Here is a 72089-nt window from a genome sequence, read left to right on the forward strand (position 1 = left end):
GGGCATAGAGATAAATCATGTTCCTTTTCCCACTTTAATCTGTGCCTAAAAGAGATCTTGAGTGGCATATATCTTGAATGACTAGGGTGTGATCTCTCTTAACAATCTTCCGTACATTATGAATTTTTATAAAAGTGTATATGACATTTGCATTCAATATATTGAGTTACTTTATTAGGCATTGTATTATTTTACTAGGGCTGCTGTAACAAATTACCGACTAAACTTCCTGACTAAAAACAACAGAAATGTATTTTCTCCCAGTTATGAAGGATAGAAGTCTAAAATTAAGGTGCCAGAAGGACTGTGGTTCATCCAAAGATTCCATGGCTGTGTCCTTCCTTCTCTCTTTCAGATTCTGGTGGCTCTGGGTATTCCTTGTTTTGTGGCTATATACATCCAATATCTGCCTCCATCACATACATGGACTAAATCCCTCTTGACAACTGTGTACAGTTCCTGTTATACATTGTTGGATTACATTTGCTGATATTTTAGTGAGAATTTTACATCTATGTTCCTGAGAGATACTTGCCTAAAGTTTTCCTTCCATGTAATGTCTTTGCTGCCTGGTTTTTTGTTTGTTTGTTTTTTGTTTTGTTTTTGTTTTTGTTTTTGGTACTAGGATAATACTGGCATCATGGAACGAGTTAGAAATGTTCCTTCTGGGGCGCCTGGGTGGCGCAGTCAGTTAAGCGTCCGACTTCAGCCAGGTCACGATCTCGCGGTCCGTGAGTTCGAGCCCCGCGTCGGGCTCTGGGCTGATGGCTCAGAGCCTGGAGCCTGTTTCCGATTCTGTGTCTCCCTCTCTCTCTGCCCCTCCCCCGTTCATGCTCTGTCTCTCTCTGTCCCAAAAATAAATAAACGTTGGAAAAAAAAATTTAAAAAAAAATGTTCCTTCTGCTTTTATTTTCTGAAACGGATTGTAGAGAATTCATATCATTTCTCCCTTAAGTGTTTGTTAGAATCCATCAGTGACTCCATCTGGGCCTGATTTTTTTTTTTTTTTAAGAAGGTCATTAGTTACTGATTCAAATACATTACAAATATAGTCTTATTCCTATTTTCTATTTATCCTTGTGTGAATTTTGGCAGTTTCTGTCTTTCAAAGAATTGGTCCTTTTAATCTAAGGTATCTAGTTTGTGGACATGGAGTTGTTCATCATATTTCTTTGTCGTCTTATTAGTGTCCACTGAATCTCTAGTGGTAGCCTCTCTTTCATTTCTGATATCAGTAATTTGTGACTTTTCTCTTCCTTCTTGGTTAGCCTGGTGAAAGTTTGGATTTTCCCGTATGCTATAGTCTCCTGATTCCTATCTTAGACCCTTGAAACAAAGGTTTAGAAATATGTTTTGGTAGGACTATTTTGGAATTATATAGTTTAAATGAGGTATAAATGTTAGTTCTGGCTAAATCTTCTGTAAGGGACAGATTCCTCCCTGTCTTTTTTTTGTTCTGCTCTTTACTTTCCCAGTTCCTTATAATTACTTTTATTTATGCCTCCTCTCTGAAGACACAATTCATTCAATTTCCTAAGATAGCCATGGCTGACAATGCTTGTGTATAAACTCCTTTAGACCCTCCATTCAGTGGGGGTTAGGAACTAGTCACCCTTTTAGAGACTAACTTCCTTGCTTCCTGTCAGACTTTTTTTTTTTCATGAAATAATGAAATAGGTTCTGATATTTCAATATCAATTCAAACATCATTGTAAGCAGCAATTTCAATAGCTCAAAAACTAATAGCCTAGTCTAGTGTTACCTTTTATGAGTTCAACAAAAGAGAATATGTACTTTGGGAGAAGTCTTACATTTATCCACCAATAGTGGGAGTATATAGGGGATTATGCTTTTTTTTGCTTGTTTACATGATTTAATCAAACATCCAGGCCCTCATTAGTATTCATGAGTCCCTTTAGGCATTTTGGCATTTTGTCAATACAGAGTTTTTCTTTTGTTTTGTATTTTGTTTTAGGATTTTTCCTCCCCTACTTCTTCCTAACTTAGCATCTGTGATTAAGAGGAAAACTTACCTGCCTCCCCTGCAAAGAGAAAGTGGCTTTAGATCCACCTGTCCGTTCTTTTCTATCCTATGGGTCTTTGGTAATTTCTGTAACAATGACTCATGTTAAATACTGGGTCCCCCACCAGCTTAACTAGCTAGATCTTGCTGGCACTGCCGGTTTTCTGTGACACAGTCACAACCTCTACTGTATTTATGACATAGGTCACCCATTTTTACTCACCTTACCCCTTCCTGGGAAGACGGACCTTTACAACGGCAGGTCCGCTGACTCTTCCTGTGTCTCCCACAAGGAGCACACAAGAAGCGCTCTTATCTAAATTTCAGGAGCTAAGAAAATTGTGGGCATGCTTCGTGGTGGCACACATCTCTGCTGGGCCTACCCTGGATTAATGTAAAAACACTCTAAAAACCAGTCTTCTCACAGAATCCAAAATGGGAACAGGGGAAACATCTATTGTTGTCTTTCGTTCAGGCAGCCGTACTAAATATCACAGATTGGGTGTCTCAAACAACAGAAATTTATTTTCTCACAGTTCTGAGGCTGGAAGTCCAAGATCAAGGTAATCAGCGCGTTGATTTCTCCAGAGGCCTCTCTCCTTAGCTTATAAATGGCCTCCTTCTTCTGGCTCTGGATGGTTGTAGGTGGTTTTCCCTCTAAGTACATATCTAGTGTCTCTTTGTGTGTCTGAATCTTCTCTTCTAAAAAGGTTACCAGTGAGATTGGTTTGGGGCCCACTCTTATGGTCTCATTTTAACTTCAGTATCTTTTTACATAAGTAAAAAAAAAAAAAAAAAAGGTAAAAGTAAAAAAAAAATGTAAAGATACTTTTAAAGTATCTGGTTGCTCAGTCGGTTAAGCCTCTGACTTTGTCTCAGGTCATGATCTCACGGCTCTCCTGAGTTCAAACTTCACACTGGGCTCTGTGCTGACAGCTCAGAGCCTAGAGCCAGTTTCGGATTATCTCCCTCTCTCTCTCCCCCACTCATACTCTGTCTCTCTCTCGCTCAAGAATAAACATTAAAAAATTAATAATAAAAAAAAGACTCCATTTTCAAATACAGTCACATTCTGAGATACTGAGTAGGACTTCAGTATATGAATTTGGGGAAACACAATGCAGTCCACAACTATCTATCTATCCATCTACCTATCTATCATCTATTTAATCATTTCTATTCTATTCCAACTGCAGGTGTTTTGATCTAAAAAGGACCTTTCCCTCGCACCTCCCTCCATTGTTTTCCTTGTCTTACTCTAAGAACCCCTACATTTTTAAGAATTCCTCTTTTCTTCCTCATGATTCCCTGCATCATAGTCTCCTCTTTCCAGTCTCTTGGGAACATGGATATAGGGGAATTTAAAATATATGCTGACAAGGGCACCTGGGTGGCTCAGTCAGTCAAGTGTCTTCGGCTTAGGTCACCATCTCATGGTTTGTGAGTTCAAGCCCCACCTTGGGCTCTGTGCTGACAGCTCAGAGCCTGGACCCCATTCTGGATTCTGTGCCTCCCTTTCTCTCTGCTCCTCCCCTGCTCACACTCTCTCTTTCTCTCCTCCAAAAATACATAAACATTTAAAACAATAAAATAAAAAAATAAAATATATGCTGACAATATCATTGTATTTACACTTCCTCTTCTTGAAAACAAAACATCATATATATTAAAACATATATATTTATATTTATATATAATAATCCTTGTATTTATAAAGTATTTCTGATACTTTAAAAATAATATAGTGAAAAACAAATATATTAGCAATCTACAAAACATAGTAACTGCAGATATAAATTGTAAGTAAGCAAAAATCCAGTATTTTAAAATATTTTAGTGCTTTTAACATTTTTAAAGACCCAACTATTACTTGCTTCATAATATGAAAAACACTATAAATTATACCAAATAATTCTGCAAATCTCAAGAGGAATTACAAAATTTCCCCTTGAGTAGATAAATGTTCATCTTAATCTCCTGAGTATGGTTTCCTAATGTAATCTACATTTTCCCGACATCTCAATGGTGTCTTTGAACATAGTTTAAAGTTTTTCATACACTGTGAATTTCAGTAATTGAGTTTATCTCAAACACTGAATTACATTTTGTGAGAATATGTACAAGGAGGATTAAAAATAACAAAGAGGATTTTAAGTACATAAGGCTATCACATCTAACTCTGCATCAGAATTGTCTTCTTTATTGTTAAATTGTTAATATTGTTCCAATGCCATAAACTGGGTATAGCTTAATAAGAAAAACATTCTTGGGGCGCCTGGGTGGCTCAGTCGTTAAGCGTCCGACTTTGGCTTAGGTCACCATCTTGCGGTCCGTGAGTTGGAGCCCTGCATTGGGCTCTGGGCTGATGGCTTGGAGCCTGGAGCCTGCTTCCGATTCTGTGTCTCCCTCTCTCTCTGCCCCTCCCCCGTTCATGCTCTGTCTCTCTCTGTCTCAAAAAAATAAACATTAAAAAAAAAAAAAGAGGGGCGCCTGGGTGGCGCAGTCCGTTAAGCGTCCAACTTCAGCCAGGTCACGATCTCGCGGTCCGTGAGTTCGAGCCCCGCGTCAGGCTCTGGGCTGATGGCTCAGAGCCTGGAGCCTGTTTCCGATTCTGTGTCTCCCTCTCTCTCTGCCCCTCCCCCGTTCATGCTCTGTCTCTGTCCCAAAAATAAATAAACGTTGAAAAAAAAAATTAAAAAAAAAAAAAGAAAAGAAAAATATTCTCATCCTGTTAAAAATAAAAATACAGCTTAACTGATAGCAGATTAATTTAAATAAGTTATGACTATAAACTTGGAGAAAATAATAGTTTCAAAATAGGTAAGTTTTGAATCCAGACTAATATTAAAGCAAACCGAAAAGAATTTACCCAAACAGACAGATTGAAGACACAATGACCATTTCATCCTGCAGAAATAATTTCTGTATAAAATGGTTTTAATATCATATTACCAAACATTCCTAGATTTTACATAACACTTTAAATGTGCCTAAACCATAAGAGATCCAAAATCATACAGTTTACTTATTCCTTAACTATTTCTAAAGTAGACAGTTGTCATAATTGGGTAGTAGGAATCAAATAAGCTAATCAGGGGCGCCTGGGTGGCGCAGTCGGTTAAGCGTCTGACTTCAGCCAGGTCACGATCTCGCGGTCCGTGAGTTCGAGCCCCGCGTCGGGCTCTGGGCTGATGGCTCAGAGCCTGGAGCCTGTTTCCGATTCTGTGTCTCCCTCTCTCTCTGCCCCTCCCCCGTTCATGCTCTGTCTCTCTCTGTCCCAAAAAATAAATGTTGAAAAAAAAAATTAAAAAACAAAAAATAAGCTAATCATGTTTTGACAAAAGATAGCAGAGGTTTCAGCATCTTACGATCAACAGGAAATAATTTGTATTGAGGTATGCTATATGCAACTCTTATTGTAACAGAGATGTATATCGATAGATAAATGAATAGATGATAGATGATGATAAAAAATGATGATAGATAGATAATGGATATATAGGTAAGTAGGCAGTAGAAAGATAGTTGGGTGAAAAATGGTTGTATAGATAAATATGTGAGAAGAAACTGAAGCAATATATTCTTTGAAAATGTCTTAGGAATTTAGTATTTAGAAATCCTAAATACTTAAGTATGTGAAAGGGATAGGAGGAAACAACCTGGTGCTGGTGATGTTTTCTCCCCATGTTTGTTAATTAGAACTGTTATCACTGAAAAGTGGAAGGATTCAAATGAGGAAAGACTAGATTTGGTCACAATAGCATTTAAAGAGACCTTATTTCTCAAGTCCTTAGTTCCGGTAAGAATACTTTTTATCAAGTAATTGTGCTCCAACAATCTGAGAGTTATTAACTTATAAATGACCATTCCCCAAATTTGTCATTTATTTTTTTCCTTGGACTACCAGTAGTTTCCTTAATCAAATAGCACTTCCTTATTAGTGAAATAGTTTTGTTTTTTTTGTTTTTGTTTTTTTTATTTTCTGATGGAATATCTAGCATTCATAACAAAGGCTAGCAAGGAATGTCCACCTTTCCTTTGGGGCAATTACATAGATTGCCACCAGTAAGTATGTGTTCTCAGGCTTCCTGAAATATTGATTGTAGTAATTTTTTTAACTGATGTGCCGTTTTTACATAAGACAAATTAAAGATCCCAAGAACAAGACTGATTAATCTCTACATAGGTGTTCTGAAGACTACTGATTGGAGGTGTCTTATGGCAAAAAGAAAAATTTCAGAGGAGTGTAGAGGGCTTCCAAATCTTATTAAAACAGGGACTTTGACAGTCAATTGGCCTCCTCAAGCATCATATCCTGGGAAATTCCCTGGTTTCTGTCTTCTTACTTTCAAGATAAATTCAATAATTCACACTCCTGCTTATCTTTCCCAATCCTCTGTTTATGTAATGTAACCTACATGCCCAGCATGAGGTGTTTTCCTCTTCTTCACCTCTTAAGTCTACTTTTCACTTTCTCTTAAATATGGGTTTTTTAAAAAAATGTGTTGTTATATTAAGACTTTATTTTGTTTGGAGTAGCTTTAGGTTCCCAAAAACCTGAAGGGAAGGTACAGAAGCTTCCCATACAATGCCTGCCCCACGCATATACAGCCTCTCCAATTATCAACATTCCCCACTGAGTGGCACATCTGTTATAATTGGTGAACTACAATGACGTATCATAATCACTCAAAGCCCATAGCTTACATTATGATTCACTCTTGGTGTTGTACTTGCTATGGATTTGGACAAGTGCATAATCCTATGTATCCATTATTATGGTATGAAACAGAGCATTTTCACTGTCCTAAAATCCTGTCTGCTCCACCTATTCATCCTTCTCTTCCCTCTCTCCACCTGTAACCCCTAATCTTTTTTACTGTTCTCCACTGTATTTGACTTTTCCAGAATGTCAGAGAGTTGGAATCATGCAGTATATAGCCTTTTCAGATGGTCTTCTTTCACTTAGTAAAATGCATTTAAGTTTCCTCCATGTTTTTCATGTTTGATAACTCCTTTCTTTTCAGCACTGAATTATAGTCCATTTTCAGGTATGATAGTTTCTTTATCTATTCACCAAATGAAGGACACCTTGGTTGTTTCCAACTTTCGGCAATTATTAGTAAAGCTGTTACCACACAAGAGCAGGTTTGTATGTGGACACAGTAACTTCTAAAATCTTTCGGGTGAATGCCAGGGAGCATGATTGCTGGGTCATATGGTAATAGTAAATCTCCAAGCCATCTTCCCAAGTGACTGTACCACCTTGTATTGCCACTAACAAGGAATTAGAGTTCATGTTATTCCACATCCTCACCAGTATTTGATGTTTGTCAGTGTTCTGAATTTTGGTCTTCTAGTAGGTTTATAATGGTATCTCATTTTAATTTGCATTTCCCTAATGACATAATGTGGATCATCTTTCATATGCGTATTTGCCATTGCATATCTTTTTTGGTGAGTAAATATTAAGGTCTTTGGCCCATTTTTTAATCAGTTTGTCTATTTCATTACTGTTGATTTTTACTGTTCATTACTGTTGAGTGTTCTTTGTATATTTTGGATAATAGTCCTTTATCAGATTTTATTTTTCAAATATTTACTCCCAGTCTACAGCTTGTCTTCTCATTCCCTTGACCTTGTCTTTCACAGAGCAGAAATTTGTAAATTTAATGAAGTACAGCTTATCAGTCATGTCTTTCATGGATCATGCCTTTAGTTTTGCATCTAAAAAGTCATCCCCATACCCACAGTAAACTAACTTTTCACCTATGTTTTCCTTTACTTAGAAATGTGATCTGTTTTGTAGTTATCTTTTGTGAAGGATGTTAGTCTGTGTCTAGATTCTTTTTTTTCTTTTTTTGCATATGGATGTCCAGTTGTTGTAGCACCATTTGTTGAAAAAATATATATATTTTTTGCTCCATAGTATTACCTTTGTCCTTTGACAAAAATCAGTCAACTATATTATGTGGCTCTCCTTCTGTACATTCTATTCTGTTCTACTGATCAAATTCCTGTTTTTTTCACTAATATTATGCTTTCTTAAGTACTGTATATTATAGTAAGCATTGAGGTCAGGTAGTATCATCCTCCAACTTTGTTCTTCAATATTTTGTTGACTATTCTGTGTCTTTAAATCTCCATATAAACTTTAGAATCATCTCATCCATATCCACAAAATAATTTGCTGGGATTTTGACTGGAATTGCATTGAAATTATACATCAAGATGGGAAGAGCTAACATGTTGACAATATGGAAATTTCCAGTACATGAACATGTACCATGTCTCCATTAATTTAGTTTTTCTTATTTAGTGTTCACCAGTGTTTATAGTTTTCCAGATATTTATACATATATAAATGTATATGTATATATATACATGTGTATATATATATACACACGTATATGTATATATACGTATATATGTATCTTGCATATATCTTTTTAAATTTATAACTCAATTTTTTGAGTACCATTGTAAATGGTATTATGTTTTTAATTTCAAATTCTATTCATTAATCTACATGTTCTACTGGTTGAAATACAACTATATATATATATATCTACTTGCTGATATAAAGGAAAGAGATTAGCTTGTATACTTAAATCTACTCTCCAACCTTTCTATTATAGCTTATTAGTTTCAGGAATTTTTTGCCACTTCTTTCAGATTTTTTTACACAGGTGATCATGTTATCTACAAAGATAATTTTATGTCTTCCTTTCTAGTCTATATATCCTTTATTTCCTTTTCTTGTCTTACTGAATTATCTAGACCTTTCGAAACAGTGTTGAAAAAAGTATGGTAAAAGGAGACATTCTGGTATTTTTCATACTATCACTTTATTATCCTTTTAATGCCTATAGGGTCTGTAGGGATTTCCTTTTTTCATTATTAACACTTTGTGTCCTTCCTTTTCCTCTTAGTTAGCCTGGCTGAAGGCTTATCAATTTATTTTATTTTTTCAAACAGTTTTTACTTTTCTTAATTTAATCTATTGATATCCTATTTTAAATTTCATTGATTTCTACCCTAATTCTTCAACATTTATTTATTTTTGGGACAGTGGGAGACAGAGCATGAACCGGGGAGGGGCAGAGAGAGAGGGAGACGCAGAATCGGAAACAGGCTCCAGGCTCTGAGCCATCAGCCCAGAGCCTGACGCGGGGCTCAAACTCACGGACTGCGAGATCGTGACCTGGCTGAAGTTGGACACTTAACCGACTGCGCCACACAGGCGCCCCTACCCTAATTCTTATTATTATTTTTATTCTGCCTACTTTGGATTCAATTTGCTGTTCTCTTTCTTCTTTCTTTTTTTTAGACATTTATTTTATTTTTTTTTAATTTACATCCAAATTAGTTACCATATAGTGCAACAATGATTTCAGGAGTAGATTTCTTAATGCCCCTAACCCATTTAGCCCATCTGCCATAACCCCTCCGGTAACCCTCTGTTCTCCATATTTAAGACTCTTTTATGTTTTGTCCCCCTAGTTTTTACATTATTTTTGCTTCCTTTCCTTTATGTTCATCTGTTCAGTGTTTTAAAGTCCTCATATAAATGAAGTCATATGTTTGTCCTTCTCTGACTGACTAATTTCTCTTAGCATAGTACCGTCTAGTTCCATCCATGTAGTTGCAAATGACAAGATTTCATTCTTTTTGATTGCCGAGTAATATTCTATTGTATATACCACATCTCTTTATCCAATACTTTATTTGTACTTTAATAAGTACTTTAATAAATACTTTAATTTGGTACTTTAATTGTACTTTATACAATACTCTATTGTATATACCACATCTTCTTTATCCATTCATCCATCAACAGACATTTGGGCTCTTTCCATACTTTGGCTATTGTTAATAGTGCTGCTATAAACATTAGGGTGCCTCTGTCCCTTTGAAAGAGCATACCTGCATCCCTTGGATAAACACCTAGCAATGCAATTGCTGGGTCATAAGGTAGTTCTATTTTTAATTTGTTGAGGAACCTCCATACAGTTTTCCAGAGTAGCTGTGCCAGCTTATATTCCCAACAGCAATGCAAAAGAGATCATCTTTCTCTGCATCCTCACCAACATATGTTGTTGCCTGAGGTATTGATGTTAGCCATTCTGACAGGTGGGAGGTGGTTTCTCATTGTGGTTTTGATTTGTATTTCCCTGATAATGAGTGACGCTGAGCATTTTCTCATGTATCAGTTGGTCATCTAAATTTCTTCTTTGGAGAAATGTCTATTCATGTCTTTTACCCATTTCTTCACTGGATTATTTGTTTTTTAGGTGTTGAGTTTGAGAAGTTTTTTATAGATTTTGGATACTAACCCTTTATCTGATATGTCATTTGCAAATATCTTCTCCCATTCTGTCAGTTGCCTTTTAATTTTGCTGATTGTTTCCTTCGCTGTGCAGAAACTTTTTATTTTGATGAGGTCCCAGTAGTTCATTTTTGCTTTTGTTTCCCTTGCCTCTGGAGACGTGTTGAGTAAGAAGTTGCTGTGGCTGAGGTCAAAGAGGTTTTTGCCTGCTTTCTCCTTGAGGATTTTGATGGATTCCTGTCTTACATTGAGGTCTTTCCTCCATTTTGAGTTTATTTTTGTGTCTGGTGTAAAAAAAGTGGTCCAGGTTCATTCTTCTGCATGTCACTGTCCAGTTTTCCCAGCACCACTTGCTAAAGAGACTGTCTTTATTCCATTGGATATTCTTTACTGCTTTGTCAAAGATTAGTTGGCCATACGTTTGTGGGTCCATTTCTGGGTTCTCTATTTTGTTCCATTGACCTGAGTGTCTGGTTTTGTACCAGTACCATACTGTCTTGATGATTATGGCTTTGTAGTATAGCTTGAAGTCAGGGGTTGTGATGCCTCCTTCTTTGGTTTTCTTTTTCAAGATTATTTTGGCTATTCAGGGTCTTTTCTGGTTCCATACACATTTTAGGATTGTTTGTTCTAGCTCTGTGAAGAATGTTGCTGTTATTTTAATAGGGATTGCATTCGATATGTAGATTGGTTTTGGTAATATCGGCATTTTAACAATATTTGTTCTTCCTATCCAGAGGCATTAAATCTTTTTCCATTTTTTTGTGTCTTCAATTTCTTTCATAAACTTTCTATAGATTTCGGCATATAGATTTTTCACCTCTTCGGTTATATTTATTCTTAGGTAGTTTATCGTTTTTTGTGCAATTGTTAATGGGATCGATTCCGTGATTTCTCTTTCTGTTGCTTCATTGATGATGTATAGGATTTCAACCAACTTCTATGCATTGATTTTATATCTGGCAACTCTGCTGAATTCATGAATCAGTTCTAGCAGTTTTTTGGTGGAATCTTTTGGGTTTTCCATATAGAGTATCATGTCATCTGTGAAGAGTGAAAGTTTGACCTCCTCCTGGCCAATTTGGATGCCTTTTATTTATTTGTCTTCTCTGATTGCAGAGGCTAACAGAGACTTCCAATACTATGTTGAATAACAGTGGTGACCGTGGACATCCCTGTCTTGTTCCTGACCTTAGGGGGAAAGCTCTGTTTTTCCCCACGAGGATAATATTAGCGTTGTGTCTTTTGTATATGGATTTTATGATCTCGAGGTATGATCCTTCTATCCCTACTTTCTTGAAGGTTTTTATCAAGAAAGGATGCTGTATTTTGTCAAATGCTTTCTCTGCATCTATTGAGAGGATTATATTGTTTTTGTCCTTTCTTTTCTTGATGTGATGAATCACATTGATTGTTTTGTGGATATTGAACCAGCCCTGCATACCAGGTATAAATCCCACTTGGTTTAGGTGAATAATTTTTTTTAATGTATTGTTTGTTCCAGTTGGCTAATATCTTGTTGAATATTTTTGCATCCATGTTCATGAGGGAAATTGGTGTATAGTTCTACTTTTTGGTGTGGTCTCTGTCTGGTTTTGGAATCAAGTAATGCTTGCTTCATAGAAAGAATTTGGAAGTTTTCCTTCCATTTCTATTTTTTGGAACAGCTTCAGGAGAATAGATGTTCACTCTTCCTTAAATGTTTGGTAGAATTGCCCTGGAAAGCCATCTGGCCCTGGACTCTTGTTTTTTGGCACATTTTTGATTACTAATTCAATTTCCTTACTGGTTATGGGTCTGTTCAAATTTTCTATGTCATACTGTTTCAGTTTTGGTAGTGTATATGTTTCTAGGAATTTGTCCATTTCTTCCAGATTGTCCATTTTATTGGCACAAAAATTGCTCACAATATTCTCTTATTAGTTTTTTTTTATTTCTTCTGTGTTGGTTGTGAACTCTCCTCTTTCATTCTTAATTTTATTTATTTGGGTCCTTTCCTTTTTCTTTTTGATCAAACTGGCTAGTGGTTAATCAATTTTATTAACTCTTTAAAAGAACCAGCTTCTGGTTTCATTGATCTGTTCTACTGTCTTTTTTTTGGGGGGGGGGGGTTCGATAGCATTAATTTCTGCTTTAATCTTTATTGTTTCCTGTATTCTGCTGATTTGGGGTTTTATTTGCTGTGTTTTTCCCCAGATCTTTAGGTATACGGTTAGGTTGTATATCTGATCTTTCTGCCTTCTTTAGGAAGGTCTGGATTGCTATATACTTTCCTCTTATGACCACCTTTGCTGCATCCCAGAGGTTTTGGGTTGTGGTGTCATCTTTTTCATTGGCTTCCATGAACTTTTTAATATCCTCTTTAACCTCTTAGTTAACCCATTCATTCTTTAGTAGGATGTTCTTCAGTCTCCAAGTATTTGTTACCTTTCCAAATTTTTTCCTTGTGGTTGATTTCGAGTTTCATAACGCTGTGGTCTGAAAATATGCATGATATGATCTTGATCTTTTTGTACTTGTTGAGGGCTAATTTGTGTCCCAGTATATGGTCTATTCTGGAGAATGTTCCATGTACACTGGAGAAGAATGTATATTCTGGTGCTTTAGGATGAAATGTTCTGAATATATCTGTGAAGTCCATCTGGTCCAGTGTGTCATTCAAAGGCATTGTTTCCTTGTTGATTTTCTGTTTAGATGATCTGTCCATTGCTGTGAGTGGGGTGTTGGAGTCCCCTACTATTATAGTATTACTGTCAATGAGTTCTTTATGTTTGTGATTAAGTTTCTTTATGTTGTGATTTATATATTTGGGTACTCCCACATTTGGCACATAAATGTTTACAATTGTTAGGTCCTCTTGGTGGATAGACCCCTTAATTATGATATAATGCCATTCTTCATCTCTTGATACGGTCTTTATTTTAAAGTCTAGATTGTCTGATATAAGTATGGCTACTCTAGCTTTCTTTTGCTCACCACTAGCATGATGAATGGTTTTGCATCCCCTTACTTTCAATCTGAAGGTGTCTTTAGGTCTAAAGTGGGTCTCTAATAAACAGCATATGGATGGATCTTGTTTTATTTATTTTTTTATTTATTTATTTTTTTTTTTATTTTTGGGACAGAGAGAGACAGAGCATGAACGGGGGAGGGGCAGAGAGAGAGGGAGACACAGAATCGGAAACAGGCTCCAGGCTCTGAGCCATCAGCCCAGAGCCTGACGCGGGGCTCGAACTCACGGACTGCGAGATCGTGACCTGGCTGAAGTCGGACGCTTAACCGACTGCGCCACCCAGGCGCCCCGATGGATCTTGTTTTCTTATCCATTCTGTTACCCTATGCCTTTTGATTGGAGCATTGAGTCCACTGATGTTTAGAGTGAGTACTGAAAAATATGAATTTATTGCCATTATGTTGCTTGTAGAGTTGGAGTTTCTGGTGGTGTTCGCTGGTCCTTTCTAGTCTTTGTTGCTTTCGGTCTTTATTTATTTGTTTTGTTTTGTTTTGTTTTTTCATCTTTTCTCCCCTCAGAGAGTCCCCCTTAAAATTTCTTGCAGGGCTGGTTTAGTGGTCACAAACTCCTTTAATTTTTGTTTGTCTGAGAAACTTTTTTTTAAATTTTTTTTCAACGTTTATTTATTTTTGAGACAGAGAGAGACAGAGCATGAACGGGGGAGGGGCAGAGAGAGAGAGAGACACAGAATCAGAAACAGGCTCCAGGCTCTGAGCCATCAGCCCAGAGCCTGACACGGGGCTCGAACTCACGGACCGCGAGATCGTGACCTGGCTGAAGTCGGATGCTTAACCGACTACACCACCCAGGCGCCCCTGTCTGAGAAACTTTTAATCTTTCTTTCTATTTTGAATGACAGCCTCGCTGGATAAAGAATTTTTGGATGCATATTCTTCTGATTCACCGCACTGAATATATCCTGCCACTCTTTTCTGGCCTGCCAAGTTTCTGGTGATAGGTCTTATATAAACCTGGTGTGTCTTCCCCTATAGGTTAGGGACTTTTTTTCCCTTGCTACTTTCATGATTCTCTCCTTGCCTAAGTATTTTGTGAATTTGACTATGATATGCCTTGGTGATGGTCGTTTTTTGTTGAATCTAATGGGAGTCCTCTCTTCTTCCTGGATTTTGAAGTCTGTGACTTTCCCCAGGTTAGGAAAGTTTTCCACTATGTTTTTGTCACATAAACCTTCTATCCCTATTTCTGTCTCTTCCTCTTCTGGGACCCCCATGATTCTGATGTTGTTCCTTTTTAATGACTCACTGATTTCTTTAATTCTTAAATCATGCTCTTTTGCCTTAATATCCCTCTTTATTTCTGCTTCATTATTCTGCATAAGTTTGTTTTCTATATCTCTGAATCTCTGCTCTAACTCATCTATCCTTGCCACCATGGCATCCATACAAAATTGCAGCTCAGTTATAGCATTTTTTTAATTTCATCCTAACTAGCTTTTACTTCTTTTATCTTCACAGAAAGGGATTCTAATCTATTTTCAACTCTAGCTAGTATTCTTATTATCGTGATTTTAAATTCTGGTTCAGACATCTTGCTTGTATCTGTGTTGGTTAAGTCCTTGGCTGTGATTACTTCCTGCTCTTTCTTTTGGGGTGAATTCCTTTACTTCATCATTTTCAAGGGAGAAAATTAATTAGTGAAGTAAAAAAGAAATAATATTGATTGTAGGGAAGATGGCGGCATAGGAGGACGCTGGGCTCACCGTGCGTCCTGCTGATCACTTAGATTCCACCTATACCTGCCTAAATAACCCAGAAAACCACCAGAAGACTAGCAGAATGGAGTCTCCAGAGCCAAGCGCAGACGAGAGGCCCACGGAAGAGGGTAGGAAGGGCGGAGAGGCGGTGCGCGCTGCACTGACTAGTGGGAGGGAACCGGGGTGGAGGGGCGGCCCACCGGCCAAGCAGAGCCCCTGCTGGCTTGCAAAAGCGGACAGGCCTGACGGAGTGTGTTCTGACAGCAAGCGGTACTTAGCATCTGGGAGGTCATAAGTTAACAGCTCTGCTTGGAGAGCGGGAAGCCTGGAGGACAACGGGAGGGAGAGTTGCTGAGCCCCGGGACGACAGAGCTCAGTTTGGCAGGGAACAAAGGCACTAGACAGCACCATCTCCCTCGCCCATCCCCCAGCCAAAATCCCAAAGGGAACCAGTTCCTGCCAAGGAACTTGCTTGCTCCACACAAACACCCAACACTGTGCTTCTGCGGAGCCACCCCTCCGGCAGCAGGTCTGACTCCCTCCAGCTGCCACAGGGCCCCTCCTGAACTGGATCTTTGAAGGACAAGTGAGCTAAGCCTGTCCCTCCTGCCCCCATGAAACTTGTCTACCCACCCCAGCTAATACTCCAGATCCCCAGCATCACAAGCCTGACAGTGTGCAAGTAGCCCAGACGGGCCATGCCACCCCACAGTGAATCCCGCCCATAGAAGAAGGGAAGAGAAGGCACATACCAGTCTGACTGTGGCCCCAGTGGTGGGCTGGGGGCAGACATCAGGTCTGACTGCAGCCCCGCACACCAGCTCCAGTTATACACCACTGCACAGGGGAAGTGCCCTGCAGGTCCACACCACTCCAGGGACTATCCAAAATGACCAAACGGAAGAATTCCCCTCAAAAGAATCTTCAGGAAATAACAACAGCTAACGAACTGATCTAAAAGGATTTAAATAATGTAACAGAAAGTGAATTTAGAATAATAGTCATAAAATTAATCGCTGGGCTTGAAAACAGTATAGAGGACAGCAGAGAATCTATTGCTATAGAGATCAAGGGACTAAGGAATAGTCAGGAGGAGCTGAAAAACACTTTAAACGAGATGCAAAATAAAATGGAAACGACCATGGCTCGGATTGAAGTGGCGGAGGAGAGAATAGGTGAACTAGAAGATAAAATTATGGAAAAAGAGGAAGCTGAGAAAAAGAGAGATAAAAAAAATCCAGGAGTATGAGGGGAAAATTAGAGAACTAATTGATGCACTAAAAAGAAATAATATACGCATAATTGGTATTCCAGAGGAGGAAGAGAGAGGCAAATGTGCTGAAGGTGTACTTGAAGAATTAATAGCTGAGAACTTCCTTGAACTGGGGAAGGAAAAAGGCATTGAAATCCAAGAGGCACAGAGAACTCCCTTCAGACGTAACTTGAATCGATCTTGTGCACGACATATCATAGTGAAACTGGCAAAATACAAGGATAAAGAGAAAATTCTGAAAGCAGTAAGGGATAAACGTGCCCTAACATATAAAGGGAGACCTATAAGACTCGCGACTGATCTCTCTTCTGAAACTTGGCATGCCAGAAAGGATTGGCAGGAGATCTTCAGTGTGATGAACAGAAAAAAAATATGCAGCCAAGAATCCTTTATCCAGCAAGTCTGTCATTTAGAATAGAAGGAGAAATAAAGGTCTTCCCAAACAAACAAAAAATGAAGGAATTCGTCACCATCAAACCAGCCCTACAAGAGATCCTACGGGGGATCCTGTGAGACAAAGTACCAGAGACATTGCTACAAGCATAAAACATACAGACATCACAATGACTCTAAACCCATATCTTTCTATAATGTAATGTAAATGGATTAAATGGGCAAACCAAAAGACATAGGGTATCAGAATGGATAAAAAAACAAGACCCATCTATTTGCTGTCTACAAGAAACTCATTTTAGACCTGAGGACACCTTTAGATTGAGAGTGAGGGGATGGAGAACTATTTATCATGCTACTGGAAGTCAAAAGAAAGCTGGAGTAGCCATACTCATATCAGACAAACTAGACTTTAAATTAAAGGCTGTAACAAGAGATGAAGAAGGGCATTATATAATAATCACACGGTCTATCCATCAGGAAGAGCTAACAATTACAAATGTTTATGCGCCGAATATGGGAGCCCGCAAATATATAAAACAATTACTCACAAACACAAGCAACCTTATTGATAAGAACATGGTATGGGGCGCCTGGGTGGCTTGGTCGGTTAAGCGTCTGACTTCGGCCGGTCATGATCTCACGGTCCGTGAGTTCAAGCCCCACGTCGGGCTCTGTGCTGACAGCTCAGAGCCTGGAGCCAGTTTCAGATTCTATGTCTCCCTCTCTCTCTGCTCCTCCCCTGTTCATGCTCTGTCTCTCTCTGTCTCAAAAATAAATAAACGTTAAAAAAAATTAAATAAAAAAAAGAATGTGGTAATTGCAGGGGACTTTAACACTCCACTTACAGAAATGGATGGATCATATAGAGACACACGGTCAATAAACAAGGGCCCTGAATGATACATTGGATCAGACGGACTTGACAGATGTACTTAGAACTCTGCATCCCAAAGCAACAGAATATACTTTCTTCTCGAGTGCACATGGAACATTCTCCAAGATAGATCATATACTGGGTCACAGAACAGCCCTTCATAAATATACAAGAATTGAAATTATACCATGCATACTTTCAGACCACAATGCTATGAGGCTTGAAATCAACCACAGGAAAAAGTCTGGAAAACCTCCAAAAGCATGGAGGTTAAAGACCACCTTACTAAAGAATGACTGGGTCAACCAGGCAATTAGAGAAGAAATTTAAAAATGTATGGAAAAAAACGAAAATGAAAATACAACAATCCAAACGCTTTGGGATGCAGCGAAGGCAGTCCTGAGAGGAAAATACATTGCAATCCAGGCCTATCTCAAGAAACAAGAAAAATCCCAAATACAAAATCTAACAGCACACCTAAAGGACATAGAAGCAGAACAGCAAAGGAAGCCTAAACCCAGCAGAAGAAGAGAAATAATAAAGACCGGAGCAGAAATAAACAATATATAATCTAAAAAAACTGTAGAGCAGATCAACGAAACCAAGAGTTGGTTTTTTTAAAAAATAAACAAAACTGACAAACCTCTAGCCAGGCTTCTCAAAAAGAAAAGGGAGATGACCCAGACAGATAAAATCATGAATGAAAATGGAATTATTACAACTAATCCTTCAGAGATACAAACAATTATCAGGGAATACTATGAAAAATTATATGCCAACAAATTGGACAACCCGGAAGAAATGGACAAATTTCTAAACACCTACACTCTTCCAAAACTCAAGCAGGAGGAAATAGAAAGCTTGAACAGACCCATAACCAGTGAAGAAATTGAATCGGTTATCAAAAATCTCCCAACAAATACAAGTCCAGGACCAGATGGCTTCCCGGGGGAGTTCTACCAGATGTTTAAAGCAGAGGTAAAACCTATCCTTCTCAAGTTATTCCAAGAAATAGAAAGGGAAGGAAAACTTCCAGACTCATTCTGTGAAGCCAGTATTAGTTTGATTCCTAAACCAGACAGAGACCCAGTAAAAAAAGAGAACTACAGGCCAATATCCCTGATGAATATGGATGCAAAAATTCTCAATAAGATACTAGCAAATCGAATTCAACAGCATATAAAGAATTATTCACCATGATCAAGTGGGATTCATTCCTGGGGTGCAGGGCTGGTTCAACATTCATAAATCAATCAACGTGATACATCACATTAAAAAAAGAAAAGATAAGAACCATAGGATCCTGTCAATCAATGCAGAAAAGGCATTTGACAAAATTCAGCATCCTTTCTTAATAAAAACCCTTGAGAAAGTCGGGATAGAAGGAACATACTTAAAGATCATAAAAGCCATTTATGAAAAGCCCACAGTAACATCATCCTCAATGGGGAAAAACTGAGAACTTTTTCCCTGAGATCAGGAACACGACAGGGATGTCCGCTCTCACCGCTTTGTTTAACATAGTGTTGGAAGTTCTAGCATCAGCAATCAGACAACAAAAGGAAATCAAAGGCATCAAAATTGGCAAAGATGAAGTCAAGCTTTCGCTTTTTGCAGATGACATGATATTATACATGGAAAATCCGATAGACTCCACCAAAAGTCTGCTAGAACTGATACAGGAATTCAGCAAAGTTGCAGGATACAAAATCAACGTACAGAAATCAGTTGCATTCTTATACACTAACAATGAAGCAACAGAAAGACAAATAAAGAAACTGATCCCATTCATAATTGCACCAAGAAGCATAAAATACCTAGGAATAAATCTAACCAAAGATGTAAAGGATCTGTATACTGAAAACTATAGAAAGCTTATGAAGGAAATTGAAGAAGATTTAAAGAAATGGAAAGACATTCCCTGCTCATGGATTGGAAGAATAAATATTGTCAAAATGTCAATACTACCCAAAGCTATCTACACATTCAATGCAATCCCAATAAGAATTGCACCAGCATTCTTCTCGAAGCTAGAACAAGCAATCCTAAAATTCATATGGAACCACAAAAGGCCCCGAATAGCCAAAGCAATTTTGAAGAAGACCAAAGCAGGAGGCATCACAATCCCAGACTTTAGCCTCTAGTACAAAGCTGTAATCATCAAGACAGCATGGTATTGGCACAAAAACAGACACATAGACCAATGGAATAGAATAGAAACCCCAGAACTAGACCCACAAACGTATGGCCAACTCATCTTTGACAAAGCAGGAAAGAACATCCAATGGAAAAAAGACAGCCTCTTTAACAAATGGTGCTGGGAGAACTGGACAGCAACATGCAGAAGGTTGAAACTAGACCACTTTCTCACACCATTCACAAAAATAAACTCAAAATGGATAAAGGACCTGAATGTGAGACAGGAAACCATCAAAACCCTAGAGGAGAAAGCAGGAAAAGACCTCTCTGACCTCAGCCGTAGCAATCTCTTACTTGACACATCCCCACAGGCAAGGGAATTAAAAGCAAAAATGAACTACTGGGACCTTATAAAGATAAAAAGCTTCTGCACAGCAAAGGAAACAACCAACAAAACTAAAAGGCAGCCAATGGAATGGGAAAAGATATTTGCAAATGACATATCGGACGAAGGGCTAGTATCGAAAATCTATAAAGAGCTCACCAAACTCCACACCCGAAAAACAAATAACCCAGTGAAGAAATGGGCAGAAAACATGAATAGACACTTCTCTAAAGAAGACATCCGGATGGCCAACAGACACATGAAAAGATGCTCAACGTCGCTCCTCATCAGGGAAATACAAATGAAAACCACACTCAGATATCACCTCACGCCAGTCAGAGTGGCCAAAATGAACAAATCAGGAGACTATAGATGCTGGAGAGGATGTGGAGAAGCGGGAAACCTCTTGCACTGTTGGTGGGAATGCAAATTGGTGCAGCCACTCTGGAAAACAGTGTGGAGGTTCCTCAGAAAATTAAAAATAGACCTACCCTATGACCCAGCAATAGCACTGCTAGGAATTGACACTAGGGATACAGGAGTACTGATGCATAGGGCCACTTGTACCCCAATGTTTATAGCAGCACTCTCAACAATAGCCAAATTATGGAAAGAGCCTAAATGTTCATCAACTCATGAATGGATAAAGAAATTGTGGTTTATATGCACAATGGAGTACTACGTGGCAATGAGAAAGAACGAAATATGGCCCTTTGTAGCAACATGGATGGAACTGGAGAGTGTGATGCTAAGTGAGATAAGCCATACAGAGAAAGACAGATACCATATGGTTTCACTCTTATGTGGATCCTGAGAAACTTAACAGAAACCCATGGGGGAGGGGAAGAGAAAAAAAAAAAAAAGAGGTTACAGTGGAAGAGAGCCAAAGCATAAGAGACTCTTAAAAACTGAGAACAAACTGGGGGTTGATGGGAGGTGGGAGGGAGGGAGGGGAGGGTGGGTGATGGGTATTGAGGAGGGCACCTTTTGGGATGAGCACTGGGTGTTGTATGGATACCAATTTGACAATAAATTTCATATATTGAAAAAAATAATATTAAAAAAATAAAATCAAAAAATATTAAAATAAACACACACACACACAAGATATAGAATAAATGATGTTAGATCCTAGATGTGTTTGTCCTGGGTGTTGAGAGGGGCTTTATATATTAGAGAAAAAACGGGAAAGAAAAAAAAAAAAAGGAAAGCATTTGAAAATTTGAAAAAATGAATACACTGAAGTAGTCTAAAATAAAATGATGAAAGTAGGATAGAATTTGAAAATTTTACATATAAGTAAAAAATGTAGTAGAAATATTAGAGAAAAATAGTTTTAATAAAAACCAAAAATAAAAATGAATTTTTTCTCTTTATGTATTCAGGAAAACGAAAAGAAGTGAAAAAAGAAAAAAAGAAAAAAGAAAAAAAAGAAAGAAAATTGAATAGATGAACCGATGAACAGACTGAAATACTACTGAAATTACTTCTTTTTCCCTAGAAGTCAAAGTATGAAGCGCTTTATAGTCCATAAACTAAGCAAGGAGACTTGTGTTCTTAAAGAGAGAGGTTGGCCCAATTGGGCAGGGCTTAGTGTAACAGCTCCGTTCTCCACTAGATGGCGCTGCTTAGCTTATTGGCATGGATTGTTGTGGTGCCTGTAGGTGCTTATGCACACGCACCCACGGGAGAGGTTAAAAGGGCATCACCCAGCTAGGTACCCAGTCTCTAGTATCGAACTCTGTTCTCCCTGATCATCAATCGCACACCCGTCCTTTGTTTTCAGCTTCTGTTCACTCCTCACTTTCACACAGTCCATGACCAAGCCTCAGGCAGCACCTCCCTGCTGTGTTTTGTCTCAGATGCGGCTGTTTTTCCCCAACCCCTTACTTCTGAGGGACTGTTGCTTTGGCCCGTTCTGTCCCTCTGCAGGAGGGTCTCATTGAGCAATGGCCAGGTGCCTGCTGCACTCAGGAACGTTTGCAAGTCCGTGCTGCTGCTGGTGCCCAGAGACTGCAGCCGGGTGCCAGCCTGCCTCAGAAAAAGTTTGCAAGATACTAGCATTTCAGGGATTACGGAAAAATAACTTTGTTCCAGCGAATGTGGTTGTTTTCCCTGGTCCACTGGGGCCTTGCCTTTGGGGGACCCACACAGCCTCTACCAGATGTCCTCCCAGCAGGGGAACTGCCTCTCCAGTGTGGCCTGAAGAAGCCCAGACTCCACTCTGCTCCTGGGGATTCACCCTTCCCACCAAAGCACCACCAGGTATTGAACTACAGAGTTTCAGGCTCTGTGCTCCCCCTGTTTATAGCCTTAATGGAATTTAAACCCTCTCTTTTCTCCTTTCTCTCTTGTTAGCTCAGTCCTAGTGGCTGTTTCCACTTTTCCACTTTCTCTCCAGCTGCTTTTAGGGGGGTGCTTCTCCCGTATTCTCCCCCGACCCCCTTGCTGTCTACATCCTCTCACTGCAGGCAAAAGCGGCTCACTGCCCTCTGTGGCTTCTCTCTCCCCCAGTTCATCTCTGCGCGCCATGTACCTGCTGAATTCTGTCGTTCAGATTGTGCAGATTTTTGTGTTAGTCCTCAAATCAGTTTTCTAGGTGTGCAGGATGGTTTAGTGTTGGTCTGGCTGTATTTCGTGGACATGAGACCCCAAGAAAACGTCAATGCTGTTCCACCATCTTGGCTCCTCTCCCTCTTAATTCTTAATATGGGAATTTAGATTATTTTAGATCACTGATCTTTTCTTATACACACAATGCTATAAATATCCCTATATAAACTGCTGTAGCTGCATTTAACAAATTTTGATAAGTTCTTTCTCATCTTCATTTAGAAAAAAAAAATTTTAAGTTCTCTTGAGATTCTTTTCTTTGACCCATACCTGAGAGATATGGCAGGATCAGTTTCAGACCACTGTAGTAAACCAAATATCACAACAAAGTGAGTCAAATAAGTTTTCTGTTTCCCAGCCCATATAGAAGTTATGATTATACTATATTGTAGTCTATTTCGTGTTCAATAGCATTATGTCTAAGAAAAATGTACATACCTTAATTAAAAAACATTTTTTGCTAAAAAATGCTACCCATTATCTGAGCTTTCAATAAGTCATAACCACTGATCATAAATCACCATAACAAATATAATAATAATGAAAAAGTTTGAAATATTGTAAAAATGACTAAATTGGATAGAGAGTCATGAAGAAAGCAGACGTTGGAAAAATGGAACCCACACGCTGGCTTCAGGCAGGGTTGCCACAGACGTTTAATTTGTAAAAAAATGCATTATCTACAAAATGCAATGAAGTGAAGCTGAAGAAAAAGAAGTATGTCTGTATTTAGAAGTGTGCTGTTTGGTGTCCACATATTGTGGGCTTTTCCTATTATCTAGTATTGATATCTAGTTTAATTCCGTTGTGACCTGAGATTAGATGTAGTAGGTTTTCCATTCTTTTAAATTTGTTAAGTGTGTTTTAGGGTCAAAAATGTAGTATATATTGCTGAGTGTGAAGCTTGAAAAGAATATGCATGATGATGTAGGATTTAGTCTATACACGTCAAAAACACCCAACTGATTAAGGGCATTGTGTTCAAACGTCCTTCTAAAATTCTTGCTGTGTGATGTATCCATTTCTTAGAGAGGGTTCTTGAAGTTTACCGACTATGATAGTGGATTCATCTTTTTTTTTTTTTGTAGTTCTATTAGTTTTTGCCTCACACAGTTTGATGCTCTGTTGTTAGTCATATACACATTAAGAATTGTTACGTCTTCTTGGGTAATTGCTCACTTTGTCATTATATAATGCCCTTCTTTTTCCTGAATAATTTCCTTGCTTTGAAATTTGCTTTCTGAAATTAATGTAGCTATTTCTGTTGTCTTTTGATATATATTAGCATAGTATATTTTCTCCATCCACTTTTAATCTGTATGTCTCTTTATATTTAAAATGTTTTTCTTGTTGACTTTATGTAATCGGGTCTTGCTTTTGATTCACCCTGAGGATCTCTACCATTTAAATGGTACATTTAGACCATTGTTTTTCAGTGATTATTGTTATATTTGGGCTCATATTTATCGTATTTGTTATTGTTTTCTATTTGATGCTCTTATACTTTGTTCCTATGATTATCTTCCACTCTTTCCCTGCCTTTTGTGGTTTTAAATGAGCATTTTGTATGATTCAATTTTTTATCCTCTCTTAGTATATAGCATATTTTTTTGTGGGTTTGACCAGGTTTTGTAATAGATATTTACAGCTAATTTAAGTCCACTTTCAAACGACAGTATACCCGTTCATCAGTACTGTGAGTAATTTATTGTAAAATAAACCTAATTCCTTCTTCTCATTCTTTGTATCATTGCTGACATTCTTTGCACTTATGAATAGGCATAAGAAACATATAAGCTATATCCATAAGCATACATAATTGAGTGCATTGTTGGTGTTACTACTTTGAAAACTGTATCTGTTGGAACAATTAAGGAGAAGAAAAATAAAAGTTATTTTATCTTCACTGATTCCTCTTTCGATGCCCTTCTTTTATGTACATCTGAGGTTCTGACCTATTTTATTTTCATTGTCTCTAAAAAACTTTTGGAATCAAAACTCCACTTTATTGGTTTAGGTTCTGAATTATTTTCCCACAATTAAGTTAATTAGGCACAGTGATTTGTATTTTTTAGAAAACAGTCCTCTTTAGGTTACAAATAGGAATGAATATCATTTGCAAATACAAAGATGATTCCAAATCTCAGCTAACCTCTCTTCAAAACTGCAACCTCTCATGTAGTCTTTGGGGAAAATAAAAACTAAAAACAATTGTTTAAACCTATCACTGTGCGGGATTCTGGTGTAATCCCTGAAAGAGCAGTAAAGCCATGACTATTGGAAAGCTCAGAATATTAGCAGGCCTCGACTTCAAAGTATTTAACAGAGGGCCACGCATTTTGTTTTCCTAAGAGGAGCTAGAAATGATAGATGTCATTTAGTAACGCATTGAAGTGGCATTGTCTGCTGTGAGTATGACACAGAAACTCCAGGGCACCTCTTCCTGATCTATTATTTTGTATAAGGCTTCTCCTACCATAGTATGGTCCTGCTCTCCAGCTGTACAGTCGCTGAGCCATACTGGCCTTCTTTCTTCTGTAATCTGTTGGCAGGGCAGTGACCAGCCTGCAGCCAGTGGCTCCACATAGTTATCCCCAGGACAGCCATCCACCCCAGTTGTTCAACTTCTCTAAAAGGGGCAATCCAAACTTGGGTTTTCCAACCACGTATTTTTATGCAAACCAGCCAGAATCCATGGCTTCCAAATTAGACAAAATCTGACCTGCGAAACCTTCCTGAAATTCCAAAGCATAAATAACATTTATTGTCAATCCTGCCTTTTCTAGAACTTCTGGCGTAGCATCTGTTGTCTAAATAAAAGTTGATCTTTTGGATCCTGAGACCACTTACACAGAATCCCTCAAAAATGCTCTCCGTTTGTAACCCATGGCCAGACCATCTTCCTCTGCCATAATCAACACTGCTGATTCACCATAGGCCAGGAAAAAAGAATCTGCAGCTGTTACTGTCCCACAGGGTTTGATGAATGCAGGTTTTTGGTTGGCAATCTGCTCTAGGGAGAAAAAAACTAATGCGATTATCTTTGGCAACTATATCTTTTCCGGGTACTCGGAAGGATACGACATGGGAAAGGAGTCCTTCATCCTGTGTCCTTATGGTCAGGCTGTGGGAACAAAGTACATACTCATCCTATTTCAGTCAGAAAGAGCAAAGACAGGGGTCCATGGCTCACTGGTGGAGAAAGCCACCAGAGGGAGCTCTTAGGCTTTGGTTAGCAAGTTTCTCCAGAGGGCAGGCCTTGTTAAGAACAGACTGCCTGAGTATTTAAAATAAGTCCTTCACCTCCCCACTTCTGCCAGAAAACCAAGGGGATTTTTCTCTGGTATTTACTGTGAGAACCTGGTAGAGTTCCTTGAAGTAAATCTTAACAGAGTTGTGGAGGCTTTTCTAATGACTGGCTGAAAGCTGCCCTGGAGCTTTTAACTCTCAGAATTGTCCACACTGAGACTCCATGAGTTCTTCAATTATGCTTCAGGCTTCCTACCCCTCCCTTCCCACTCAGGTTCTCATAGTGGTTTCATCTTGGCATCTCCGGTCAGGTTAACTGGGACTCCTTGTGTTCTGTCTGTCTCTCCAGTTTTGGGGGGAGCGGTCTATCCTGTGTCCTCCCATCTTTTAGGGATCTAAGAAACGTTGTTGATTTTTCAGTCTGTTTAACTTTTTACTTGTTAAGACAGCATGACAACTTTTAAGATCCCTATTTGCAGTACTAGAAACTGGACCTAAATATGTGATTTTAACATATAATCTCTTGGCTGTGATTTAATGCCTATACCACGTAACAAAATGTACATCCCTCCCTTGCTGGAGACATTGTGTCCCTGCACCAATATCTCCTAAGCCAGAAGTCTAAAGTCATTCTGGGCACTCAATCCTCCTATTTCCTGTCTCACAAGAGAACAGAAAGCACTAGAAGAAATGGGTTTTTAGGGATCTTCTTTTTTGCATCCAGTTGTGAAACAATGACCTAAACTGTTTTCTCCATTTTTATTTTTAGTTTATTTATTTTTGGGAGGGGATGGGTGCAGAGAGAGTGAGAGAGAGGATCCCAAATAGGCTCCAACTTGTCAGTACGGAGACCTACGTGGGGCTTGATCTCATTAACCGTGAAATCATGACCTGATCAGAAATCAAGAGTTGACTGAACCACACAGGCACCTCTATTGACTACCCAGAAACTGAGTGTATAAATATCTCTTGTTCCCAGAAGCTCACTGGCAAATAGCTTAATATTGTATGTGTGTGTGTGTATGTGTGCCTGTGTGGGGTGTGGAGTGGAGAGGGTCACAGAGCAGGAAGGTTAAGTTATTCTTGTATTAATAATCCTTAATTTTTTTTTCTTAATGTTTATTTTTGAGAGAGAGAAAGACAGAGTGCAAACTGGGGAGAGGCAGAGAGAGAGAGAGAGAGAGAGGGAGACATAGAATCCGAAACAGGCTCCAGGCTCTGAGCTGTCAATATAGAGCTCGATGCGGGGCTTGAATTCATGGACTGTGAGATCATGACCTGAGCCAAAGTCAGATGCTTAACCAACTGAGCCACCCAGGTGCCCCTTGTGTTATCAATCCTTATCCTTGGTTTCCAGCTCTCAACCCTTTGCTACTCCTAAAATTACAGATCAGATTAATAACTACTTTTATGACTTCCTTATCTCTCCTATCTGCTTAGAAATAGACTTTTAAAATGCTGAAAGGTTGAACTGCTTCATATCGGGGGCTAGACAAAGGAGAAAAGAGAAATTCTGAGCCTTTTTGTGAAGTCAGACCTAATGTTTCTGTGATTTTACAAAGGTTAAAACCTACAGTCTCTAAATAACGATGCCGCAGAACATTGTCACCAGACCTCTATCCTGGTCCACTATTCAGTTGTCCCCAAATGTACTAAAACTGGTTAGTATCAGGTACCAGTTACTGAAGAATTTTTTTTTCGTTAAAGAATGGGCAAATAATTTAGTCTGTCTACTTACAAAAATGTCAGAATGGTGGTGAATAGATATAATGTCACTATCTATTATTTAGAACAATCATTCATTTAATTTTGGTGCTGTAGAATATGTTTTTTGTTTGTTTTGTGAAGATTTCATTTTTAACCCAATTTTATTTGCATATTTTGTCTCTTCTTCTCCTAGAGAAATAAAACGTTAGTGTTTCTGCATTATTGATTTGTAAAAAAATAGTGCTAGCCAGTAGTTCTGCACACTCACCAATGTCCTATGCCCATAATTTTCCTGGACTTCAGGGACCATTTTATGCATTTACCATGCTGTGCTGTTATTCAGCAAAATGCTGTGAAAACATTTGCATAGCATACAGAGACCTAAAGAACCCTGTGTGGTGTTTTTCACTCTGATTGATTTTGGGTGTATAACTGCTCTCCGATGGATAAAAAGCAAGAAAGTAATTTTGTTTAACCAAAGAGCTCTCAATGAAAGTGATCACCTTATTTCCTTATAGGAAAAGAAAGGAGGTCCAGGGGATTTTTTCAGTGATATCTATTCACTTATTCCCCTACCAAATAAGCTTGTAAAACTCAAGGAATTGATTCTTCCTACTCCCAGTACACACATTTTATTTAAACACACATCAATAGGCCACTCACTCAGAAAAAAAACAAAAACAAAACAGTATGAATGTAAATATACAAATATGTATATATGTGATCTTTGTCTATATGCATATGCTCATATTTTACAAAACAGAAATCATGCTGCATATTTAAGTTTAAACATTATAATTTCACTGATCTACATATTATGAACATTTTCATATTTTTCATTAAAATGCCTGCTACAATACAGTTTTACCCTGGAGTTATATTAAAATTTAGTAAGCTAATCTATTGCTGAACATATATGTTATTTCTAAATTCTCATAATCACAGCAATGTTTCAGTGAATGTTCTTTCATATAAGTGTATTACCCTTCTTAAGAATAAAGTTATAGAATAGAGATTTCTGCGAATGAGTCATTTTATATTTTTCGTCACAGTCACCAGTCTTGGTATTAATATTATATTTGATAAATAATTATCTTTTCAGGGAAGAAATATAATATCAATGTTTTCATTTGAATTATTTTTACCAGATGCAAAGTTCAGTATGGTTAAGTGTTATATATGTTTATTCATTTAAATTTTGTATACTCATTATCTTTCTCCAGTTTCAACTGGAACATACATTGTTTTATAGAACTTTAAAATGCTTTTCATAATCTGCCAGCTATGGAGCAAATAGTCTGCTTCATATTACTTTTGCTTTTTACATTTCTGTTAAATTTTACTTCACACTGAAAACTTCACATGTTGATTTCTATCAACTATTTTTTGATAGTAGATTTTTATTTATATCCAATTTTGAAAGCCCCTTTCTGTCCCAAGACCAGATACATGCATATTATAACTTATATTTTCTGTTGTTTAATGTAACATTTCTTTTATTTTTAATTTTTGCTCCTTTAAAATGTTTGAAATGTACACTGGTATATGATGTAAGGTGGAACTTTTTTTGAAAGCTTTTTTTTTCTACGTTTTTCTGTATAATAATTTAAAGGCCCCTTGATTAATTTCTATTTGTGAATATATGTTTACTTTTTCTATCAAATTAATGTTTTCAAGTTGTACAATTTCATTGGATTTTTAATGGACTATCATTAAATATTTACATTAACTTAACAATTATCTTTAAGCGTCTGTTTTTTTATTGTCAAACTTTTTATATCTCAATAAAATTTATATGAGTATAAGAATTTTCCAGCTATTTTGTTTTTCAAAGTTATCTGTATTTTTACATCCAGAATAGAATCTGTAATTTCCATTTATTTTAATACACTATATTATTCTCCACTTATTTTGATACAGAATCTTATTTTTCATTTGTAATTGTTGCCATTGAATATATACATTTTTAAATTATTATCCATCTATATTCTCCTGCAATAAACTAGACTTGATTACATTTAAATATATATATGATATGGACTTTTTTTTTGAGAGTTCCACATCAATATTGATAAATTTGCTTAGGTTGTAGATTTCATATTATGATAATATTTTACAGGTTTGGTAGCAATTGTGACCATACTAAAAGAAGCTTTCTATTTTTTCTAAGTTGTGCTTATGAAAATGTTCCTAATTCCAATTCTAAAATGTAGTCAAATGTTTCTTCAAATGTTGGCATAGTATGTTTTAAAAATTGGCTGATAATCATCACCTTTAATTAGTGATATTTCTGAAAACTTCCTCTCACTTTATTTTTTCTTCTATTTATTTTTGGGTTTCTCCTTGAGACATTATAAATTGTTGACTTACATTTTATATAAAACAATATACACTTTTCAGCATTTTTTAGTATAGAATTACACAGAAAACTTGTAATTGAAAATACTGATGGTCCTGCACAGTGCCTGTCAGGCCTCTTTGGGGTCCAGAAGCAATATATCCACACCTAGTAATGCTGCTTCAGCCCATATAGCAGGTGAGGAGGAAGACAGCCGGCTCAGACTAGAGCCTGGAGCAGGAAAGTGTTGTTTTGTTTATAACGCTACCTAGAGATTTGTATATTTTAGGGGCCACTTCCAACAAGCAGAACTTGTTTTTTTTAAAATGAGTTCCATAGCTCATCTCTTCTCTCTTTTTTTTTTTAAATTAGTTTTATTCTCATTTTTATTGCTTACCTTTGTTCTGTCATTAGAGTATTAATTCGTTTTCTCTATTAGTGAATCTAATACTCAGTTTTTTAAATGTTTTGTACAGTAGTAGAATATTGATTTTAATGTTTATCTGCTTACATGGGATGTTATATGCAATATGTTTTGAAATATAGTGTTCATATTAATATTTTCAAAATAGCCCTTTTCTTTGACCTGAATGTTGCAAGAAGATGTTTTTGTGCTTTTGTTAATTTAAATGCTCAAAAAAATTCTTTCTAAATTGATCTATAAATTCTTAATTGATCATAAATTTATTTTTTATTTTTAAGTGTTTATTTTTGAAAGAGAGAGAGACAGAGCATAAGTAGGGGAGGGACTGAGATAGAGGGAGACACAGAATCTGAAACAGGGCCCAGGCTCTGAGCTGTCAGATGTGGGGCTCGAGCTGGTGAACCACGAGATCATGACCTTGGTGGAAGTCGGACACTTAATTGAGCCACCCAGATGCCCCAAATGTGATAATAATTTTAATTAGGAACTGTTTTTATTTTAATATAAATAAGCCGCCTTTATAATGCTTAGTCTTCCAAGGGCAAGTTCTTCAAAGATGCTGTGTTCAGATTCTCTAAATAGCAGACAGAAACCCAGGTTTGGATCTGGAAGATTTAATGGAGGGAAAGATCTTTATTTATTTATTTTTTAAGATTTTATTTTTAAGTAATCTGTGCACCCAACTAGGGGCTCAAACTTACAGGCCCAAGATCAAGAGTTGTATGCTGTACCAACTGAGCCAGCCAGGCACTGAGGAGAGAAATGCCTTAATTTTTTTTTAATGTTTATTTTTATTTTTGACAGAGAGAGAGAGAGAGAGGGAGAGACAGAGCATGAGCGGGGGAAGGGCAGAGAGAGAGGGAGACACAGAATCAGAAGCAGGCTCCAGGCTCTGAGATGTCAGCACGGAGCCCAACACTGGGCTTGAACCCACAGACCATGAGATCATAACCTGAACTGAAGTCAGACGCTCAACCGACTGAGCCACCCAGGTGCCCCAGAAATGCCTTTAAATATTAGAGAGGAAAAAGCTAGTGATGCTGGAGAGAGCCATTAGTCTGTGAAGCAGGTCTGACATAGTAAAGGAAAGTGAGGTAAGAAATAGCAAAAAAGAAGAAACTCAGTTTGTAACATAGTTGTATGAACACTTGGGGCAAAAAAGGAGTCCTCAAGCCACAGTCACCCACTGGAAGAATTCTACATCTTGCAGGAAGGGCCTGAATTTGTCCCATTACCATGCTCAGTCATCATTCCCTGGAAGTAGGCTAAGGGAAGTGTGGCCTCAGTGAGCATATGATTACAACTCTCAAAAGGTGGCTGCTGGGAGCTTTTCATGGCCATCATATTCCATCATGCCTTTTGTTGCACAGATCTACTTTTTTTATGTAGATTTATGCAGCAGTCCCTTGGTTTCCATGACCTCTCTTTCTGAAAGACACTTAGAAGAGGGAGGCTAACCAAACAGACTATAGCTTTTTTTGCTACATTTAATTTCTGGGTTGCAACTGGAATTTATTCTTTACCTCCTACACTACTCACCCGAAATTCTTCTCATCCTCTGTCATGAACTTGTATTTTGGTAACTTGCTTGGTGTTGTGACCTAAAAATTCATTTCTGATGTGTCTGAGCCCTTGGTAATCAAGGCTTTTTTTTTTTTTTTTTCAAACGAAGTTTGTTGTCTCTGTCCATTTACAGTTACAGTGGGCAATGAGTACACGAAATACTAGAATGGATCACCTGGGTGTCATGTACATTCCTTTCTGCTGTCATTGTGTTAAGGCTGCCATGATGGTGATTTCTCCTCTCATCTATTGGCCCATGGCACAAGAGGTCCAAAGAGATCTTTGCAATATTCCACTGTAAGAGTGTACCTCTTTTAGAGGCCAAGACTTCCAATCTTTCAAGGCCCACAGTTGTGGGAACAGGAAGCACAAAATCCCTCAATAAATAATTAGGAATGAATGTAAGTAGGGCCTTCTCTGCTTCTACCACTTGTTTTCTCAAACCATGCATCATTTTTTTCATCATTTTTTTTTGAAGATAAAGCACCATATAAATGTCTTTAACGTTATATTGTATTCTAAAGGATGGCAACCTATTCTTGAGAATTCTTCTTTTAAGATGAACTTCACTTGTGCCTTTAGAAGGCTCTTCTTGGGGTGCCTGGGTGCCTCAGTGGGTTAAGCATCTGACTCTTGATTTCGGCTCAGGTCATGATCCCTGGGTTGTGCAATCAAGACCCACCGTCAGGCCCTGCATGCTCAGGAGCCTGCTTGGGATTCTCTCTCTCTCTCTCTCTCTCTCTCTCTCTGCCCTTCCCCCACTCATGCATGCATGCTCTCTAACTCTCAAAATATTGAAAAAAAAAGCTCTTCCTATATTAAGCTGACTGCTTCTGGATGGCACAATATATACTACATAAATTTCACATATGAATGTCTCTGGAACTCTGTGTCTCTATCAGTTCCTCAGTCTTTTGATCTGCTTTGTGTGGTTTCACTACTGGAGTTAAGAGGCCTCATACATAGCTTATAACTGTTAATGTACCTTAATAGGCATCAATACAATGTTAAGAGTAACCAGTGAATTACATTGTCCTTGTAGTCACAGTACCCGCTGTGTCTTTCAAAAATGCCTGAAATATCACACCTGGTATTTACCTATTTTAAGATGTTTTCTCAGGTCACCCTGGGACATGCTAGTTAATTTTTTTTCAATTTAGCAACCACCTTTTACTAGGGACACTCAGTGGCTTTATACTTTGAGAATGGCGTCTTCTTGTCTGCCCGGTTACATTAAGTGAGCCAGTCCAAAATCCCTATCCTGTTGTCTGTTTCCTTAGATAATGCTTGGATTTTCTGAGAAGCAGGAAATTGAAATTATATCTGCAAGGTATGTATGTATGTATGTGTGTATATATATATATATATATATATATATATATATGGAAACAACTGTGAAGGGCAATTATCAGGAAACTAAGGGAGATAGAGATAGCTTTCATGTACCATTTAGTTTTCCTATCAGTGAAGGAGAGAGGGAGGGAAGGGTACTGCCTAGGAAGAGAGGCCGACAGCAACACAGTTCCAAAGAAGTTTCCCTCCCCAGGCTGAAGGGGACTCCTTGAATCAAAATCTGCAGTTGGAGGAGTCTCATGTCACACAGGAATAAAACTGCCTGCATTAGGGCCACAGGTGTGCTTATTCACTGGGGGGAGAAGCCTTTGGAAGGGTGACCATGGTGTAATGTAGCGACAGAAAGGCAGTAGTTGAGAAGGTCAATCAATTCTGCTCTCTGTGCCAGTAGATATGAAAGGCATATTTTCATGGCTTCCATAGATACTGCCTAACATTCAATGAAAATTTATTTAAATTAAAGTGTCCCCCATTCTTTCAGAGCCTAATTCTCTCCAGATAAAGATACTTTGGGGATGCCCTGTTAGCTTTTCTCTACATATTTTCTGCTTTCTTTTTGTTTGTTTCAAGTTTTTATTTAAATTTGAGTTAGTTAACATATAGTGTAATATTGGTTTTTGGAGCATTTTCTCCTTTTCTGCTTTCTGTTGAAACAAGTTTGAGATTCTTCTTTATGATTTTTTAAAATCTTGACTTAACAGGGCAAACTCCCTAGGAGCCTGGGGTAGGAAGTTCTGGCCTCTTCTGTTTTTACATTTATATGAATAGAGTTCTTTTCTTTTTTCTTTTCTTTTCCTTTCTTTTCTTTTTCTTTTCTTTATCACTTAGTTATGGCTTTGAAAAGAAAGTTAAAGGGCATGCTCATATTTTTATCTTCCTCAGAAGTTTCCCTCTTTCCTGTTGAATCAACCAGCTTATTCAATTTATGTGTCTAACTGGATGATGGATCTTGTTCTTGTCCACATCCTTCTAATGGGAAATGAATGAGGTCTTTGAACTGAGAAATTGATTTATTTTGGGTAAAGTATCTGCTTTGTGATAGGCAAAATGGTTGAATAGATAAATGAACAAATGCAGTCTGAATGAATATTGTTTTGCAAAAAGATAGCGTAAGAGTGTGGATTCGACTAAATCCAGTAAAGACATCCTTCCATGTTTTTCACAATTAAGTGTTTCTGAAAGATTACTTGTGCATATATGGATTAATTAATTAAATTTGGAGTTATCTTTTTTAGAAAGTTATAATCAAATTAAATTCTTGGAATATTAATTCATCTTTTAAAAAGCATATTGTATATCCCTGCATTAAAAAGATCCCATTAAAGGACACAGAGAAGTCATTTTATCCTGAAGCCCTTGGAACTGAAATAGTAACAAAAAGTATGAATTTTTTTAAAAAGTTCATGCATATTTTTGTAATGATATTTAGGTTAAAGCATGCTAACATATAGTCACTGGCAAATATTTTTATTTTTATTTTTTATTTTTTATTTATTTTTTAACGTTTATTTGTTTTTGAGACAGAGAGAGACAGAGCATGAAGGGGGGAGGGGCAGAGAGAGAGGGAGACACAGAATCTGAAACAGGCTCCAGGCTCTGAGCTGTCAGCACAGAGCCCAACGCGGGGCTCGAACCCACGGACCATGAGATCATGACCTGAGCCGAAGTCGACGCTTAACCGACCAAGCCACCCAGGCGCCCCACTGGCAAATATTTTTAAGTAAAACCAAGGAATTTTTATTAAAAATGGATCTATAGATTGGTGTTTTCCCCATATTTATAATCCAATGTGGTGTCAATGATTGTTATTTTCTTTAATTAAGTGAAGTGAGAAATTAGAGAAGAAGTAAGACAAAACCAAAAATTAAAAAAAAATAATCAAATCATCATAAAATTTGAATACATACTTTAAAAAATATTTATCATTTCCTCCAGTATTTTAGAGTTGTTTTAACCATAGCTAATTTAACAGCAGTTTTATTTTTTATTTTATTTTTTTTAAATTTTTTTCACATTTATTCATTTTTGAGAGACAGAGAGAGACAGAGCATGAGCAGGGAAGGGGCAGAGAGAGAGGGAGACACAGAATTTGAAGCAGGCTCAGGGCTCTGAGCTGTCGGCACAGAGTCCGATGCGGGGCCCAAACTAACGAACTGCAAGATCATGACCTGAGCCCAAGTCGGACGCTCAACCGACTGAGCCCCCCAGGCGCCACTAGCAGTTTTAGATTAATTTCCTTTCACTGAGTCTTTTCAAACCACTAGACATTGTTTTCATGTAAATAAACACCCACGCACATACACATGCACACACACGCACAAACACACAGTTTCTTTGGCCCATAGATATCAGCAAATGATGTAACACTTAATTAAATCACCTAATACCTTTCACAGTTTAAACTGGAATGAGTCAGTTGAGAATAACCTCAATGGACTCTTGGTAGGCACTCAACTGATGGTTACTACAAGTGCCAAGGTTTCTTTGTAAGTAATCCAATAGTCATTTATGTTCAAAAGACAAGCTTATTAGGAAATATATTACAGAGAAGATAAAACAAATAGGTTGGAATCGAGCAAGTAGCTTAATTAGTAGGTAATTAGGAGAACTTGCACTATGCATGCAATTTCTACATTTCCGGGATTTTATTTTTGTGGTTTATTTATAAACATTATGACAATGTGCTACATCAACATACTCCGCAAAGAAAATGTGTAATATTATCTAGAAACACTTAAATAAATAAGTTATTTAATTTCCATATGCTTGGTAGTGAAATTATGTAACCATTAAATACAGTTTACTAGGAACTTTCAGCTATAACTATACTAAACGGTTATATAATTATTCTTAATGACAAAAGAGATGAATAAACATAGATGAAAGTAAGTGATATTCTTAGAAATTATTCACATATGTTTAGTAGCTGATTTCAAAATTTAAGGTATATCATAATTAATTTTAATAATTATGTGCTTAGAAGGTAAATTAAAAAGTCAACAATAGGGGCTGCCTGAGTGGCTCAGTCAGTTAAGGGTCTGACTCTTGATTTCAGCTCAGGTCATGATCCCACAGTTCATGAGTCCTGGGTTGGGCTCTGTGCTGACAGCACAGAGCCTGCTTGAGATTTTCCCTCTCTCTCTCTCTCTCTCTCTCTGTCTCTAAATAAATAAATGAATAAATACATAAATAAACATTAGAAAATAAAATAAAATATAACTTTGTCTTTAAAACGTCAACATAAGGGGCACCTGGATGGCTCAGTCAGTTAAGCATCCGACTTCAGCTCAGGTCATGATCTCACCGTCCGTGGGTTTGGGCCCGCCTAGGGCTCTGTGCTGACAGCTCGGAGCCTGGAGCCTGTTTTGGATTCTGTGTCTCCCTTTCTCTCTGCCCCTCCCCTGCATACGCTCTGTCTCTCTGTCTCTGAAAAATGGATAAACCTTAAAAAAAATTTTTAAATGGGGGCGCCTGGGTGGTTCAGTCGGTTAAGCGTCCGACTTCCGCTCTGGTCAAGATCTCTGCTGGGGTCATGATCTTGCGGTCTGTGAGTTCGAGCTCCCGTGGGGCTCTGTGCTGACAGCTCAGAGCCTGGAGCCTGCTTCGGATTCTGTGTCTCGCTGTCTCTCTGTCCCTCCCCTGCTCATGCTCTGTCTGACCTCTGTCTCAAAAATAAATAAAACATTAAAAAATTAAAAAAAAATTAAAAACGTCAACATAAAACATTACAGTTAGAGAAAACAGTTGGCCCTTGAACAGCATGGGTTTGAATTTGCACTGTCCACCTATAAATGGATATTTTTCAATCAATACAATATAGTACTGTAAATGTATTTTCTCTTTGTTATGATTTTCTTAATAATGTTTCCTTTTCTCTAGCTTACTTTATTGTAAGAATACTGTATATAATACATGTAATAAACAAAATATGTGTTAACTGTACTGTTCAAGGATCAACTATACTTGAATTTTGCATATGCTAGTGAAAATTTGGCTTTAAACTGATTAAGAATACTGTACCATTTTTCACTTATGTCTTCCTATGTTTAGTCTCAGCCTCTTCTGTGGTCAAATAGGTCTATTGTCAAAGCTCCAGTTCAGATATCTCAATATTATCAGCTTCTTAATAATCTGAGTAACTAGCAAATAGAATATCTTACTGAATGGAAATAATTTGGGCTACTTTCTGAATAATCTGATCTCTGTAATCAAATTCTAGATATCAAGGTATTTTTTTCCCCATGGGGATTTTCCCCTGTGGACTTCTTGCAGTGACTTTAATAAAGGAGTTTATTTTTTTTTAAACATGGAAAAGCAAGTTTCCTTTTCTCTTTTATGAAATAAATGTTCATTAATTCCTAAAGAACCATTTCATTGACATTTGAACCTTAAATTGTTTCTAAGTGTCATTTGTATTCATTAAATGTATCCATGTAAGTACTTCAGTTTCCACAAGTCCCCATGATTATAATTCTGCTTAGTACTCTCATGTGAAACAACATACATATATCAATAATTAAAACTTTAAGTTCAAGCTTTTTATGGGTTTATATATTCATGAAAATAATTTTTCAAATTCACCAATGCCTCAGTGTTTATGAACAATATGACCCAAAAATGAACAGGAAAATTGTAAATTCACTTCATGATCCAATTTCATCACAACTTTGTTGCCTTTGTAACCACTCTTTTAGCCCTAAAATGAGGATGCTCAACATACTGGGCATAAGCAAATCTATTAAAATTATTCCATGTGATGTCACGGTGCCCTTTTCTGGACCTGGGCTACCGATTCTGCCAAGAGTTTTAGAAAGCTGCTTCAACTTTATTACTATGCCATTGTAGATGCTTAACCTGTGCGCCTCACTTTCTTCTTGTACCAACTTCCTTGTGGACTAAGAAGCCATTAACAGTGGAGGTAGAAAGCTGTGTTCATCTTATGAAATTATTTCTGAACTAGCTTCACAAAAACTCTAAAAGCACTCTTCCTTTTTTAAGGAATATTAGTTTCTTTCTTTCCTTCTTCCCTTTCTTCTTTCTTTCTTTCTTTCTTTCTTTCCCTCCTGTCTCTTTTTTCCTTTGCTTTTCTTTCATTTATTTTTTTTTGTTTTCTTCTTTCCTTCCTTTCTTTTCCTTCCTTTTCTTCCTTTCTTCCTTTCCTTTCCTTTCCTTTCCTTTCCTTTCCTTTCCTTTCCTTCCTTCCTCTTTCTTTTCTCTTTTCTTTTCTTTTCTTTTCTTTTCTTTTCTTTTCTTTTCTTTCTTTCTCCTGATAACATCTTACTGAAAACCTCTTTTCTGACAGGTACAAAAATGTAATACCAGCAACTCATATATAGGAGGCAGTAAAATTTGACATTTAAAAACTATGGTTCTGGGGGCGCCTGGGTGGCGCAGTCGGTTAAGCGTCCGACTTCAGCCAGGTCACGATCTCGCGGTCCGGGAGTTCGAGCCCCACGTCAGGCTCTGGGCTGATGGCTCAGAGCCTGGAGCCAGTTTCCAATTCTGTGTCTCCCTCTCTCTCTGCCCCTCCCCCCTTCATGCTCTGCCTCTCTCTGTCCCAAAAATAAATAAACGTTGAAAAAAAAAAATTAAAAAAAAAAAAAAACTATGGTTCTGAATATGGTATTTTATGACTTTGAAGTACTACATGTTACCAAATTCAGGATGCTTTTACATGGAAAGTCAAGAAAACCCATAGAAAAAGTATTCATAATTGTCCCCTCTATAAAAGACATTCATAATCTACTTTTTTAGCAGAATATTTTCTGGACAAAAAAATTATATTTTTTACAATGCAACAGGTTAGTCATTCACTCAGATATGAAAAGCAGATTATGCAGGCTTTCCCAAGTTGAAGTACAAACACTCTGTTAAGAAAATAAATGGTCACATAGTACACTAAATATGGGATAAAACTCTTCACATATAGCTGACCCAAAGGGTAAATGACCAACCAATGCCCAAAATACATGTTTTTCCACATATATATATATATATATACATATACATATATATGTATACATATACATATATATATATACATATACATATATATATATAATTTTTTTTTAATTTTTTTTTTTTTTGAGAGAGAGAGAGTGTGAGCGGAACATGGGCAGAGAAAGAGGGAGAGAGCGAATCCTAAGTAGGATCTGTGCAGTCAGTGAGGAACCCGACTCAGGGCTCATTCCTACAAACCATGAGACATGACCTGGGCCAAAACCAAGTTTTAGACACTAAACGGACTGAGCCATCCAGGCACCCCCCAAATATGTGTTTTCATATTGTTCTCCCTGAGTACACCCTAATAGTCAACCATCGTGAACTTACTGTCTATAACATGCTTTAGAGACTACCATTTTACCTTTTCCTGTTCATTACTCCTTCCAATCTGAGTAAACTGTAGGGGACAAAGAGACTAAAGGTTTACCTGGAACTGTTGTCCACCCTCCTTCACTGTAGAACCTAAACTTGGAACCATCCTTTATTCCCACAGTCCTTTTCCCCAAGGCTAAACAAAGGTGACTTTACTGATAGAAAATGTGCTCTCCACTAGGCCCTAATACTGGTTCTGGGCTTTTGCTATTGACTAAGGGGTTGTGGATGGAACTTGGACTTAAGGACAAACATATTCTTTTTAGTGAGGGAAGGGGGAAGAGAATGGAGTGTGCTGGGCGCCTGCCCTTGTACTTTTGACCCTGCAAATGCAGATGTACTAGGTGGGCCTAATCTCCCTTACTAGTTTTGTAAACCTCTTGAAGGACAGAAAACAAAAACAAACAAAAGAAAAGAAAAGAAAAAGAAAACCAAGACTTATGATTTTTTTTAATTTTTAAAAGTAAGCTTTCTACAACTTGAACTAGAAAACTTATCATTCCTGGGCAAGATCTGTCCTGTAGACTTTTTGTGTTAGGTTGACGTACTTTTTCAATTTTATTTGGAATAAATATTTACTATTTGGGAAATTGTACACAATAATCTGGCTTCTCAGGAAAAAAGTAAATCTGAAAAACACTAGACCCAGCACATTCCCAAATGGTGTCTATAAAGAGCAGTTATTTTTTTTTTCTCATCCCAATAGACATTGTGTTGTTTGTCCAGTCTGTCATCATCCAGAGAGTCTCATGTTTTCTCTTAACAACAATTTCAGTGTTGTCAGTCACCTGTCTGGCTTCTAAGGGCATATGACTATGTCATGCAATAAACATGCATGAAATGAATGAGTAATTAAGACATATAAGATAGTGTTAGGTCAGAACTAAAATTATTAAATTATAATAATTTAATAATTAAATTACTTCATTTAATTAAAATTCATAGGCTATCTTAAAATTCTGACCATCTTAGAATTACTTTTAAAACTCTCCTGTGAAGAGGCATTGATTTTCACAAATGAACTAGCAGTAACTCTATGTAAGAAGTTTAATCTAATTCTTAAATTTTGTGACAAAATTATCCATCGGATCATTAGTCTTAAACAACTCCTCAATGTTAAATGCTCCTATCTGAGGTTCCTAATCAGATAATCTTTGAAAGAGAAACCTTTGAAAATGTCTGCTTTGTATCTTAAATCAGATCCCTCTACTTTGAATTTCCTAGTTCTCTAAAAGAGAACTTTATGGCATGATGTCATAAATACGTTTTTCCTTTTAAAAATATCTCTTTATCCCATTGGATTACACATTTTATTGTTAATATCTTTCTTTTCAGAGCCAAATGCTAGTTAATTTATGACAGAGTCATATGCTAGGCACTTTGTTTTGTATGACTTTATATGTCATATTTCAGTTATTAAGGTGCCTTTGGATGTGCTATGTGATATTTCTTATTACAAATGAAATAGTCTACTTTTAGATCACATCTTTTATTTGAAGATGTAATTTTCTAAGAGTGCTATAAAATATGCAATCGTTCTTTAAGGATAGCATTTGTATTATAGTGGTGACTACCAGATAGGAAAGGAAGTGATGCAAAGGGGAGATATTTCAAAATAAATAATAAAGTCATTTTGTTCCATGTGTGCTAAGATAAAAGCAAAGAGGATGCCTCATTTTTATAACTGAAGTTAAACCACTTGTCTCTTATGAACTCCTCTAAAGTCCATTCCCAATGCCATCAATATACTGATTTCAAATATACTACTGATTTCAGAAGGAAACATCATATTCTAGTTGAATTATAATTGGAGAAGGTAGGCTAAATAGAATTAAAGGCCTATATCTACACATAAGCTGTATTCAGATATCTTGTAAAACCCCAGCTATGCATCATCAGTGGTTGGGTCCCACAATATTAGATTTGAAAGCTATTCATTGCTTATATATGGTAATATTTCATGAAACTCTTCTGTATTCTAAGTAGAAAATTTGCTTAATGTGGACAATCCTAAAAATCTCAACGTGCCTCTTCCCATTATGTATTTCCTTTGTCTGTCTAACTGTAGCATTCCCCTCCTGCCTGGACAGCTGTGGAATAAGCCTGTGCTAATAGCACATTTTCTTGGTTGGGAGCTTCATGCTGCATTGAAGGCACAGCCTGTCAGTGGGTCTCCCCAAAGATACGAGGATGCTATTGATCTGGTTTTCCTTCATGTTATCTTTCAATTCTTGATTTGACTTGACTTCTAGTGAATCAGTTAAAAGCTCACTGCTGAGGCATGAGAATTCAGTGACAGCTTTCAGTGCTGTACCCCTTATGAAGAGATTTGGCTGCATGTAAGATACGGTTTAGTTGTCAGGCCTTAGCATGCAGCTGACATCTTAAAATGATCCATAATCTGTTACAGGATTACTCATGTGGGAGATCCTACATGGACTGTACAGCCTGTTGGGATGTCAGTGTCAATACTGTATTCTGTACATAGGTATCTGACAATAAATGGCCTTGTGATTTAGGGGACAAGGCCTAGAAAAATGACACATTCAGAGAGCAAAATAGCTATAAAAATTAGTCTAAAACAAATGACATAACCATCTGCAGACATGCCTTTTCCAGAGAGGTAGTTTACAAATATATTGTGTAGAAGACTTAATGACATACTTAGTTACCATTGTAAATTAAATTTGGAATATAGAGGAAGATATAATCTAATTACAATTTGTGTGTTTGAATAAAGATGTGCAAATATACTATTACAAAGGTATGGTGGGATAAATGGAACTTATTTTTGTGGTTTCCTAGGTATAACTCTAGGAGATATAAAATATTTTCAGAGATTCCAATGGCTAGCTATTTAAACTCAACAGAATACTGTTCTGAATTAGTTCAAATAACAGAAATTCGTGTTATGTAGCTTGGGAGATATTGGGATATACTACTAACAATGCAAGGTCTTTGGTGTTATCTAGGCAGTAACTAGGGCTGCTTCTAAGTCTGCTAGGTAACTGAGGCTTCAGCAACATTTGTGCATGTCTCTATATATAAACAATTAAATTTAAAACTATGTTGCAAAATCCATAAGACTACATCAGCTATAGTAATCTGTCCATGAAGATTCACCATAATGGTAAGAAAAGAGGCTCTTATGTACTTATCAGCCAACTAGTACACGTGAAGAGTCTTCTTAGTGCCCATGTACCATCTTTACCCTCTTTTCTCTATTGTCAACTGTGCTATACTTAGTTAATTTCGTGTCTCTTGCAAGATTGCTGTTTCCAATCATGTCATGATTCTTCAGGACCTATTGTATTTAAACAGTATAGATTTGGGGCACCGGGGTGGCTCACTCAGGTAAGCACCTGACTCTTGGTTTCAGATCATGGCATGACTTTGTGGTTCCTGAGTACGACCCCACATGGGGCTCTGCACTGAGTGTGGAACCTGCTTGGGATTCTCTCTCCCTCTCTCTCTGCCTCTCCCCCAATTAAGCTCTCTCTTGCTCTCTCACTCTCAAAACAAATAAACTTCAAAAATAAATAAACAAAAAAGCCGCATAGATTTGCTAATGTTACTTATGTCATTACTCATTTTGTCTCCCCAGAAGATATGCTTAAGTCCTAGTCATTGATGAATGTGACCTTATTTCAAAATAGTCTTTATAAATATCCAAACTAAGATAAAGTCATGCTGGATTAAGGTGACTCTAATTTAATGACTTGTGTCCTTATAAGAATAGGAGAATTTGGCCAAAAACACAGTGGAAAGGTCCGTGTAAAAATGGAAGTAGAGACTGGAGTAATATGTCTACAAACCAAGGAATTCCAAGGAGCCAGCAACAACCAGTAGCTAATAAAGAGGTTTGGAACTAATTCTCCCTCTGAGACTCCAGAAGAAACCGACCCTGTTAACACCTGAATTTGGAACTTCTGGCCTCCAGAAAGAAGTATGAGAGAATAAATTCCTGTTGTTTGAAACCACACACTTTGGGGTAATTTGTTATGGCAGGCCTAGCTCCATCATCTAACAGGTCACGCATGGATACTGGCTTTCAATGATCCTCTTAAAGATTACCACTGTGATTCATTAATGATGACAGCAAATGTAAGTCTTATCCAGAGTATACAGGAAACAGTGGGTAATTCATGTTTTGTCATGTTAAATTTACAATTTGGAATTTTATAGCAAAAATATAGAACAGCACATCTTCCAACCGGGTCTTCTCTTGAACTCTCATAATCATTCCTATAAGTTGATCTCTCTCAATATTGCTGGTACCCCTGACTTTCTTTAGTGAGGATATTAGGCAAAGGACCTGTCGATGAAATATGAAGTTAAGTCCAAATTGCAAAAGGAATGTCATTTTCTTTTTTACCATGGCTTAAGACTAACCCAGGAGAACACAATGTCACCACATCAATTGGAGGCAATGGAGGCTATCAGTTGGAAGGACCCTTGAGTGTTGCAGAGTAACAATTGCAAAAGCTCTTGCAGAAGATACACATAGTCACCCCTGCACGACTGAAAAATATGTGATACAGAATCTGCAGAAGTATGGGGTGAATAAGTGCCAAAAATAGGGGCTGCACAGGATAAAAGATATGTTTATCCACAGGAGTATTAAACTAAAAGTGACCCAGGTCTTTGGTAAATAGCAAGACCTTTATACCTCCCAGGTCTAAGGTAGGTACCAAAAGTAATATTGTAAGAAATGTTTGTTTGTTGTCAATATTACCTAGTGTTCATTTACCCTCTTCTTGATTCTAACAGATAGCATAGTGCTCAAATGTCTACTGGAGACTGTACTCTCAGCTCTAGGGTTGCAACTTGTTGGTCTAAGGATAAACCAACTCCAGGAAATTGCTTCTATCATGCAATACTATATATTTTTAGCCAGTTTTCTTTTTTTTTAATTTTCTTTTTTATTTTTTAAAATTTACATCCAAATTAGTTAGCATATAGTGCAACAATGATTTCAGGAGTAGATTCCTTAGTGCCCCTTACCCATTTAGCTCATCACCCCTCCCACAACCACTCCAATAAACCTCAGTTTGTTCTCCATATTTATGAATCTCTTCTGTTTTGTCCCCCTCCCTGTTTTATATTACTTTTCTTTCCCTTCCCTTATGTTCATCTGTTTTGTCTCTCAAAGTCCTCATATGGGTGATGTCATATGATTTTTGTCTTTCTCTGACTGACTAATTTCACTTAGCATAATACCCTACAGTTCCATCCACGTAGTTGCAAATGGCAAGATTTCATTCTTTTTGATTGATGACTAATAATACTGCATCGTATATATATACCATATCTTCTTTATCCATTCATCCATCGATGGACATTTGGGCTCTTTACATACTTTGGCTATTGTTGATAGTGCTGCTACAAACATGGGGGTGCATGTGTCCCTTCGAAACAGCACACCTGTATCCCGTGGATAAATGCCTAGTAGTACAATTGCTGAGCCATAGGGTAGTTCTATTTTCAGTTTTTTGAGGAGCTTCCATACTTTTTTCCAGAGTGGCTGCACCAGCTTGCATTATCACCAACAATGCAAAAAAGAACCTCTTTCTCCACATCTTCACCAACATCGGTTGATGCCTGGGTTGTTAACATTAGCCATTCTGACAGGTGTAATGTGGTATCTCATTGTGGTTTTGATTTGTATTTCCCTGATGATAAGTGATGTTGAACATTTTTTCACATGTCAGTTGGCCATCTGGATGTCTTCCTAGGAGAAGTGTCTATTCATGCCTTTTGCCCATTTCTTCACTGGATTATTTGTGTTTTGGGTGTTGAGTTTGGTAAGTTCTTTATAGATTTTGGAAACTAACCCTTTATCTGATATGTCATTTGCAAATATCTTCTTCCATTCTGTCGGTTGCCTTTTAGTTTTGCTGATTGTTTCCTTCGCTGTGGAGAAGGTTTTTATTTTGATGAGGTCCCAGTAGTTCATTTTTGCTTTCGTTTCCCTTGCTTCCGGAGATGTGTTGAGTAAGAAGTTGCTGCAGGCAAGATCAAAGAGGTTTTTGCCTGCTTTCTCCTCGAGGATTTTGATGGCTTCCTGTCTTACATTGAGCTCTTTCCTCCATTTTGAGTTTATTTTTGTGTCTGGTGTAAAAAAAGGGTCCAGGTTCATTCTTCTGCATGTCGCTGTCCAGTTTTCCCAGCACCACTTGCTGAAGAGACTGTCTTTATTCCATTGGATAGTCTTTCCTGCTTTGCCAAAGATTCTTTGGCCATACATTTGTGGGTCCATGTCTGGGTTCTCTATTCTGTTCCATTGATCTGAGTGTCTGTTCTTGTGCCAGTACCATACTGTGTTGATGATTCCAGCTTTGTAGTATAGCTTGAAGTCTGGGATTGTGATGCCTCCCGCTTTGGTTTTCTTTTTCAAGATTGATTTGGCTATTCGGGGTCTTTTCTGGTTCCATACAAATTTTAGGATTATTTGTTCTAGCCCTGTGAGAATGCTGGTGTTACTTTGATAGGGATTGCATTGAATATGTAGATTGTTTTGGGTAGTGTCGACATTTTAACAGTATTTGTTCTTCCTATCCAGGAGCATGGAATCTTTTTCCACTTTTTTTTTTTGTGTGTTCTCTTCAATTTCTTTCATAAGCTTTCTATAATTTTCAGCATTTAGATTTTTCACCTCTTTGGTTAGATTTATTCCCAGGTATTTTATCATTTTTCTTTTGTGCAAGTGTAAGTGGGATGGATTCCTTGATTTTTCTTTCTGTCACTTTATTGTTGGTGTATAGGAATGCAATTGATTTCTGTGCGTTGATTTTATATCCGGCAACTCTGCTGAATTCATGAATCAATTCTAGCAGTTTTTTGGTGGAATCTTTATGGTTTTCCATATAGAGTATCATGTCATCTGTAAAGAATGAACGTTTGACTTTCTCCTGGCCAATTTGGATGCTTTTTATTTCTTTGTGTTTTCTGATTGCAAAGGCTAAGACTTCCAATACTATCTTGAATAACAGTGGTGAGAGTGGACATCCCTGTCTTGTTCCTGACCTTATGGGGAAAGCTTTCAATTTTTCCCCATTGAGGAGGATATTAGTATTGGGTTGCTTATACATGGCTTTTATGATCTCGAGGTATGCTCCTTTCTCCCTACTTTCTTGAGGGTTTTTATCAAGAAAGGATACTGTATTTTGTAAAATGCTTTCTCTGCATCTATTGAGAGGACCATATGGTTCTTGTCCTTTCTTTTCTTGATGTGATGAATCACATTGATTGTTTTGCAGATATTGAACCAGCCCTGCATCCCAGGTATAAATCCTACTTGGTCGTGGTGAATAATTTTTTTTTAATGTATTGTTGGATCCAGTTGGCTAATACCTTGTTGAGTATTTTTGCATCCATGTTCATCAGGGAAATTGATCTATAGTTCTCCTTTTTAGTGGGGTCTTTGTCTGGTTTTGAATCAAGGTAATGCTTGCTTCATAGAGAGAGTTTGGAAGTTTTCCTTCCATTTCTATTTTTTGGAACACCTTCAAGAGAATAAGTGTTAATTCTTCCTTAAATGTTTGGTACCATTGCTCTGGAAAGCCTTCTAGCCCTGGACTCTTGTTTTATGGCCGATTTTTGATTACTAATTCTATTTCCTTACTGATTATGGGTCTGTTCAAATAATCTGTTTCTTCCTGTTTCAGTTTTGGTAGGGTTTATATTTCTAGGAATTTGTCCATTCCTTCCAGATTGTCCATTTTATTGGCATATAATTGCTCATAATATTCTCTTATTATTGTTTTTATTTCTGCTGTGTTGGTTGTGATCTCTCCTCTTTCATACTTGATTTTATTTATTTGGGTCCTTTCCTTTTTCTTCTTGATCAAACTGGCTAGTGGTTTCCCAATTTTGTTAATTCACTCAAAGAACAAGCTTTGGTTCCATTGATCTGCTCTACTGTTTTTTTCGGTTTTGATAGCATTAATTTCTGCTCTGATCTTTATTATTTCCTGTCGTCTGCTGGTTTTGGGTTTAATTTGCTGTTCTTTTTCCAGCTCCTTAAGTCATAAGGTTAGGTTGTGTATCTGAGATCTTTCTTCCTTTTTTAGGAAGGCCTGGATTGCTATACACTTTCCTCTTTTGACTGCCTTTGCTGCATCCCAGATATTTTGGTTTGTGGTGTTATCAGTTTCATTGACTTCCATATACATTTAATTTCCTCTTTAACTGCTTGGTTACGCCATTCATTCTTTAGTAGGATGTTTTTCAGTCTCCAAATATTTGTTACCTTTTCAAATTTTTTCTGGTGGTTGATTTTGAGTTTCACAGCATTGTGGTCTGAAAATATGCACTGTATGATCACCATCTTTTTGTACTTACATAGGCCTGATTTGTGTCCCAGTATATGGTTTATTCTGGAGAATGTTCCAGGTGCACTGGAGAAGAATGTATATTCTAGTGCTTTAGGATGAAATGTTCTGAATATATCTGTGAAGTCCGTCTGGTCCAGTGTGTCATTCAAAGGCATTGTTTCCTTGTTGATTTTCTGTTTAGATGATCTGTCCATTGCTGTGAGTTGGGTGTTGAAGTCTCCTACTATTATGGTATTGCTATCGATGAGTTTCTTTATGTTTGTGATTAATTGATTTATATATTTGGGTACTCCCACATTTGGCACATAAATGTTTACAATTGTTAGGTCTTCTTGGTGGAAAGACCCCTTGATTATGATATAATGCCCTTCTGTATCTCTTTATACAGTCTTTATTTTAAAGTCTAGAATGTCTGATGTAAGAATGGCTATTCAGACTTTCTTTTGTTGACCATTAGTATGATGGATGGTCCTCCATCCCCTTTCTTTAAAACTTATGGTGTCTTTAGGTCTAAAGTGGGTCTCTAATAAACAGCATATAGATGGATCTTATTTTCTTATCCATTCTGTTACCCTATGTCTTCTGATTGGAGCATTGAGTTCATTGATTTTAAAGTGAGTACTGAAAGATATGAATTTATTAACATTATGATGCTTATAGAGTTGGAGTTCCTGGTGGTGTTCTCTGGTCCTTTCTAATCTTTTGTTGCTTTTGGTATTTATTTATTTACATATATATATATATATATATTTTTTTTTTTTCCCATCTTTTCTCCCCTCAGAGAGTCCCCCTTAAAATTTCTTCTGTGGCTGGTCTGGTTTAGTGGTCACAAACTCCTATGATTTTTGTTTGTCTGAGAAACTTTTAATCTCTCTTTCTATTTTGAATGACAGCCTCACTGGATAAAGAATTTTTGGATGCATATTTTTCTGATTCACCACACTGAATATATCCTGCCTCTCTTTTCTGGGCTGCCAAGTTTCCGTGGATAGGTCTCGTATAAAACTGATGTGTCTTCCCTTATAGGTTAGGGAATTTTTTTCCCTTGCTACTTTCATGATCCTCTCCTTTCCTAAGTATTTTGTGAATTTGACTATGATATGCCTTGTTGATGGTTGTTTTTTGTTGAATCTAATGGGAGTTCTCTGTGCTTCCTGGATTTTGATGTCTGTTTCTGTCCCCAGGTTAGGAAAGTTTTCCACTATGTTTTTTTTTCACGTAACCCTTCTACCCCTATTTCTGTCTCTTCCTCTTCTGGGACCCCCATGATTCTGATGTTGTCCCTTTTTAATGAGTCAATGATTTCTTTAATTCTTAAATCATGCCCTTTTGCCTTCATCTCCTTTTTTTTTCTGCTTCATTATTCTCTGTAAGTTTGTCCTCTATATCGGTGATTCTCTGTTCTGCCTCATCTATCCTTGCTGCTGCTGCATCCATCCGTGATTGCAGGTCAGTTATAACATTTTAAATCTCATTCTGGCTATTTTTTACTTCTTTTATCTCTGCATAAAGGGGTTCTAATCTATTTTCTACTCCAGCTAGTTTTCTATTTATCTTGATTCTAAATTCCAGTTCATATGTCTTGCTTGTATCTGTGTTGGTTAAATCCCTGGCTGTCGTTTCTTCATGCACTTCCTTTTGGGATGAATTCCTTTGTTTTGCCGTTTTGAAGGGAGAAAAGGAAGTAATGAGATAGAAAAATTAAAATTAATAAAAATTAAGTAAAAAATATTAAAATTAAAAAATTAAAAAAATACACACAGAAAAATATCGAATAAATGGTGCTAGATCCTAGGTGTGTTTTGTCTGGGTGTTGAAAGTGGTTTGACAGATTAGGGAAAAAGGGGGGGAGAAAAAAAAAGGAAATCATTTGAGAATTTGAAAAAAATGAATACATTGAAGTAGACTAAAATGAGATGAGGGGAGAAAAATAGAATTTGAGAAAAATATACACAAAAGTAAAGAATATGGTAGAAAAAATAAAGAAAATATTTTTAATAAAAATTAAAAATTAACATGATTTTTTTCTTTTTCTTTATTCAAGAAAAAAAGACATTAGGGGCGCCTGGGTGGCGCAGTCGGTTAAGCGTCCGACTTCAGCCAGGTCACGATCTCGCGGTCCGTGAGTTCGAGCCCCGCGTCGGGCTCTGGGCTGATGGCTCAGAGCCTGGAGCCTGTTTCCGATTCTGTGTCTCCCTCTCTCTCTGCCCCTCCCCGTTCATGCTCTGTCTCTCTCTGTCCCAAAAATAAATAAACGTTGAAAAAAAAATTAAAAAAAAAAAAAGAAAAAAAGACATGAAAAACAGAAAAAATAAAAAGAAATAAATAAAAAGGAAATCTTTTGAAAATTTGAAAAAGTGAATACACTGTAGTAGACTAAAATAAAATGATGGATGTAAAATAGAATTTGAAAAAATTTACATAAAAGCAAAAAAATGCAGTAAAAAATTACAGAAATATTTTTAATAGAAATTGAAAGTAAAAATGAAGTTTTTCTCTTTCTGCATTCAATAAAAAGAAAAGAAATGAAAAAGAGAAAAAAAAGAAAGAAAATTGAATGATGGACCTGCTTACATATTGAAGTAGGACTGAAATTACTTCGTTTTCCCCTAGAAGTCAGTCTGTGTAGTGCTTTATAGTCCATAAACTAAGTCAGCAGTGAGACTTGTGTTCTTGAAGAGTGAGGTTGGCCCAGTTGGGCGGGGCTCAGTGTAAGGGCTCCGCTCTCCACCAGATGGCGCTGCTAGGCTACTGGGGTGGAATGTTGCGGTGCTAGTAGGTGCCTATGCCCATGGGTGGGACCGGTGAAAATGAGGCCACCCAGCTATCTAGTCTGTTCTCCTGGATCAGTAATCGAGCACCCGTCCTCTGTCTTTAGCTTTCATCCACTCCCCACTTTTTCACTCTCTGTGACCAGGCCCCAGGCAGTACCTCTCTCCTGAGTTTTGTCTCAGATGCGGCTATTTTCCCTGGCCCCTTACTTCTGAAGTACTGCGGCTTTGGCCCGTTCCGCCCCTCTGTGGGAGGGTCTCACTGAGCACTGGCCGAATGCCAGCTGCACCCGGGAACCTTTGCTGGACCCTGCTGCTGCCGGTGCCCCGAGACTGCGGCTGGGTGCGAGCCTGCCCTGGAAAAAGTTCGCAAGATAGTGTAGCAGCAGTATTTCAGGGATTATGGAAAATCACAACACACATCTGGCACCAGGCTTCACTCGTAATGACCTTGTTCCAGCATCAGGGAATGTGGCTGTTCTCTGGGTTCTGCTGTGACCAGGCGGCTTCAACAGTCTCTACCAAATGTCCTTCCAGCAGTGGAACTGCTTTTCCCTGTGTGGCCCGAGGACCTTCCGGACCCCACTGTGTTCCTGAGGATTCACATTTCCCACCAGAGCACCGCCAGGTATTGAGCTGTGGAGTTGCAGCCTTTGCACTCCCCTTGTTTACAGTCTTAATGGGATTTAAACTCTCCTTTCTCCTTACTCCCTTTTTAGTTTAGTCCTTGTGGCTATTCCACTTTCTCTCCAGCTGCTTTTGGGGAGGGGTGCTTTCCCCATATTCTCCCCACCCCCCCCACCCCCCCAGTCTCCGTCCTCTCTCTGCTTGCAAAAGTACCTCCCTTCCTGTGCCTTCTGGCTTCCGAAGTTCACCTCTCCGCACCAGGTACTTGCTGAATTATGTGGTTCAGGTTGTGCAGATTGTTGTGTTAATCCTCCAGTTTTCTAGGTGTGTAGAATGGTTTAGTGTTGTTCTGGCTGTATTTCATGGATGCGAGAAACACAAAAAACTTCCATGCTGTTCTACCATCTTGGCTTCTCAATTTTAGCCAGTTGTATCAAAGTACCTTCTTGCTAAATGTAAACAAGGCCCTGGTTGTTACTGGTAACCATCCTATCCTAGATCCTTAAAGAAAAAATTGCTTTATGAAAAAAATTGACAATTTGGGAAGGAGAACAGAAAGAGAACTTCAATTTTAAATTTATTTATTTTTAATGTTTATTTATTTTTGAGACAGAGAGAGATAGAGCATGAACGGGGGAGGGTCAGAGAGACAGGGAGACACAGAATCCAAAGCAGGCTCCAGGCTCTGAGCTGTCAGCACAGAGCCCGATGCGGGGCTGGAACTCACAGACCATGAGATCATGACCTGAGCCGAAGTTGGAAGCTCAGCCAACTGAGCCACCCAGGCGCCCGAGAACTTCGATTTTAAATGATGAAGTTGGACTTCTGAATGAATCAATATAAAGCCAACACTAGCTCTGTATTTTCATCTCCCTATTTATTCCAAGTAGGGTTTTTTTTTGTTGTTGTTAGTACAAAATATCTAATTGATAACCCCATGAAGGGGAGTTGATAACCCCATTAGGAGAAAGGTGACCAGTTAAAATATTATTGCCTTTATTTGGGTTAAGGGTTTAGATTATATAATGGAAAAAAATGGTATAGGAAAAATTGTTATATATATTATATTATATTATAGTATAGTATAGTATAGTATATATATTATAATATATAAATTATATATTATATATAATATATATTATAATATTAACATTATATTATATATAATATATAATATATATATTATATTTATATTATATATATTATAAAACTCGATATAGTATTGATATAAACTCGAGTTTATCGAGTTTATATAAAACTCGATACTTTACAATGATCTGTAATCTGTTACAGAATTTCTCATGTGAGAGCTCATACATGGACTGTACAGCCTATTGGGATGTCCATGTCAATACTATATATGGTATATAGGTTTATAACAACATATTTATTGTGATTTAGAGACCAAGATCTAAAAATGACACTTTCAGAGAGCAAACCTATTGTAAAATGTAGACTAAACGAATGCTATAACACTCTGCCATCAAAAACAATAGTGCTGGGGCGCCTGGGTGGCGCAGTCGGTTAAGCGTCCGACTTCAGCCAGGTCACGATCTCGCGGTCCGTGAGTTCGAGCCCCGCGTCGGGCTCTGGGCTGATGGCTCAGAGCCTGGAGCCTGTTTCCGATTCTGTGTCTCCCTCTCTCTCTGCCCCTCCCCCGTTCATGCTCTGTCTCTCTCTGTCTCAAAAATAAATAAATGTTAAAAAAAAAAAATTTAAAAAAAAAAAACAATAGTGCTTACCTTTGTTTTTTGTCACTGTGTAAGACACTTCCATCATTTCATATTCATTTTTAACTCTCTGAAATACTATCTGGCAAAGGCATTATTAACTCCATTTTGCAGATGAGGAATCTGAGACTTACTGAGTTCAGGCAAGGTGCAAAAATAATGTACCTAATAACTGAGAGCGCTCAAATATAATCCCAAATCTGTTTGATTTCTAAAGACCACATCCTTTTATTCCTGGAATGTTTTGAAGAAAGACATACATAAGATCCAAAGATTAGCTTTGTAAATATGGCTAATCGTTTCAAGCATTATATTTTGTCTTTTAATTGTCATAGGTGGTTTTTGTTATTTGGGTTTTTTGTTCGTTTGTTTTTGTTTTGTTTTGTTTTGTTTTGTTTTGATCACCAGCCTCATAATCTGCAGCACACATATACTAAGCACCAGTTGAGAGCAAGGGCATAAGGTTATTTATTCATCCACTTGTTTCTTGATACTTCGACTCTGAAAAAAGGGCCAGAACAGAGCTAATGCAAACATCTGGTAACCTCAAAATCAAATGGAATGTTCTAGTATCATTTATCAAAACATGGATTTCCTGAATTACACAGAAATTAAATGCTGAAGTAACTAAACTCCAAACTAGCATTTTTTCCTAACTTTATAAAATTTATCAGTGTTTTGGATGGTTTTAGTAAAATGCTGTGTGTGTGCATGTGTGTGTGTGTGTGTGTGTGTGTGTGTGTACATGAGTGTGAGACAGAGAGACAGGGATAGAGACAGAGATTGGCCTAAGCAAATAACTGTCTTATGCAGCAGAGAGCAGCTATAATACTGACTATGCCACATTGGCTTTTTTTATATTCTTGCAGTGGTTGCTGAACCATCTGTATCTCCCCAGTCCTGAGGTCTCTTGCACTATTTCACTTTAACACATGGCATTGCCTTTATGTCCTCAGACATGAGACTCAAGGATTTTTTTTAAGTTTTTTTTTTCAGTTTTTATATCTAGTTTGCTTTTTTTCTTTAATTTTTTTTAATGTTTATTTATGTTTGAGAGACAGTGTGAGCAGGTGAGGGGCAGAGAGAGAGGGAGACACAGAATCTGAAGCAGGCTCCAGGCTCTGAGCTGTCAGCCCAGAGCCCGATGCGGGGCTCGAATTCAAGGACCATGAGATCATGACCTGAGTGAATTCGGACCCCCAACCAACTAAGCTACCCAGGTGCCCCTAGTTTGCTTTTTATTTAAAGTTTAGTTAGGGGTGCCTGGGTGGCTCAGTTGATTAAGTGTCCGACTTCATCTCAGGTCATGATCTTATGGTCCGTGAGTTCGAGCCACGTGTCGGGCTCTGGGCTGACAGCTCAGAGCCTGGAGCCTGCTTCAGATCCTGTGTCTCCCTCTCTCTGACCCTCCCCCAGTCATGCTCTGTCTCTCTCTGTCTCAAAAATAAATATACATTTAAAAAAATTTTAATTTTACTTTGTTAACATACAGTGCAATATTGGTTTCAGGAGTAGAATTCAGTGGTTCATCATTTACATACAACACCCACTTCTCATCATAACAAGTGCCTTCCTTATTCCTTCATCCATCTAGCCCATCAAGACTCAATGATTAAAGATATGACTATTAATCTAGGACCTTAATCCACCCCCTTGCACCTTCTATTTCCAGATTCAGAAAGTAGTGGTTGCTTTCTTCTCTGTGAACTGTCTTCATATAGCATGTAAATTTCTCTAGAAATTCCCCTTCCTCCAATGAGCAAACTGTTTTCTGTTATCCAGAGCAGGGGCTTTTCTAAAGAGCCAGATGTTAAATATATTAGGCTTTATGGGCCAGATGTTCTCTGTCATGACTATTCAACTATGCCATTGTAGTGGGAAAGCAACCATAGAAAATATGAATGGATAAGTCTGTGTTCTAATAAAACTTTATTTACAAATTCATGTGGCCAATGAATTTGGCCCATAGGTTGTAGTTTTAGGGTATCACTGTATTATTTGTCTTCTTTTATGATAAGTATATTCAGCTTTGACTTACTTTGGAATAAAATTTCAGAGTAAAAAAAAACCAAGAAATCAAATTATCCTGACATAAAATATTCAGGAAAAAAATTATTCTGAAATATATACATATATATATAATTTTTATATATAATTATATACATATAATTTTTCTATTGACTAATTATTCAAACTGACTTTCAAACACTATCCTCTTTATATTCTTTCTACCCCTTCTCTATATACACAGAGAATAGCACACACACCAATCTATTATGGATTGCCATCTCAACCATTTTACTTCACAACCATCCCCATGATGATATAATATTCATTTTATGCTGTTGTGTCCTTCTTTCTACCATTTCTACCTAGAAATGCCCACCTAGACTTTACCTACCCAAAAGCTGCCCATACTTCAACAATTATGGGTGTAGCATTAGAATGAGAATGACTAATTGTTTTGCTGAGTACTGTAATCCTTAATGTTATTTAATATGACATTTATTGTCTGTGACTATTTATTCTGTGTGTATATGCGTGTGTGTGTCTGTTTTAATACCAGTCTAGGATGTGAGGATTCAAAAATGAATAAGAAGTCTCAAATTCCTGCCCATGTGGAGTTTATATGCTGGTAGAGGAGACCATCATTTGAGCACTTACTTATTTCCTTATGCCCTCTTGTTTTTACTAAAAAAAACATTGTGTGGGGGCGTCTGGGTGGGTAAGTTGATTAAGCATTTGACTCTAGATCTCAACTCGGGTTTTGATTTCAGGATCGTGAGTTCAAGCCCCTCATTCGGCTCCATGCTGGACATGAAATCTACTTATATATAGTGTGGTATAGCATTCCTTCTCATTAAAATTACAAGGTACATGAAGGTAGAAACCTGTTCTGTTTTGTACACATCTCACAATAACTACTTGGTGTTTTTATTGCTATCACTTAAAAGGAAAATGATGAATAAAATTAAAAGGTGGAATTTCTTTTTAAAATTGCCTCTATTTAAAATTTTAGATATTATAATTTGCCACATTTGTCTAACTTTTTTGTTTGTAAGAACACCTTGAGTTTTACAACTGCAAGTTACTCCTTTAGTTTCCCCAAAGTTAGAGTTTCGATGAAGAGTAACTACATTGACCCTGAAGTAAGAGAGCAATGGCATAGGTTGAGTGAAGGGTCAATAAGCTGAGAGGAAAGATGTGTGGGATGATTGAAAAGCTTTCTCTTTTAACTTGCTGGTTTTCTGTTAGTTGGGGGGTGGGGAGTCTTTTTGTGATGAAACTATTGCTGATTCAGAAAAAAAAAGAAGACAGAGAGACGTGGAGAGTGATATGATAAAAGCCTTCTTTTCTTGATTTCTTGCCTCCATAATGTGACAAAAATATTCAAAATGAAAATACATAACCATAGATTAAATGTGGGTCACTGACAAGAAGATTCACTACTCCGTCTCTTTAAAACTCAGTTGTCTAATTGTGAATTAGATTTTCAATTTCCGAATCAAGTGAAAAAATGTGTCAGAATTATGTGTTGGTGGGAAAGGGCACAATTCTAAATGACATGAATTGAATATTATTACAAAAGTATATTTCTCACTTTGTCTTATGATTATTTTGACATAAGACTACTTCCTGATTTGCATTAAACATAATGATGATGGCATGAGCCCAATATTTAATTAAGACCTATCTTCTAATAACTAATGGTTGAATTTGACACTTTTCTGCTATATCCTAACATGTGAAGGTTTTGGCTGAAATCCAGTTATCACAGCTGTTCTTATATGATCACTTCTTTGAGAAAACCATTTTTCCCACCTCTAAATACCTATTTTTAAATGTAATTTTGCTGTGAGAACTTCTTTTATCCTTTCTTACATGTAAGTACTTTCCTTTTGGGGAAATTCTTAACATTGGTTACTAACTGCTGTTCACAACTATTACTCATCTGTGATATCATTATTAAGTAAGTCACCAAAAACTATCCAAGGTCAAGTGTTCCAGAGAAGGTAGTATTCTATTGTTAGAAGATTAAAGTAGGGAAACTTCTAGACCAAAAAAATAACATATATCAGGAATATGTCCTAAAATGATTAAATTGGTATAAACATATTAAATTCATGTCTTTAAGCATTTTGTATTCTTTACTCTTATAGACAAGAGACAAATTTTATATTGGATATAAAATCAAACCTGTATTATCCTGAATGTATGTTTTCTTTTTAAAATGAGTAGGTAGGTGGAGGAGTTAAGATGGCTGAGTAGGAAGGGTCCCTGGGCTTGTCTTGTCCCTTGAACACAGTTGGAGATCAACATCAAATCATTTTGAACACTTAGGAAATGATCTGACGATTAAGAGAACAATCTGCATAATTTGAGGAAAAGAACGTAGCAAGTATGCTGTAGTGAGTGGGGAATTGGGGGAAAGAAAAGCTGTGGTGTTCCAAGGGGTGGAGCCCTATTTTTGGAAATAAATAAAGAAGGCGGGAGAGAGGTGTGTCAGGTTCACACAAGAAAAGCATTTCCCCAAAATGATTAACAGAGGAGGCATGAAACAGACTATCACGTTTTTGCAAATAGTAGAGCTGAAATTCTGAGTGTTTGGCAGTCTGTGCAATTTGCTGGAGTAGATCCGGGTGTGTGGCAGTGTTCCTGGGGAGAAGAAGGGGAGACCCAGGAGTGGACAGCAGAAAGTGTGGTTTGGTGACACTGGGAGAGAATGTTCCTTTTCCTGGAGTATATTTGGAAGAGGGTGTATTTCCTCTCCAAGGTCTGAAGACCCGTCTAGCACCTTTGAGCGGCTTTTCAATAGCAGGGCACCGAGCCACATGCAGAGGGTGGATAAAGTGGTCTCAGCTTTTTGCTGTGCTTCACCATAAGCTCCATCTATCCAGACACCTGCTCAGTCCTGTGACTGCTTTTCTGGGACAGAAAGGCACCAGGTGTAGTGCTGTGAGTCTCTCTTCTAGAGAGAAGGAAGCAGGTCCATGCCTTGCCAGGTCTTTTAAGATTTGGGATTTGAATTCTAGCCATGCACCAAAGATAAAACACATGAGACTGGGTGCGTCATTGGCCCTGGGAAACAGAAGGGATCTGATGGAAACCTGGGACAAACGAGGGGAGATTGTTTGCTTGTCTGTGAGGGCCACCTGAACAGGGGCGGGCACCAGCTTCCCTCCCTGGGGATGAGACGATGAGATGATGTCATCTTCCATCACCTGCCAGTCTGGTGGGACTTCAGGGAGCAACACAGTGCCCCGTCCCCTAAGCTGGAGCCACTTACACCAAAACCTGCCCCCCCTATGCCCTGCAGGGACATCTTTACAAGGGCAGGTCTTGATTGTGAGGCAGAACAGTGGACCTCTTCCACAGAGAATTAACACACTCTCCCTGTATGCACCAAGTCTACTGATCATAGAGTGCTCCAAAGCATCAGCTTCAGCTCTGGTGAAAATAAGACCAGGATCTTTTCTGTTTGTTTTGTTTGTTTTTAATCAGGCTTATGTTTTGTTGTTGTTGTTGTTGTTATTTTTCATTTGTTTGTTTTTCATTTTCTTTTCTCATTTTTTGGATCAGGCTTCTTTCCTGAAAGCAGCTAGGGACAAAAGGTCCTTAACCTACAAGGGTAGACACAAGGGTACCTACAAGGGTACCCTAGCAGGGTAGCTGCAGACTTGTCCACAAAAACTAGACAGGCCAAAGGAGCCTGGCATGATATTTATCATGCTAAATGGGAAAAATATGCAGCCAAGAATATTATCCAGCAAGGATGTCATTCTGAATAGAAAGAGAGAGAAAGAATTTCCAACACAAGCAAAAAGTAAAAAAAAAAAAGTTTATGAACACTAAACCAGCTCAAGAATTATTAAAGGGGACTCTTTGAGTAGGAGATACCAACAGCAACAGACTACAAAGGAATAGAAACTATCTACAGGAACAGTGATTTTACAGGTAATACAATGGCACCAATTTATATCTATGACTAATTAAATATAAATAGAGTAAATGCTCCAATAAAAAGACATAAGACATCAAAATGGGTTAAAAACATACCCATATATATGCTGCTTACAAGAGATTCATTGTAGACATCAAAACACCACTGAATTGAAAATTAGGGGGTGGAGAACAATTTATCATACTAATGGACATCAAAAGAAAGCTGGAGTAGCCATATTTATATCAGAAAAACTAGTTTCAAGCCAAATACTATAAAAAGAGGTGAAGAAGGGCACAATACGGTGGTCTATCCAACAAGAAGGTATAAAAGTTGTAAATATTTATGCCCCAACAATAATAATAGGGGATTTTAACACCCCACTTAATGCAATGGACAGATCATCAAAGCAGAAAATCAACAAGGAAACAATGGCTTTGAATGACACAATGGACCAGATGGACTTAAAAAATATATTCAGAGCATTTTCCCTTAAAGCAGCAGGATACACACTCTTTTTGAGTGCCTATGGAACATTCATCAGAATAGATCACATACTGAGTCACAAATCAGGACTCAGCAAGTAGAAAGGACTGAGTTGACTGAGATCATATCGTGCGTATTTTCAAATCACAATACTATGAAACTTGAAGTCAACCACAAGAAAAAAAAATTGGAAAGACTACCAATACATCAGGGTTAAAGAACATCTGATTAAAGAATGAATGGATTAACCATGAAATAAAAAAAAATAATTAAAAAAATACATGGAAGCCAATGAAAATGAAAACACAACAGTTCAAAACCTTTGGGATGCAGCAAAGATAGTCATAAGAGGGAAATATATAGTAATTCAGGCCTTATTCGCAGGAAGAAAATTCTCAAATATACATTCTAACCTTACACCTAAAGGAGCTGGGGGAAAGAACAGCAAATAGGCCCAAAAACATCAGAAGGGAAATAATAAAGATTAGAACAGAAATCAATGATATTGAAATTAAAAAAGAAAAAAAAAACAGAACAAATCAACACAACTAAGAACTAGTTCTTTGAAAAAAATAATTATAATTGATAAACTCCTAGAAGACTTATCAAAAAGAAAAGAGAAATTTATTTATAAATTTATTTATGAATTATTTATAAATAAAATGACAAATGAAAGAGGAGAGATCTCAACCAGCACCACAGAAACCCAAACAATACTAACAGAATATTATGAGTGATTATATGCCAACAAGTTGGACAATCTGGAAGAAATAAATAAATTTTTAGAATCATATAAACTACCAAAACTGAAATAGGAAGAAATAGAAAATTTGAACAGACCCATAACCAGTAAAGAAATCGAATCAGTAATCAAAAATCTCCCAACAAACCAGAGTCCAGGGCCAGATGTCTTCCCAGGAGAATTCTACCAAACATTTAAAAAATAATTAATACCTATTCTTTTGAAACTGTTCTAAAAAACTAGAAATAGAGGGAAAACTTCCAAACCCATCCTATGATGCCAGTATTCCCTTCATTCCAAAACCAGACAAAGATAACACTAAAAGGAGAATTAGAGGCCAATATCCCTGATGAATATGGATGCAAAAATTCTCAATAAAATACTAGCAAATCCAATCCAATGGTACGTTAAAAGAATTATTCACCCCAATCAAGTGGGTTTATTCCTGGGATGTAGGGCTGGTTCAATATCCACAAATCAGCCAATGTGATATACCACATTAATAAAAGAAAGGATAAGAATCATATGATTCTCTCAATAGATGCAGAGAAACCATTTGGCAAAATACAGCATTCTTTCTTGATAAAAACCCTCAAGAAAGTATAGATAGAAGAAACATACATGAACATCATAAAAGCCATATATGAAAGACCCACAGTTAACATCATCCTCAATGGGGAAAATCTGAGAGCTTTTCCCCTAATGGCAGGAAAATGAAGGGATTTTCACTCTCACCACTGTTGTTCAACCTAGTACTGGAAGTCCTAGCCTCAGAAATTGGACAACAAAAAGAAATAAAATTCACCCAAATCAGCAAGGAAGAAGTCAAACTTTCACTCTTTACAGATGACATGAAACTCTATGTAGAAAATCCAAAAGACGTCATCAAAAAATTACTAGAACAGATACAAGAATTCAGCAAAGTCACAGAATATAAAGTCTATGTACAGAAATCTGTTGCATTTCTATGCACCAATAATGAAGCAGCAGAAAGATAAATTAAGGAATCAATCTCATTTACAATTGCAACAAAAACCATAAGATATCTAGAAGAAAAAAAAACCTAACTACAAGGTAAAAGAGCTTTACTCTGAAAATTATAGAACATTTATAAAAGAAATTGAAGACACAAAGAAATGGAAAAACATTCCATGTTCATGGATTAGAAGAAAAAAATTGCTAAAAATCTATACTACCTAAAGCAATCTACACATTCAATGCAATCCTTATCAATATAACACCAGCATTTTTCACAAAGCTAGAGCAAACAATTCTAAAATTGTAATGGAAGCACAAAAGACCCTGAATAGTCAAAGTGAAGTTGAAAAAGCAAAGTAAAATGGGAGGCATCGTAAGGCATCTGGGCTTCAAGATGTATACAAACTGTAATCGCAAAGGCAGTATACTACTAGCACAAAAACAGACACATAGATCAATGGAACAGAATAGAGGATCCAGAAATGGACCCACAACTATATGATCAACTAATCTTGGACAAAGCAGGAAAGAACATCCAATGGAAAAAAGACAGTCTCTTCAACAAACAGCGTTGGGAAAACTGGACAGTGACGTGTAGAAACATGAAACTGGAACACTTTCTTACACCAGACACAAACATAAATTCCAAATGGGTGAAAGACCTAAATGTGAGACAGGAAACCCAGAGAACCCTGGCAGCAATGTTTTTGGCCTTGGCTGCAGCAACTTCTTACTAGTAATGTCTCCGGAGGCAAGGGAAACGAAAGCAAAAATGAACTATTGGGACTTCATCAAGATAAAAAGCTTCTGCACAGTGAAGGAAACATAAAAAAAAACTAAAAGGCAACCAAAGGAATGGAAGAAGATATTTGAAAATGACATATTGGATAAAGGGCTGGTATCCAAAATCTATAAAGAACTTGCCAAAATAAACACCCAAAAAATAAATAATTCAGTTAAGAAATGGAGAAAAGACATGATCAGACATTTCTCCAAAGAAGTACAAATGGCTAACAGATACATGAAAAAATGCTCAACATCACTCATCATCAGGGAAATAGAAATCAAAACTACAGTGTGAGGTGATACCACCTCACACCGGTCAGAATGGCTAGAATTAACAACTCAGGAAACAAATGTTGGCAAGGATCAGGAGAAAGGGGAACCTTCTTACACTGTTGGTGGGAATGCAAACTGGTACAGCTGCTCTGGAAACTAGTATGGAGTTTCCTCAGAAGGTTGAAGATAGAGCTACCCTATGACCCAGCAATTGCATTACTAGGTATTTATCCAAAAGAAGGATACAAAAATATAGATTTGAAGGGCCCATGTACCCCAATGGTTACAGCAGCATTATCAACAACAGCTAAAATATGTAAAGCGTCCCAATGTCCATCAACTGATGAGTGGTCATACATATAATGGAATATTACCCAGCCATCAAAAGGAATGAAATCTTGCCATGTGCAATGATGTGGGTAGAACTAGAGTGTATTATGCTAAGGAAAATAAGTCAGTCAGAGAAAGACAAATACCATATGATTTCACTCATATGTGGAATTTAAGAAACAAAACAAGTGAACATAGAGGAAGGGAAGGGAAAATAAAATAATATTAAAGCAAAGAGGGAGGAAAACCACAAAAGACTATCAACTATAGAGAGTAAACTGAGGATTGTTGGAGTGGAGGTGGGGGGGCAGAGTTGGGATAAATGGGTCATGGGCATTAAGGAGGGCACTTGTGATGAACACTGGGCATTATATGTAAGTGATGAATCATTAAATTTTACTCCTGAAATAATACTACACTATATGTTAACTAACTTGAATTTAAATAAAATCTTGGAAGAAAGACAAGGAAATGAATAATCATGTAGAATAAAATATTATAATGAATTACTATAGCTGAAAAAAAACCATCAGTACAACAAAAATAAATAAATAAGTAAATAAAATGAGTACTTAGCATTTCTTTATATATTAAAAAGGAAATGCTTCCTCTCCATAGTGTCCTTTCATCATATTTTTTAATCCCAGATACTAGGATTATTCAGAAGTGTGACACATAGAATGAGATTTTAAGGTCCTGGAGAGGAAGTGTGAATAAAACTGGAGTAGCACTTAAGGGCAATAGAGTAAATCCTGGGTGTGAGTTTGACAAGTACAACTAGTTTAAATATAGCTTTCCCTTGGGACAAATGTAGTTTCCCATTAGATTAAATGTACTTATGTAATTATTGTGATCACTATTTATGGGATTGTGATTATTTAAACTCTAAACTCCAGGAAAAATCTGAGTTCCAAGTTGTACAGGAGTGAATTTTGTATCCTGACCCTGCTATGTTCACCTCTGTGTGATTTGCCACAGGACTTATAACAGGAATGCTGTAACAGAATTGCGAATCTGAAAGCACCAAAATTTCTCATTTGATCCATTATATCTCATTTTACTTTGGACTACCTTCATTTTGAGTCTTGATTAACTCTGTCTCTTCTGCTTAGGTAGTCTTAGTTGAAATATTGATTATCTTTTCTGCAGTTCTCTCAACTTTCAACTATATCCAGTCAAATTTGAATGATACCTAATTTTACCAGTCCTGGGTATCCACTGGCTGTTAAACTGAAAGTTAAGTATCACTTTACATAGAACCACCATCAGCTATCACAGCACTCTGTGTCAAAATCAATGTTTGTAGTTTTGAAGTATAATATCATTAACCCTTACAGAGGCCCAATAGTCACATATAAATAGCTATGAACTTGGAAGGCACATAAAATTTCTATTTTTTTTAAGTGTGCTGTAAATGGCAATATCACCCTATCTTGGCTTCCATATAATCTTTTCCTTTTTCTGGTGATTCAATTAATACTTCATTTAAACAAGCAAATATCCCAGGGTGTCTGGGTGGCTAAGTCGGTTAAGCATCTGACTTTGGCTCGGGTCACAATCTTGCTGTTTGTGGGTTCAAACCCCTCATTGGACTCTGTGCTGACAGCTCAGATTCTGGACCCTGTTTCAGATTCTGTGTCTCCCTCTCTGTCTTCCCCTGCCCCACTTGCACTCTGTATCTCTCTCTCTAAAATAAATAATTATTAAACAAACAAACAAACAAGCACATATCCCAACTTTGATCTCTTTTATAGCCAGGTATCTATAAATGATTTACGTAGAAATGTTAAAGAATACCTTCCTTCCCTTATTGGTTATTTAAAAGTCTAAACATAAAGGATTTGGGATATGAAGGGCTGGCTTCCTAGATGTGAGACCTATGCAGTTGCATAGGGCCCCACACTGACACATAACCACAGATGGTATAATGCTCTGCTGTCTTTGTCTTGAAGTTCTTAAGAATTTATTTGAACAATTTCATTTTTCACTGGGCTCAACAAATTATGTAGCCAATTTGCTTTTGAAACTTGGCAGAGGCAGTAGGAAATCTGGTCATAGGTGATTTGGGATATTAATTAAGGAGATAAGAACTATCAGGATAAAAATTTAATTCAATAAATATTTATTAAGTGCATACTGTTTGGCACGTACTATTCTAGGAACTGGCGATATGGTAGTCAAGCAGACAAGCACACTCCTTGTGCTATGGATCTTATGTACTAGAGAGGAGAGAGATAATAAGCAAATAAGGAGACTGCTAGATGATAAGAACCAGGAAAAAAATAAAGTACTATAAAAGAAACAAAGTGAGCAGGGAGGGAGTGACCATCCACCAGAACAGGATGGGCTAGAATTGTAGTATAAATTGCCCTCTCTGCTAAAATTGTCTCTGCTTTAGGACAAACTCACTCTCCTCTCCAACCCTTTCATATGAAAGGAGATCATTAGTCTGTTGTTTAGGCGAGAAAATGGAATTGGTGGGAGGTTTTTATTAGAACTTACTGAAATCGAGTTTGTAGTTCATTAAAATTGGTCTCTAGCTCAGCAAATGGTGGAAGTGTGGGTGCTTATGACCAATGCATTACCCTGATTTCTGCCAGCTTAATTGTTTCTGTCCTAAGAGAAGCACAACCAGAGAGGTGAGGTAATGGGTCTTGGTATTTGTAACAGGAACATGACAACTATTCAAATATACTTGATGATTTATTACAACATCTGAGAGTCAGTTTCCAAGTCACTTTAAAAACAATGAAATACCAGAAAACTAACCTTATGATAGTACATATTCTATTTTAAAATACTATATCTCTTAGGAGTATATTGTTTTTGCTTGCACAAATTCAATATGTATGCACTAACTTAATGTACAAGTAAGGAAATTGGGTCATGATGGAAGAACACAGTTGTCATTGTAACATTCTATTCATGTCACCTAATTATCACGGCATCTTTACTAAACTGAACTAAAGTCCCTTCAGATATATTATAAATGAAACTTCACACTTTCTCACAATTTATTCAAATATATTACTGACATGTTTTAAGAGCTCATTATAGACACAGGAACCAAAATTAACTTTGATAAGCTCATGTAGTAAGACAGGAGGTCAGCTGGTAAATATGTGATCTTCAGAAGATTGAACTGCTTTATTTATATCAAAAACTTGTGTTTATCCAACGTTGGCACCCTTAAAATGTGAATTAAATTTAATAGAAGTGTATATCACCAATCAATGGCTGAATTGTGTGAAGTCACAATCCCGTTCATATTTTTAAAAAAAATTAACACTTATTTATTATTCAGAGACAGAGAGGGACAGGGCATGAGCAGGGGAGGGGTGAGAGACGGGGAGACACAGAATCCCAAGCAGGCTCCAGGCTCTGAGCTGCCAGCACAGAGACTGACGCCGGGCTCAAACTCACAAACCGCAAGATCATGACCTGAGCCGAAGTGGGATGCTTAACCGAAGGAGTCACCCAGGCACCCCTCAAACCCGTTCATATTAATCACAGTGTCATCAAAAGTAGTCTTCATTACTTAATTAAACAGGCTTCATCAAATCCTATTGCTTTAGGTTGGACATTGTGCTGCTGCCATTAAACAGATATGGTCACCTCACCTCTGCATATTAGCATAGTTGTTTTTATGTGGTTTATGTGCTCTTCTTTCTGTCTTTAATTTTCTATATATTTAAGTCCTTTTGTATTTCTTGTTTTGCCTTGTATTTAAAAAAAGAGTAATTTGGGGGGTACCTGAGTGGCTCAGTTGGTTAAGTGTCCAACTTGGGCTCCAGTCATGCTCTTGCAGCTCCCAGGGTCTAGCACCGCATGGGGCTCTGTTCTGACAGCTCAGAGCCTGGTGCCTGCTTCAGATTCTGTGTCTCCCTCTCTCTCTGCCCCTTCTCTACTCATGCTCTATCTCTCTGTCCGTGTCTCTCTCTCAAAAATAAATAAACGTCAAAAATAAACAAACAAATAAATAAATAATAAAAGTAAGTTTTATTTTCAAATCTTTACTATTCTTTAAATTTTTAAACCTCTATTCAATAGGATTTGAAGCATAGTATGTCAATGTGGATTTTTATTTATTCTGGATAAGTTATGCTCCTAGTAGCCAAGTAGTTTCCAAGATGTGCTTTTCCTACCATTTGTTCCAAAAACTGGGGTGGGGAGGATTTTTAATGGCTACTGATATATGTGTATATCTCTTTAAAATATCCTGTCACTTTGATGAGCTTGGTGGTGCTGACATAATCGTCTAGCTATTGAAATTCAATTTTAAAATCTAAAAGTGATAGTGGCAAAATCTGGAAAATCTGGAAGAAGTATTTGGGGCTTGAACTGAAGTGCACACATCATTCCAAATTATCTTGATATTTGTTTTTAAATTCTTTCCTTTGGTTCCAGTTGTAGAATATAATAGATTAAAATGGGGACTATTTTCTTGGAAGGGTATTAATATCAATACATTTGTAGGTCATGTATAATTTTAAGAGTATCTGAGTAACTTCTGTAAATCTGTATTGCTTCATATAGAAGAAATAAGAACATATTGTGTATACTGTTTACATTGCAGTCTTTAAGCATCTCAACCACCTACACAAATAAAAATGTTGGGTAGGTTTGTTATTATAATTATGAATGCAAAATACTTTTTGTTAAAAATCAGAAGGATTTAGTTAAAATGAATATTATAAAGTAATAAAAAAGTTTTCAATTCATATTATTAGTAGCATCAATTTAAAGTTAGAAATATGGGGGCGCCTGTGTAGCTCAGTCGGTTAAGCATTTGACTTTGGCTCAGGTCATGATCTCGTGGTCTGTGAGTTCGAGCCCCACGTCAGGCTCTGTGCTGACAGCTAAGAGCCTGGAGCCTGTTTCAGATTCTGTGTCTCCCTCTCTCTCTGACACTCCCCTGTTCATCTCCCTTTCTCAAAAATAAGATAAACATTAAAAAAAATTAAAAAAAAAGTTAGAAATATGAAAGTAATGTTAACATTTTTCTTTGTTTTTAGTCTACGCTTCCAAAATTTTAAAACTACATTGACAAACTGAAAAACCTAACAAGTAAGATAGGTGGGGGGAAATGATAAAATATTTGCAACCTATATAAAATCATTGAAAATATAACTTTTCCTGGCCAGCTATACCATGACATAGGCATAAGTAACTTACATACTTCACTCATATTTGTAAGAAGAGTTAGGAACAGTGTTGCAAGGTGGTAACCTTTAAGGGTAACCACCCTTCCCCATAGCTCTCATTGGAAAAATGGCTCTCCTACCATGAAGAGGACCAGGGCTGCTGCCTGAGTCTCTGACCCTAAAATATATATGATTGTAGAGACTTTTCAGAACATGGTTGTGATAAATTGTATACCTTTCTTAAACTGCTTTAGTGTCCTATATACACATTAAAAAATTCATCAGTCTTCCTCAAAATAAAGAAGCAAACAAATCAGAGTAACAACAAGAACAAGAACTTCTGGGACTAAAAAACCCAGGACAGAGTAATTGATAACAAGTCTAAGTGTTTCTCATTTTAATTTTTATTTTTTTTACATTTTATTTATTTTTGAGACAGAGAGAGAGACTGAGCACAAGTGGGAGAGAGGCAGAGAGAGAGGGAAAAACAGAATCTGAAGCAGGCTTCAAGCTGTCAGCACAGAGCCCGATGCAGGGCTTGAACCCACAAACTGTGAGACCATGACCTGAGCCAAAGTAGGATGTTCAACCGACTGAGCCACCCAGGGGCCCCAAAGTGTTCCTCATTTTTATACTGCATGCCTACTCAATGCCAAACCCTGACTTGGGGATAGGGATACAATGATAACATAGGCATACCTTCCCACGTCCCCAACATACTCATCACACAGAGTGGAGATACATATTCCTGGCCTCCTCTCTGGAAAGAGCATATTTAAACACTTAGATGAGAAGAACATGAGACTATCAAGGGACTGAAATAAATTCAGTGATAGTTACTGGATTATCGAAGCTAAAGGACATTAGTTTAAAAGGCCAGGTTGGAGAGGGAAGAAGGGACCAGGCCATTATGGCACTTGTAAATCAGGTTTAGGAATACAGACTTTCTCCTAAAAGGAAAAGAAAGCTGTCAAAAATTTACAGACAGAGAAGTACCATAATCAAATGAATGTCTCTCATGTTAGGCAACTGGGTAGACATCAATACTATTCATTTCAAAGAGATCACTGGAAAGAAGGCAGGTTTGAGAGATGATGAGTTTAGATGTTCAAACCTTGAATATGACGTTTCTGAAAGTCACGCAAGTATACGTGTGCAGTAGGAAGCTGAGCATCTGTAGAAGATGTGAATGGTGTAATTTAGAGCCTTTGCAGCTTTCTAGAAATAAAAAGGAGGGATTAAAAGAAGGAAATGTGCCAAACAGTCACTTATATGCAAGGCAAAAAAGAAAAAAAATATTTTCATTGAATTGGGGTAAACAAGTTAAATGATTTTGTGAAAATCAGATTCAGTGAAATTATGAGGGCAGAAAACTAATAGCAATCACTTAAAGAGAAAAAGGAGACAATGAGTTTAATAAATTGTTTCAAGAAGTTAAGTTTTATTGTGGAAAAGAGAAAGAAACAGCTATCTGATGATTGTGTTAATGGAGGGCTTCTTTAAGAGAAAAAGTTTTAGCACTTGAATAATAATGGAAAACAGCCAGGAGCAGGAGGATCTATTTCCATTTCCCCTCTTTGTCTAAAGGCAACAATCTTGAGGATACCCATGAGGACTAGGTAAGTTTTGTGTACATATGTGTTAGAAACATAATTGGGCTTTTATTCTGACCTTGTTTGATCTGGAAAAAAAAAGAAACTCTGATCTGTGGCAAAATGTTTTTTTCCTAAAGAAAAATAGGAAAGATCCTAATTTCAAGATACCTTGAAGGAGAAGTAAAGGAGAACTAACTGTGCCTTAAGATTCTCCATGACAGGATATTCTGGCCTCTGGCAACTTCTTACCTCTGACCTTCTGGAATCCTCCATTATGTATTGTTTATATTCTCCCTGTTTTCCCAGTCCCTGCTAGGGCAGTGTGGTAAAGTCATCCCTAATAATCTACCCTTGCTAATTCTGCCTCCGTTTCTAGAGGGGGTAAAACTTGTGGATGTCAGAAATGATTCTCCTGCAAAGCTTTGACAGAAAGATAAAAAAAAAAAAAAAAAACGAAAAGAAAAGGATCAGGGAACGAGTGTCTTACTGTTATTCTAAGTCAGAGGCTGCATTTGTAAGTCCTGGGATCTGAATATATATGTTCCCTGTCCCCCTTAAAACAAACAAGCAAACAAACAAACAAACAAACAAACCTAGATAGGAAAATAAAAAATTTTAAGTTTGAAGCAAATTAATATAAAGAGTAAATATCTTTTTACTCCAACAAAGTATCAAAAAAGCACTTGGTTCATTCTTTCCCCAAGGACATTTCTAATTCATTTAAATAAGAAGTTGGGCATAAATAGTTAAATACATGTAAACAATTTGGTTCAAAGCATCAAGACTTCTGTAACAATACCAAAAAGGCTTGGTCTATAATCTATCAAAAATGCTTTGGAAATGTAAATTACAGATGACAACATGGAACTGTTGATACAACTCTTCTGATTATAAAACTATTCAAGACTATACAAAATTTAAGAACTTCTTGAAATGTATTAAAAATTTGCTAAGGAAGAGAACTTTGAATTTATGTGCAACAAGAGGTTGACAAACTTATAAAGGAACGGAAAGCAGATACTTTAGGCTTTAAAAATCACAAATGTCTATTGTAACTACTCAATTCTATCATGGTAGCTTGAAATCAGACATAATATAAAAGAATTGGATGGATATGTTCCAATACGTCTTTATTTATAAAACAGGCTGAAGACTGGATTTCACCCAACGGCTATAGGTAGTGACTTCCACCCTAATGCTAAACGATGCTAAAAATATATTGATGATGAGTATTATGCCTGAATAAAGTTATTATATAGCAATATTTTGCATGAGTATATGTCAGCATCATTATTTCTGGTACCTCCAGCCATCAAAAAAATCATTGTGAGACAAATTATAAAGATTTTATAAGCACATTTTCAGGACACCTGGACGGCTCAGTCAGTTAAGCTTCTGACTCTTGATTTTGGCTCAGGTCCATGCTCTCATGGTTGATTAGATAGAGCCCCCACTTGGCTTTGCATGCTAACACCACAGGGGCCTGCTTGGGATTCTCTTTCTCACTCTCTCTCTCTCTCTACCCCTGCCCCGCTCCTGTGCATGCTTTCTCTCTCTCTCTCAAAAATAAATAAAGTTTTTTGTTTTTGTTTTTTCTAAAGCACATTTCCCTTCATTTCTATTCAGGAAAATTTTGGTGCTTTCTTGAGATATTTCTTCTGTATATGTAAAAAAAAATAGAGTTTATGTTGTATTGGGAGAAAGCAAGGCTGACTGGTTTTCCAATTGCAGTTAAACAAGTTTTTAGTCAGATTGGAGCCTAGCTCAGCTTTCTCTTCAGCATAGACTTTTAGAAAACTCATATTCAGTCAATTATTTAAAAATTATTATTTTTTTATTGTTTACTAATAACCATGGTAGGACTGAGAATTCATAACAAGACAGAATCCTCAATACCAAATACTCGTAGATAAATTCTTCTATTGTGGCCTGAGAAGAGCTACAATAAAATGATGCATAGAATATTATAGGAATGCTAAAGAAGGAAGAGCTTCAAACTAACAAGGAAACTGCAGGATATTAATTTTCAGGTAACTACTTAGAAAGCATAAGGTCTTAATTAACAGAATAAAGTGTTCCACTAAATCAGTGCCCTAATGTCCTTATTAGTTTTTCATTAATTATTCCAGCTACCATTAGCCATAGCATCAAAAAGTCCAGCATTTTCCCCTTGAATTTTTCAAAGACCATGACAAAAAGTTATACTCTAAAATGTCCAGTTTCCACTTCTAAACTAAAGGATTACAGTGGTAGGATCACATCACTACATCTAATTACCTCTACCTGTGAATATGTTTCTTTGTAGTTAAACCCAAAAGAAATGCATGATACTTCTCTTTTATCTAATGACCGTCTTATGTGGCTATATGTTTCATCCTGTTCTTCCAGAGAGGCTAATCTCACTTTCTTGTTGCTTAGGTCAGAAATGTATGCCAAATACTTGGGTTCCCAAAGATGTAGCTCTTAGTACTTGGATACTTCAGTCTGCAAATGCAGAAAACTTCTAGAAAGATGGGTTCAAGGGAGACTCTGGAGTTTGTTGTCTCATAGGCTTAGAACACCTGAACTTTTCATACCTACCC

At 37.1% G+C, this 72089-nt stretch overlaps 1 pseudogene; it reads right to left on the bottom strand.

The window, feature by feature from the left end:
- Positions 1–25136: 25136 nt before the first annotated feature.
- LOC125164808 (trifunctional enzyme subunit beta, mitochondrial-like) lies at positions 25137–53278 on the bottom strand (annotated as a pseudogene).
- Between the last annotated feature and the right edge of the window lie 18811 nt (positions 53279–72089).

Source organism: Prionailurus viverrinus, chromosome B1, assembly GCF_022837055.1.
Source record: "Prionailurus viverrinus isolate Anna chromosome B1, UM_Priviv_1.0, whole genome shotgun sequence".
Taxonomy (NCBI): domain Eukaryota; kingdom Metazoa; phylum Chordata; class Mammalia; order Carnivora; family Felidae; genus Prionailurus; species Prionailurus viverrinus.